The sequence below is a fragment of the Procambarus clarkii genome, chromosome 58 (genome assembly GCF_040958095.1).
Source record: "Procambarus clarkii isolate CNS0578487 chromosome 58, FALCON_Pclarkii_2.0, whole genome shotgun sequence".
NCBI classification, from domain to species: domain Eukaryota; kingdom Metazoa; phylum Arthropoda; class Malacostraca; order Decapoda; family Cambaridae; genus Procambarus; species Procambarus clarkii.
The window spans coordinates 13,041,692-13,108,640 of NC_091207.1; the positions used below are offsets into that span (position 1 = coordinate 13,041,692).

The following is a 66,949-nucleotide window of genomic DNA, read 5'->3' on the forward strand; positions in this document are numbered from 1 at the left end:
CTGACTCCCCCTAGATGACCTGCCTTCCCCTAGATGACCTGCCTCCCGCTAGATGACCTGCCTTCCCCTAGATGAACTGTCTTCCCCTAGATGACCTGCCTTCCCCTAGATGACCTGCCTCCCCCTAGATGACCTGCCTTCCCCTAGATGACCTGCCTCCCCCTAGATGACCTGCCTTCCCCTAGATGACCTGCCTCCCCCTAAATGACCTGACTCCCCCTAGATGACCTGCCTTCCCCTAGATGACCTGCTTCCCCCTAGATGACCTGCCTCCCCCTAGATGACCTGCCTTCCCCTAGATGACCTGCCTCCCCCTAGATGACCTGCCTTCCCCTAGATGACCTGCCTTCCCCTAGATGACCTGCCTCCCCCTAGATGACCTGCCTTCCCCTAGATGACCTGCCTCCCGCTAGATGACCTGCCTTCCCCTAGATGAACTGTCTTCCCCTAGATGACCTGCCTTCCCCTAGATGACCTGCCTTCCTCTAGATGACCTGCCGTCCCCTATATGACCTGCCTTCCTCTAGATGACCTGCCTTCCTCTAGATGACCTGCCGTCCCCTAGATGACCTGCCTTCCCCTAGATGACCTGCTTTCCCCTAGATGACCTGCCGTCCCCTAGATGACCTGCCTCCCCCTAGATGACCTGCCGTCCCCTAGATGACCTGCCTTCCCCTAGATGACCTGCCTTCCTCTAGATGACCTGCCGTCCCCTAGATGACCTGCCTTCCCCTAGATGACCTGCCTTCCCCTAGATGACCTGCCGTCCCCTAGATGACCTGCCTTCCCCTAGATGACCTGCCTTCCCCTAGATGACCTGCCGTCCCCTAGATGACCTGCCGTCCCCTAGATGACCTGCCTTCCCCTAGATGACCTGCCTTCCCCTAGATGACCTGCCGTCCCCTAGATGACCTGCCGTCCCCTAGATGACCTGCCGTCCCCTAGATGACCTGCTGTCCCCTAGATGACCTGCCGTCCCCTAAATGACCTGCCGTCCCCTAGATGACCTGCCTTCCCCTAGATGACCTGCCGTCCCCTAGATGACCTGCCGTCCCCTAGATGACCTGCCGTCCCCTAGATGACCTGCTGTCCCCTAGATGACCTGCCGTCCCCTAGATGACCTGCCGTCCCCTAGATGACCTGCCGTCCCCAGGCTCTCGAGCCAATCTACCTGTAAGCATGTAATTATTATCTTATAATCAATACAATGTAAATAATTTAACCCACATTTTTCACAGTTTTAAGTTGTTATTGTGTTAATATTTTCGTAAATTTGTATTTACTGATAATCATGAACATTCTGCATTATTTGTCATATTTTTTGTTGCATTTGTTTGTTATTGTGTTTAGTGTTGTTCTGTATGTTCCCTGTTTATTGTTATAGTGTTTAGTGTTGTTGTTCTGTATGTTCCCTGTTTATTGTTATTGTGTTTAGTGTTGTTGGCCTGTATGTTCCCTGTTTATTGTTATTGTGTTTAGTGTTGTTGTTCTGCATGTTCCCTGTTTATTGTTATTGTGTTTAGTGTTGTTGGCCTGTATGTTCCCTGTTTATTGTTATTGTGTTTAGTGTTGTTGTTCTGCATGTTCCCTGTTTATTGTTATTGTGTTTAGTGTTGTTGTTCTGCATGTTCCCTGTTTATTGTTATTGTGTTTAGTGTTGTTGTTCTGCATGTTCCCTGTTTATTGTTATTGTGTTTAGTGTTGTTGTTCTGCATGTTCCCTGTTTATTGTTATTGTGTTTAGTGTTGTTGTTCTGCATGTTCCCTGTTTATTGTTATTGTGTTTAGTGTTGTTGTTCTGCATGTTCCCTGTTTATTGTTATTGTGTTTAGTGTTGTTGTTCTGCATGTTCCCTGTTTATTGTTATTGTGTTTAGTGTTGTTGTTCTGCATGTTCCCTGTTTATTGTTATTGTGTTTAGTGTTGTTGTTCTGCATGTTCCCTGTTTATTGTTATTGTGTTTAGTGTTGTTGTTCTGCATGTTCCCTGTTTATTGTTATTGTGTTTAGTGTTGTTGTTCTGCATGTTCCCTGTTTATTGTTATTGTGTTTAGTGTTGTTGTTCTGCATGTTCCCTGTTTATTGTTATTGTGTTTAGTGTTGTTGTTCTGCATGTTCCCTGTTTATTGTTATTGTGTTTAGTGTTGTTGTTCTGCATGTTCCCTGTTTATTGTTATTGTGTTTAGTGTTGTTGTTCTGCATGTTCCCTGTTTATTGTTATTGTGTTTAGTGTTGTTGTTCTGCATGTTCCCTGTTTATTGTTATTGTGTTTAGTGTTGTTGTTCTGCATGTTCCCTGTTTATTGTTATTGTGTTTAGTGTTGTTGTTCTGCATGTTCCCTGTTTATTGTTATTGTGTTTAGTGTTGTTGTTCTGCATGTTCCCTGTTTATTGTTATTGTGTTTAGTGTTGTTGTTCTGCATGTTCCCTGTTTATTGTTATTGTGTTTAGTGTTGTTGTTCTGCATGTTCCCTGTTTATTGTTATTGTGTTTAGTGTTGTTGTTGTTCTGCATGTTCCCTGTTTATTGTTATTGTCCCTGTTAACCTTAAAGTAGTATATTACTCTCTGTTCTGTTATGTTCCAAAGAAAATGTTATGAGAAAGAGTTGAGTTGCTTGTCTAAAGCACACCCCAGTGTTCCCATTGTGTTGTTAGAGTAAATAAACTACCGTACTGTTGTTAGAACAACCGGACTCCTTCATGTAATAGTCTTTATCTCTCATCCTTAAGTATCATCTTAAGTAGTCATTTGTTAGTGTCCTTTAACGTTCTTATCTTGTTAGCCTACTTCTCCCTTTAGTGTTAAGTGTTTCACCTTCACCACCCTCCCCCCCCCCCTCACACCTTTATTTAAATTTATTCTAAATTATTTTAAGTTTTGTGGGGGAAACGCTTTGCGTAATTGTGGTTTGATTAGTACTTGTAACTCCTGTTATTACACTTGTAAACTGGTCATGTTCTTGGTACACGCAGTCTTGTAAATAGACAATAATAATAATAATAATAATAATAATATTATTATTATTATTATTATTATTATTATTATTATAATTATTACTATTATCCAACCTGTAATTTTTCTTGCAATTGTGACGGCAACTTTATTGAGTTCTTTAAAGTTAAGGTCTTCCGACACATGGCTCCCAGATCCTTCATATTGTTCTCACGGTTTATGTTATGATTTGGCTGCGTTTTGTACGTGGTGTCCGTCATGATAGTTTGTTTTCTCTATACCCCGGCAGCTGGAAGTTCATTAAACATTATGTTGTTTTCTGTGATACATTGAAAGACCTGATTTACATCTGATTGGAGGTTAGCCGTGTCCTCTACGTTGTCTACTCTCATAAACAGCCTTGGCAGAGTCACGACACTGCTAAGGATCATACTGTACCGTAGTTTGTGTCTTTGTCTATGTCCGATATGAGGATGAGAAAAGGTACTGGAGCAAGCACAGTACCCTGGGGGGGACTGAGTACCGGAGCAAGCACAATACCCTGAATGCCTGAGTACTGGAGCAAGCACAGTACCCTGAATGCCTGAGTACTGGAGCAAGCACAGTACCCTGGGGGCCTGAGTACTGGAGCAAGCACAGTACCCTGGGGGACTGAGTACTGGAGCAAGCACAGTACCCTGGGGGACTGAGTACCGGAGCAAGCACAATACCCTGAATGCCTGAGTACTGGAGCAAGCACAGTACCCTGGGGGCCTGAGTACTGGAGCAAGCACAGTACCCTGGGGGACTGAGTACCGGAGCAAGCACAATACCCTGAATGCCTGAGTACTGGAGCAAGCACAGTACCCTAGGGGACTGAGTACCGGAGCAAGCACAATACCCTGAATGCCTGAGTACTGGAGCAAGCACAGTACCCTGAATGCCTGAGTACTGGAGCAAGCACAGTACCCTGAGGGACTGAGCCTTCACGGTTGATGGTCTGAATATTACTATTATAATCTGGGTTCGTTTGGAGCTTAAAGATCCATCTCCCGACTCTGCCAGTAACTCCTCTCGTGCACATTTTGGTAGCAATAACACCTTGGTCACATTTGCAGATAGCTCTTACGAAATCTGTGTTTATTAGATAACAGTTTTGTTTATCTTCTTTGACGTCTAAGGCCATGTCAGCCTTGTTCTGAACACATGTTGTTAAGGTTATGTAGACACTGTAATTCCATGTTTTTGTAATCTTAGTTCTTAACACTCTTTCAAAGATTGTATTGGCATCTTAGTGCTATAAGTCTACTTTACTACATCCTTTGTGGAGTGGGGCGATCTTCGCAGTATTAATTATGTCAGTGATAACACCAGTATCTAGGCTCCGTCTCCAAAAAATGCTTAAGGCAAGTGATTTATTTTTTAATTCTTTGTGAATGTTGAAGTCTGGGCCTGGTCCAGAGTGCTTTAACATTCTACTGTAAAGTTCACAGCGGTTAGGGTGACATCTGATGTCCATGTTGATGTCACATTCATTACAGAATTTGTTTGGATGATTGGTGTGTCTGGGGGGGATTCAGTGAAAACAGCGTCATCTTACAACCTCAGCTGGTGCTACATAGCCTTCCCGGTTTGGTGCCTTCTATTGATAATTACTTACTTACAACCTCAACATCGCTTTGCTATCGTCTGTGAAGGTTCCATCACCCTCGGGCGAGGGCCCAGTATTGGGTGGAGCTTTTGCTCTAGAGTTTGCATAGGAGAAAAAGTATTTGGGATTACTTTGTATGGCCGTTTGCCTTCTCTGTCTCACCTAGACTCTATATTACTATTGCAGCTTGAAATCGATCATTTATATTTCTCTACATAACTTTCCTTGTTCTTGGGAGTGTGAAGAGCGTTGGAAATGTTCTGACATTTGTTTTCTTATCATATAGAGTAAACAATCTTATCCTTGCACTTTGCATCTTTTTCTCCTTGTCTATAGTGGTATTTATCTTGCACCTCTTTCTTATACACTGGGCCTATGTTCTCTAAGCTCTGGTTCTAATTTATATTATCTTGCTGTTCTTCCCAGTATATTTCTGCGTGGTCTTTATTTGTTCCTAGTTAATCTGTTTGTTATTAAAATTAAATTTGCTGAATTCTCCTCCTCTGGGATTTGAGACTGCGCAGGTCTACTCCCCATGCTAGTCTGAATGGCCCTTACTTTGTGATCTCATTAACGTGTATTTTTAATCAATATGTCCTTAATCAGCCTTATCGTTGGGGATAAAAATAAGATCTAGTGTATGTGTGTGTGTGTATGTGTGTGTGTGTGTGTGTGTGCGTGTGCGTGTGCGTGTGTGTGTGTGTGTGTGTGTGTGTGTGTGTGTGTGTTTCTATTTGGTTCTGTTATTTCTTGGTTTAAGACAAACATTATGTGTGTGTGTGACACTCACACACATATACAAGAGGTCATTTATGTGTGACTGTTCATTTAGACTGCTGTCAGGGATTCTCTCTGGTATACCGGTATTTGCCCAATTTATCAATTCTAGGTGTGGGCATTTGACATCAGGGCGCAAGACGATGTTTGGAGCAGGGTTTGCGAGGTTTTCTAAACGGTTTCCTCTTTCATAGGTTGGTCTTTAAACTGCTGAGGATATGCCTCTGGTGATTTATGTATAAGAACAACCACCACATTAAACATTTCTGTTTTGATTATCAGCACTTCCACCACATTGTTTGTGGTGTTGAGCAGCTGTGTGGAGGTGAGTGTGTGTATGGTGTACACACAGAGTGTGAGTGTGTGTGTATGGTGTACACACAGAGTGTGAGAGTGTGTATGGTGTACACACAGAGTGTGAGTGTGTGCATGGTGTACACACAGAGACTCAACCCGTTCTCGCAAATTCGTAAAGTCAATATTGACTTATTAACTACGTGCATAGGTGATATACTAAACATAATAGATACCCTTAAAAAGATTCATAGAAAACACCGACCTTACCTAACCTTGTTAGTATCTTAAGATAAGCATCTTATTGCTTCGTAATTACAATTATTACTTAACCTATACCTATTATAGGTTAGGTAATAATTGTAATTACGAAGCAATAAGATGCTTATCTTAACATACTAAGTAGGTTAGGTAAGGTCGGTGTTTTCTATGAATCTTTTTAAGGGTATCTATTATGTTAAGTATGTCACCTATGCACATATTTAATAAGTCAATATTGACTTATTAAATTTGCGAGAACGGGTTGAGAGACTCGCCCTCTAGTCTCACTCTCGTAATAGGCCGCTGACGGAGCCTCAGTTAAAGTTGCAAATATTTCATTTACCTCATTTAAGCAGCGAGTAATAAAGTGAACTTTGTTGTGCGTGTTTTGATACTTTGTAGTTTGGTCAATAAGACTGTTGTGGCCGTATTTGAGGAAGGTCTTTGTGTTGTACTTAGTGTTAGTATCTGTGGTTGTGGGGCCACGTTGTCGGTGTCCGGTCTTAGCCGTCCTTGAGGTTATCTTGAGATGACTTCGGGGCTTGGCGTCCCCGCGGCCCTGTCCTCAACTAGGTCTCCTTTTTGTTACACATTCCCAGGAAGCAGCCCGTAGCAGCTGTCTAACTCCCAGGTACCTATTTACTGCTAGGTGGACAGGAGCATCAGGGTGAAAGAAACTTTTTGCCCATTTGTCTCCGCCTCTACCGGGGATCGAACTCGGAACCTCAGGACTACGAATCCGAAGCGCTGTCCACTCAGCTGTCAGGCGCCCTTTGCCCGGCGTGATGATAGAGTTATCTTGAGGTTATCTTGAGATGATTTCGGGGATTTTTAGTGTCCCCGCGGCCCGGTCCTCGACCAGGCCTCCACCCCCCCCCCCACACACACACAAGGAACTTTTTCAGTGTCAGAGTAGTTAACGGATAGAATGCATTAGGCAGTGATGTGGTGGAGGCTGACTCCATACACAGTTTTAAATGTAGATATGATAGAGCCCAGTAGGCTCAGGAATCTGTACACCAGTTGATTGACAGTTTAGAGGCGGGACCAAAGAGCCAGAGCTCAACCCCCGGAAGCACAAATAGGTGAGTACACACACACACACAAACACACACACACACAAACACACACACACGCACACACACACAAACACACACACACACACACACACACACACACACACACACACACACAAACACACACACACACACACACACACACACACACACACACACACACACACACACACACACAAGCAAGCAATGCCCTCCCCAAACCCACCTTCCCATCCCCCCTCCCCAAATACCCCTTCCCACTCCCCTGCCCCTTCTACCCCATTGACTTCAATTCCATCTACTCCATCCCAGCTTCCACTGCACCCCTCTTCCACTCACCCCCAAACCCCACCCAACCCTCACCCCTCCTATGCACCTCCAGCCCACATTTAACCCCCTCACCTTGTGACCCCCTAACACCTTCCCCCATCTCCCTCTTCCCCTCTTCTACCCCAAAACCCCCACCTACCCCCGATTCCCCCCTAACTAATATACCCTCTCTTCCACTCCCAGCACCCATGCTCCATTCTCATCTCAACTCTCCACCCTCAGTAGCCCTCTTCCCCCCAACCTCTCAACCTCTATCTGACTCTCAGTCTCACTCTATTTCTCAACCCCCCTATGCTATTCAGACCCCTAACTTTCAGACCCATTATGCCCTTCCTACCCCCCTAGATGCCCAGACCCCATTCGCCTACCAGGCACTCCCAGGCACCCCCCTAGCACCCCCCCACTCACCCCCACAGCCCCCACTTGCCCCCCAGACACCCCCCAGTTCCCCCCAGACCCCTGGTGAAAGGGGGAACTCTGACACCCGAGTTTCCAAGAAGAGTCTCAAGGTTTGGTACACCAATGCTGATGGGGTAGCCAATAAAGCAGAAGAGATAAAAGAAAGAGTTAGTGAGGCAGACCCAGACATAGTGGCAATAGTGGAAACAAAAATAAATGGCATGATCTCGGATGCAATCTTTCCAGAGGGGTACCAGGTGATAAGAAAAGAAAGGACACAGAGACAGGGAGGAGGAGTGGCACTACTAATAAAGCGGAAATGGAAGTTTGATGAGCTGGAAAATCCGGGTACCAATGAAAGCACAAGCTTCATACATGGAACTCTGACAGTGGATGGGAAGAAGATTGTAATCTTGATACTCTACAATCCCCCACCAAACAGTAGAAGGCCCAGGCAGGAGTACGAGGACAGCAACAAGACATGTATGGATGAACTGCAGAGGGCAGCAACTTTAGCGCATAGAATGAGAGCGAAGCTGCTGGTCATGGGGGACCTAAATCACGGAGAGATAGATTGGGAAACGAGGAATCCCCATGGCGGGGAGGAGACCTGGGGAGCGAAGCTGGTAGACGTTATTGACAGGAATTTCCTAACACAGCATGTGAAAGAAGATACTAGGGAAAGAGGAGGGGATACGCCCAGCCTATTAGATCTCATTATCACTCAGAATGTAGAAGACATCGAGCAGTTGGAACATGAAATACCACTAGGAGCTAGTGACCATTGTGTCCTAGCCTTTGACTACATGATGGAGCTTAAAATTGTGACCAAAGGACAAGAGGTCCGGGAAAGGAGACTTGATTACAGAAAAGGGGACTACAGAAGGATAAGGGACTACCTGGGAGAAGTGCAGTGAGAGGAAGAACTTAGAGGAAAAACAGTACAAGGTATGATGAACCAAGTCATATTGAAATGCAAGGAGGCTGAAGATAGATTTATTCCAACAATAAAGGAAAAAAGCAGGAGGGAATATAATAACCCATGGTTTAATAGACAGTGTCAGGAAGCAAAGGTGAGAAGCAGGAGGGAGTGGAGGAAGTACAGAAGGCAAAGGACAGAGGACAACAGGATTAGATGTAACAGAGCTAGGAATGATTACATTAACATAAGACGAGTGTCGGAAAGAAATTATGAGAACGATATTGCAGTCAAAGCGAAAAAGCAACCAAAATTACTACATAGCCATATAAGAAGGAAGATGTCGGTAAATGACCAAGTGACAAGACTGAGGAAAACAGAAGGGGCATATACAGAAAGCGACAAGGAAATCTGCGAGGTACTGAATGCAAAATTCCATGGAGTGTTCACTACCGAGCCTGAGCAGCTCCCATTGTTAGAAGAGATTACCCAAGATGAAAGACTATCAGATATAGAGGTGACAGCAGAGGATGTAATGAAACAGTTGACAACACTGGATGCAAATAAAGCTGTTGGACCAGACAAAGTATCACCGTGGATACTTAAAGAGGCAGCGCAGGCTCTCAGCGTGCCTCTGGCAATGATCTTCAATGAGTCACTTATGTCGGGAGAATTGCCCAGTTGCTGGAAGGAGGCAAATGTCGTACCGATTTTCAAAAAGGGGGATAGGGAGGAGGCACTTAACTACAGACCCGTATCACTGACAAGCATCCCCTGCAAAATACTTGAAAGAATAATTAGGCTAAGACTTGTTGAGCACCTGGAGAGCATTGGGTTTGTAAACAAGCACCAACATGGGCTCTGGACAGGGAAATCATGCCTAACAAACCTTTTAGAATTCTATGATAAAGTAACAAGGATAAGGCAGGACAGAGAAGGCTGGGCAGACTGCATATTTCTTGACTGCCAAAAGGCCTTTGATACGGTACCGCACATGAGACTGCTATACAAACTTGAGAGGCAGGCAGGAGTAAGCGGAAAGGCCCTAGTATGGGTGAAGAACTACCTAACAGGAAGGAGCCAGAGGGTAATGGTAAGGGGCGAAAAGTCGGACTGGCGAACAGTAACAAGTGGAGTACCTCAAGGATCGGTGCTGGGACCAATCCTCTTTCTAATTTACGTAAATGATATGTTTACAGGAGTGGAATCATACATGTCGATGTTTGCAGATGACGCAAAATTAATGAGAAGAGTTGTGACAGACGAGGATTGTAGGATCCTCCAAGAGGACTTAAACAGGCTGCAGAGATGGTCAGAGAAATGGCTACTGGAGTTTAACACCAGTAAATGTAAAGTTATGGAAATGGGATCAGGTGACAGGAGACCAAAGGGACAGTACACAATGAAGGGGAACAGCCTACCTGTAACGATTCGAGAAAGAGACCTGGGAGTGGATGTGACACCTAATCTAACTCCTGAGGCACATATAAATAGGATAACGACAGCAGCGTACTCTACACTGGCGAAAATTAGAACTTCATTCAGAAACCTAAATGAGGAAGCTTTTAGGGCGCTTTACACTGCCTACGTGAGACCCGTCTTAGAGTATGCCGCGCCATCATGGAGCCCCCACCTGAAGAAACACATAAAGAAACTGGAGAAGGTTCAGAGGTTTGCGACGAGGCTTGTCCCAGAGCTACGAGGGATGGGATATGAAGAGCGGCTGAAGGAACTGAACCTTACGACACTAGAGAAAAGAAGGGAGAGAGGAGATATGATAGGGACATATAAAATACTCAGGGGAATTGACAAAGTGGAAATAGATGAAATGTTCACACGTAATAATAACAGAACGAGGGGACATGGGTGGAAACTGGAAACTCAGATGAGTCACAGAGATGTTAGGAAGTTTTCTTTTAGCGTGAGAGTAGTAGAAAAATGGAATGCACTTGGGGAACAGGTTGTGGAAGCAAATACTATTCATACTTTTAAAACTAGGTATGATAGGGAAATGGGACAGGAGTCATTGCTGTAAACAACCGATAGCTAGAAAGGCGGGATCCAAGAGTCAATGCTCGATCCTGCAAGCACATATAGGTGAGTACATATAGGTGATACAGATATCACATAGATATGATAGAGCCCAATAGGCTCAGGAACCTGTACACCTGTTGATTGACGGTTGAGAGGCGGGACCAAAGAGCCAGAGCTCAACCCCCGCAAGCACAACTAGGTGAGTACAACTAGGTGAGTACACACACACACACACACACACACACACACACACACACACACACACACACACACACACACACAAACACACACACACACACACACAAACAAACACACACACACAAACACACACACACACACACACAAACACACACACACACACACACACACACACACACACACACACACACAAACACACACACACACACAAACACACACAAACACACACACACACACACACACACACACACACACACACACACACACACACACACACACACACACACACACACACGTACGTTATTTCAAAGCGTTATATGACAAAGAGTGCTGGGAAGACGGGACACCACGAGCGTAGCTCTCATCCTGTAACTACACTTAGGTAATTACACTTAGGTAATTACACACAAACACACACAAACACACACACACACACAAACACACACACACAAACACACACACACAAACACACACACACAAACACACACACACACACACACACACACACACACAGCTTTGGAGGAAAATAGCCTCGTTACACACCACCAACATGGGTTCAGAGATGGTAAATCGTGCCTCACAGGTTTAATAGTATTCTATGACCAAACAACAAAAATTAGGCAAGAAAGAGAAGGGTGGGCAGACTGGATTTTCTTGGACTGTCAGAAAGCCTTTGACACTGTACCCCATAAAAGGCTGTTACAAAAGTTAGAGCAACAGGCAGGAATAAAAGGTAAGGTGCTCCAGTGGATAAGGGAGTATCTAAGCAACAGGAAACAGCGAGTAACTGTGAGGGGGGGAGACATCAGAGTGACAAGATGTCACCAGTGGAGTCCCACAGGGCTCTGTACTTGGACCCATCCTGATTTTAATATATGTAAATGATCTTCCAGAGTGTATAGACTCATTCCTTTCAATGTTTGCTGATGATGCAAAACCTATGAGAAGAATCAAGACAGAAGAAGATAGACAGAGACTACAGGATGACCTGGACAAACTGGAGAAATGGTCTAGAAAATGGCTGCTAAAGTTCAACTCAGTAATGAAATCAGTCGAAGAGAGCAGACGGCTGAAAACAAGGTATCATCTGGGAGGTGAAATCCTGCAAGAGTAGGATCTCTATTTGAATAGAAAGAAAGATCTGGGGGTTGATATCACACCGAACCTGTCCCCAGAGGCCCACATCAAAAGGATATCATCAGCGGCATGTGTTAGATTGGCCAACATAACAACTGCCTTTAGAAACATGAGTAAGGAATCGTTAATGACCTTGTATACCACTTATGTCAGACCAATCCTGGAGTATGCAGCTCCAGCCTGGGGTCTATACCTAGCTAAACAGACAAAGTTAGAGAAGATTCAGAGGTAAGCCACCAGACAAGTCCCAGAACTGAGAGGAATGAGCTACGAGGAAAAGGCTACAGGAGGCTACCTCTAAGGCTACCTCACTTCCCTGGAGGACAGAATAGTAAACGGACACATGATCACCACCTACAAAATTCTCAGAGGAATTGACAGGATGAACAAAGATAAAGTGTTTAACACTAGTGGTGCACGAACAAGGGGACACAGGTGGATATTGAGTACCCAAAAGAGCCACAGGGAAGTCTTAAAGAACTTTTTCAGAGTAGTTAACAGAGGGAATGTAGATATGATAGAGCCCAGTAGGCTCAGGAACCTGTACACCAGTTGATTGACAGTTGAGAGGCGGGACCAAAGAGCCAAAGCTCAATCCCCGCAAGAGAGAGAGTGCACACTAGCAGGACACTGCAGGTACACTGTAAGAGCAGGACATTGTAGGTACAGTGTAAGAGCAGGACACTGTAGGAACACTGTAAGAGCAGGACATTGTAGGTACAGTGTAAGAGCAGGACACTGTAGGTACAGTGTAAGAGCAGGACACTGTAGGTAGGTGTAAGAGCAGGACATTGTAGGTACAGTGTAAGAGCAGGAAACTGTAGGTACAGTGTAAGAGCAGGACATTGTAGGTACAGTGTAAGAGCAGGACACTGTAGGTACACTGTAAGAGCAGGACATTGTAGGTACAGTGCAAGAGCAGGACACTGTAGGTACAGTGTAAGAGCAGGACACTGTAGGTACAGTGTAAGAGCAGGACACTGTAGGTACAGTGTAAGAGCAGGGCACTGTAGGTACAGTGTAAGAGCAGGACACTGTAGGTACACTGTAAGAGCAGGACACTGTAGGTACACTGTAAGAGCAGGACACTGTAGGTACAGTGTAAGAGCAGGACACTGTAGGTACACTGTAAGAGCAGGACACTATAGGAACACTGTAGGGACACTGTAAGAGCAGGACACTATAGGTACACTGTAGGAACACTGTAAGAGCAGGACACTATAGGTACACTGTAGGTACACTGTAAGAGCAGGACACTGTAGGAACACTGTAAGAGCAGGACACTATAGGTACACTGTAGGTACACTGTAAGAGCAGGACACTGTAGGAACACTGTAAGAGCAGGACACTATAGGTACACTGTAAGAACACTGTAAGAGCAGGACACTATATTACACTGTAGGTACAGTGTAAGAGCAGGACACTATAGGTACACTGTAGGTACAGTGTAAGAGCAGGACACTATAGGTACACTGTAGGGACACTGTAAGAGCAGGACACTATAGGTACACTGTAGGTACAGTGTAAGAGCAGGACACTATAGGTACACTGTAGGTACAGTGTAAGAGCAGGACACTATAGGTACACTGTAGGTACAGTGTAAGAGCAGGACACTATAGGTACACTGTAGGGACACTGTAAGAGCAGGACACTATAGGTACACTGAAGGTACAGTGTAAGAGCAGGACACTATAGGTACACTGTAGGTACAGTGTAAGAGCAGGACACTATAGGTACACTGTAGGGACTCTGTAAGAGCAGGACACTATAGGAACACTGTAGGGACACTGTAAGAGCAGGACACTATAGGTACACTGTAGGGACACTGTAAGAGCAGGACACTGTAGGTACACTGTAGAGACACTGTAAGAGCAGGACACTATAGGTACACTGTAGGGACACTGTAAGAGCAGGACACTATAGGTACACTGTAGGGACACTGTAAGAGCAAGACACTATAGGTACACTGTAGGTACAGTGTAAGAGCAGGACACTGTAGGTACACTGTAGAGGCACTGTAAGAGCAGGACACTAAAGGTACACTGTAGGGACACTGTAAGAGCAGGACACTATAGGTACAATGTAGGGACACTGTAAGAGCAGGACACTATAGGTACACTGTAGGTACAGTGTAAGAGCAGGACACTGTAGGTACACTGTAGAGTCACTGTAAGAGCAGGACACTATAGGAACACTGTAGGGACAATGTAAGAGCAGGACACTATAGGTACACTGTAGGGACACTGTAAGAGCAGGACACTATAGGTACACTGTAGGAACACTGTAAGAGCAGGACACTGTAGGGACACTGTAAGAGCAGGACACTATAGGTACACTGTAGGTACAGTGTAAGAGCAGGACACTATAGGTACACTGTAGGGACACTGTAAGAGCAGGACACTATAGGTACACTGTAGGTACAGTGTAAGAGCAGGACACTGTAGGTACACTGTAGGGACACTGTAAGAGCAGGACACTGTAGGTACACTGTAGGGACACTGTAAGAGCAGGACACTATAGGAACACTGTAGGGACACTGTAAGAGCAGGACACTATAGGTACACTGTAGGGACACTGTAAGAGCAGGACACTATAGGTACACTGTAGGTACAGTGTAAGAGCAGGACACTATAGGTACACTGTAGGTACAGTGTAAGAGCAGGACACTATAGGTACACTGTAGGTACAGTGTAAGAGCAGGACACTATAGGAACACTGTAGGGACACTGTAAGAGCAGGACACTATAGGTACACTGTAGGAACACTGTAAGAGCAGGACACTATAGGTACACTGTAGGTACAGTGTAAGAGCAGGACACTATAGGTACACTGTAGGTACAGTGTAAGAGCAGGACACTATAGGTACACTGTAGGGACACTGTAAGAGCAGGACACTATAGGTACACTGTAGGTACAGTGTAAGAGCAGGACACTGTAGGTACACTGTAGGGACACTGTAAGAGCAGGACACTGTAGGTACACTGTAGGGACACTGTAAGAGCAGGACACTGTAAGAGCAGGACACTATAGGAACACTGTAGGTACAGTGTAAGAGCAGGACACTATAGGTACACTGTAGGGACACTGTAAGATCAGGACACTATAGGAACACTGTAGGGACACTGTAAGAGCAGGACACTATAGGTAAAATGTAGGTACAGTGTAAGAGCAGGACACTGTAGGTACAGTGTAAGAGCAGGACACTGTAGGTACAGTGTAAGAGCAGGACACTATAGGAACACTGTAGGGACACTGTAAGAGCAGGACACTATAGGTACACTGTAGGGACACTGTAAGAGCAGGACACTATAGGTACACTGTAAGAGCAGGACACTATAGGTACACTGTAGGAACACTGTAAGAGCAGGACACTATAGGTACACTGTAGGTACACTGTAAGAGCAGGACACTAAAGGTACACTGTAGGGACACTGTAAGAGCAGCACACTATAGGTACACTGTAGATACAGTGTAAGAGCAGGACACTGTAGGTACACTGTAAGAGCAGGACACTATAGGTACACTGTAGGGACACTGTAAGAGCAGGACACTATAGGTACACTGTAGGTACACTGTAAGAGCAGGACACTGTAGGAACACTGTAGGTACACTGTAAGAGCAGGACACTGTAGGAACACTGTAAGCGCAGGACACTATAGGTACACTGTAGGTACACTGTAAGAGCAGGACACTGTAGGAACACTGTAAGAGCAGGACACTATAGGTACACTGTAGGTACAGTGTAAGAGCAGGACACTGTAGGTACACTGTAAGAGCAGGACACTATAGGTACACTGTAGGGACACTGTAAGAGCAGGACACTATAGGTACACTGTAGGTACACTGTAAGAGCAGGACACTGTAGGAACACTGTAAGAGCAGGACACTATAGGTACACTGTAGGGACACTGTAAGAGCAGGACACTATAGGTACACTGTAGGTACAGTGTAAGAGCAGGACACTGTAGGTACACTGTAAGAACAGGACACTATAGGTACACTGTAGGGACACTGTAAGAGCAGGACACTATAGGTACACTGTAGGTACACTGTAAGAGCAGGACACTGTAGGAACACTGTAAGAGCAGGACACTATAGGTACACTGTAGGTACACTGTAAGAGCAGGACACTGTAGGAACACTGTAAGAGCAGGACACTATAGGTACACTGTAGGTACACTGTAAGAGCAGGACACTGTAGGAACACTGTAAGAGCAGGACACTATAGGTACACTGTAGGTACACTGTAAGAGCAGGACACTGTAGGGACACTGTAAGAGCAGGACACTATAGGTACACTGTAGGGACACTGTAAGAGCAGGACACTGTAGGAACACTGTAAGAGCAGGACACTATAGGTACACTGTAGGTACACTGTAAGAGCAGGACACTGTAGGGACACTGTAAGAGCAGGACACTATAGGTACACTGTAGGAACACTGTAAGAGCAGGACACTATAGGTACACTGTAGGTACACTGTAAGAGCAGGACACTAAAGGTACACTGTAGGGACACTGTAAGAGCAGGACACTATAGGTACACTGTAGATACAGTGTAAGAGCAGGACACTGTAGGGACACTGTAAGAGCAGGACACTATAGGTACACTGTAGGGACACTGTAAGAGCAGGACACTGTAGGAACACTGTAAGAGCAGGACACTATAGGTACACTGTAGGTACACTGTAAGAGCAGGACACTGTAGGGACACTGTAAGAGCAGGACACTATAGGTACACTGTAGGGACACTGTAAGAGCAGGACACTGTAGGAACACTGTAAGAGCAGGACACTATAGGTACACTGTAGGTACACTGTAAGAGCAGGACACTGTAGGGACACTGTAAGAGCAGGACACTATAGGTACACTGTAGGGACACTGTAAGAGCAGGACACTATAGGAACACTGTAGGGACACTGTAAGAGCAGGACACTATAGGTACACTGTAGGTACAGTGTAAGAGCAGGACACTATAGGTACACTGTAGGTACAGTGTAAGAGCAGGACACTATAGGTACACTGTAGGTACAGTGTAAGAGCAGGACACTATAGGTACACTGTAGGGACACTGTAAGAGCAGGACACTATAGGTACACTGTAGGGACACTGTAAGAGCAGGACACTATAGGTACACTGTAGGGACACTGTAAGAGCAGGACACTATAGGTACACTGTAGGGACACTGTAAGAGCAGTACACTATAGGTACACTGTAGGTACAGTGTAAGAGCAGGACACTATAGGTACACTGTAGGTACAGTGTAAGAGCAGGACACTATAGGTACACTGTAGGGACACTGTAAGAGCAGGACACTATAGGTACACTGTAGGGACACTGTAAGAGCAGGACACTATAGGTACACTGTAGGTACACTGTAAGAGCAGGACACTGTAGGTACACTGTAGAGACACTGTAAGAGCAGGACACTATAGGTACACTGTAGGGACACTGTAAGAGCAGGACACTATAGGTACACTGTAGGGACACTGTAAGAGCAGGACACTATAGGTACACTGTAGGTACAGTGTAAGAGCAGGACACTGTAGGTACACTGTAGAGACACTGTAATAGCAGGACACTATAGGTACACTGTAGGGACACTGTAAGAGCAGGACACTATAGGTACACTGTAGGAACACTGTAAGAGCAGGACACTGTAGGGACACTGTAAGAGCAGGACACTATAGGTACACTGTAGGTACAGTGTAAGAGCAGGACACTATAGGTACACTGTAGGGACACTGTAAGAGCAGGACACTATAGGTACACTGTAGGTACAGTGTAAGAGCAGGACACTGTAGGTACACTGTAGGGACACTGTAAGAGCAGGACACTGTAGGTACACTGTAGGGACACTGTAAGAGCAGGACACTATAGGAACACTGTAGGGACACTGTAAGAGCAGGACACTATAGGTACACTGTAGGGACACTGTAAGAGCAGGACACTATAGGTACACTGTAGGGACACTGTAAGAGCAGGACACTATAGGTACACTGTAGGAACACTGTAAGAGCAGGACACTATAGGTACACTGTAGGTACACTGTAAGAGCAGGACACTATAGGTACACTGTAGGTACAGTGTAAGAGCAGGACACTATAGGTACACTGTAGGAACACTGTAAGAGCAGGACACTATAGGAGCACTGTAGGGACACTGTAAGAGCAGGACACTATAGGTACACTGTAGGGACACTGTAAGAGCAGGACACTGTAGGAATACTGTAAGAGCAGGACACTATAGGTACACTGTAGAGACACAGGTATCGCCGCCCAGGACACATGCTACATACACCATGTGTACTGCAGCATACAATATGCATCACACATTGCACAATGTTATGCAGAGTATGTTTAGTAATGTTGCACTTCACTCTTCTGCACACCTCATGTGCTCACTCCCACAGTCACACTGTAGGTGGTAAGGTCTCCCACAGTCACACTGTAGGGGGTGAGGTCACCCACAGTCACACTGTAGGTGGTGAGGTCTCCCACAGTCACACTGTAGGCGGTAAGGTTTCCCACAGTCACACTGGTGTAGGTGGTAAGGTCTCCCACAGTCACTCTGGTGTAGGGGGTAAGGTCTACCACAGTCACACTGGTGTAGGTGGTAAGGTCTCCCACAGTCAAACTGGTGTAGGTGGTAAGGTCTCCCACAGTCACTCTGGTGTAGGTGGTAAGGTCTCCCACAGTCACACTGGTGTAGGGGGTAAGGTTTCCCACAGTCACACTGTAGGTGGTAAGGTCTCCCACAGTCACACTGTAGGGGGTAAGGTCTCCCACAGTCACACTGTAGGTGGTAAGGTTTTCCACAGTCACACTGGTGTAGGTGGTAAGGTCTCCCACAGTCACTCTGGTGTAGGTGGTAAGGTCTCCCACAGTCACACTGGTGTAGGTGGTAAGGTCTCCCACAGTCACACTGGTGTAGGGGGTAAGGTCTCCCACAGTCACAATGTAGGGGGTAAGGTCTCCCACAGTCACACTGGTGTAGGTGGTAAGGTCTCCCACAGTCACACTGTAGGGGGTAAGGTCTCCCACAGTCACTCTGGTGTAGGTGGTAAGGTCTCCAACAGTCACTCTGGTGTAGGTGGTAAGGTCTCCCACAGTCACACTGGTGTAGGGGGTAAGGTCTCCCACAGTCACACTGGTGTAGGGGGTAAGGTCTCCCACAGTCACACTGGTGTAGGTGGTAAGGACTCCCACAGTCACACTGGTGTAGGGGGTAAGGTCTCCCACAGTCACACTGGTGTAGGGGGTAAGGTCTCCCACAGTCACTCTGGTGTAGGGGGTAAGGTCTCCCACAGTCACACTGGTGTAGGTGGTAAGGTCTCCCACAGTCACACTGGTGTAGGGGGTAAGGTCTCCCACAGTCACACTGTAGGTGGTAAGGTCTCCCACAGTCACACTGTAGGGGGTAAGGTCTCCCACAGTCACACTGGTGTAGGTGGTAAGGTCTCCCACAGTCACACTGGTGTAGGTGGTAAGGTCTCCCACAGTCACACTGTAGGGGGTAAGGTCCCCCACAGTCACACTGGTGTAGGTGGTAAGGACTCCCACAGTCACACTGGTGTAGAGGGTAAGGTCTCCCACAGTCACACTGGTGTAGGTGGTAAGGTCTCCCACAGTCACACTGGTGTAGATGGTAAGGTCTCCCACAGTCACACTGGTGTAGGTGGTAAGGTCTTCCACAGTCACACTGGTGTAGAGGGTAAGGTCTCCCACAGTCACACTGGGGTAGGGGTAAGGTCTCCCACAGTCACACTGGTGTAGGTGGTAAGGTCTCCCACAGTCACACTGGTGTAGGGGGTAAGGTCTCCCACAGTCACACTGGTGTAGGTGGTAAGGTCTCCCACAGTCACACTGGTGTAGGGGTAAGGTCTCCCACAGTCACACTGGTGTAGAGGGTAAGGTCTCCCACAGTCACACTGGTGTAGGGGTAAGGTCTCCCACAGTCACACTGGTGTAGGGGGTAAGGTCTCCCACAGTCACACTGGTGTAGGGGGTAAGGTCTCCCACAGTCACACTGGTGTAGGTGGTAAGGTCTCCCACAGTCACACTGGTGTAGGGGGTAAGGTCTCCCACAGTCACACTGGTGTAGGGGGTAAGGTCTCCCACAGTCACACTGGTGTAGGGGGTAAGGTCTCCCACAGTCACACTGGTGTAGGTGGTAAGGACTCCCACAGTCACTCTGTAGGTGGTAAGGTCTCCCACAGTCACACTGGTGTAGGGGGAAGGTCTCCCACAGTCACACTGGTGTAGGTGGTAAGGTCTCCCACAGTCACACTGGTGTAGGGGGTAAGGTCTCCCACAGTCACACTGGTGTAGGGGGTAAGGTCTCCCACAGTCACACTGGTGTAGGTGGTAAGGACTCCCACAGTCACACTGTAGGTGGTAAGGTCTCCCACAGTCACACTGGTGTAGGGGGAAGGTCTCCCACAGTCACACTGGTGTAGGTGGTAAGGTCTTCCACAGTCACACTGGTGTAGAGGGTAAGGTCTCCCACAGTCACACTGGTGTAGGTGGTAAGGTCTCCCACAGTCACACTGGTGTAGGTGGTAAGGTTTCCCACAGTCACACTGTAGGGGGTAAGGTCTCCCACAGTCACACTGGTGTAGGGGGTAAGGTCTCCCACAGTCACACTGGTGTAGGAGGTAAGGTCTCCCACAGTCACACTGTAGGGGGTAAGGTCTCCCACAGTCACACTGGTGTAGGTGGTAAGGTCTCCCACAGTCACACTGGTGTAGGGGGTAAGGTCTCCCACAGTCACACTGGTGTAGGTAGTAAGGTCTTCAACAGTCACACTGTAGGTGGTAAGGTCTCCCACAGTCACACTGGTGTAGGTGGTAAGGTCTCCCACAGTCACACTGTAGGGGGTAAGGTCTCCCACAGTCACACTGGTGTAGGGGGTAAGGTCTTCCACAGTCATACTGTAGGTGGTAAGGTCTCCCACAGTCACACTGGTGTAGGTGGTAAGGTCTCCCACAGTCACACTGTAGGGGGTAAGGTCTCCCACAGTCACACTGGTGTAGGGGGTAAGGTCTTCAACAGTCACACTGTATGTGGTAAGGTCTCCCACAATCACACTGGTGTAGGTGGTAAGGTCTCCCACAGTCACTCTGGTGTAGGGGGTAAGGTCTCCCACAGTCACACTGGTGTAGGTGGTAAGGTCTCCCACAGTCACACTGGTGTAGAGGTTAAGGTCTCCCACAGTCACACTGGTGTAGGTGGTAAGGAGTCCCACAGTCACACTGGTGTAGGTGGTAAGGTCTCCCACAGTCACACTGGTGTAGGTGGTAATGTCTCCCACAGTTACACTGGTGAAGGTGGTAAGGTCTCCCACAGTCACACTGGTGTAGGGGGTAAGGTCTCCCACAGTCACACTGGTGTAGGTGGTAAGGTCTCCCACAGACACACTGTAGGGGGTAAGGTCTCCCACAGTCACACTGGTGTAGGTGGTAAGGTCTCCCACAGTCACACTGGTGTAGATGGTAAGGTCTCCCACAGTCACCCTGGTGTAGGGGGTAAGGTCTACCACAGTCACACTGGTGTAGGTGGTAAGGTCTCCCACAGTCACACTGGTGTAGGTGGTAAGGTCTCCTACAGTCACACTGTAGAGGGTAATGTCCCCCACAGTCACACTGGTGTAGGTGGTAAGGTTTCCCACAGTCACACTGGTGTAGGTGGTAAGGTCTCCCACAGTCACACTGGTGTAGGGGGTAAGGTCTCCCACAGTCACACTGGTGTAGGTGGTAAGGACTCCCACAGTCACACTGGTGTAGATGATAAGATCTCCCACAGTCACACTGGTGTAGGTGGTAAGGTCTCCCACAGTCACACTGGTGTAGGTGGTAAGGTCTCCCACAGTCACACTGTAGGTGGTAAGGTCTCCCACAGACACACTGGTGTAGGTGGTAAGGTCTACCACAGTCACACTGGTGTAGATGGTAAGATCTCCCACAGTTACACTGGTGTAGGTGGTAAGGTCTCCCACAGTCACACTGTAGGTGGTAAGGTCTACCACAGTTTCACTGTAGGTGGTAAGGTCTCCCACAGTCACACTGTAGGTGGTAAGGTCTCCCACAATCACTCTGGTGTAGGGGGAAAGGTCTCCCACAGTCACACTGGTGTAGGTGGTAAGGACTCCCACAGTCACACTGGTGTAGAGGGTAAGGTCTCCCACAGTCACTCTGGTGTAGGTGGTAAGGTCTCCCACAGTCACACTGGTGTAGGGGGTAAGGTCTACCACAGTCACACTGGTGTAGGTGGTAAGGACTCCCACAGTCACACTGGTGTAGGGGGTAAGGTCTCCCACAGTCACACTGGTGTAGGTGGTAAGGTCTCCCACAGTCACACTGGTGTAGAGGGTAAGGTCTCTCACAGTCACACTGGTGTAGGTGGTAAGGACTCCCACAGTCACACTGGTGTAGGTGGTAAGGTCTCCCACAGTCACACTGTAGGTGGTAAGGTCTCCCACAGTCACACTGGTGTAGGTGGTAAGGTCTACCACAGTCACACTGGTGTAGATGGTAAGATCTCCCACAGTCACACTGGTGTAGGTGGTAAGGTCTCCCACAGTCACACTGTAGGTGGTAAGGTCTCCCACAGTCACTCTGGTGTAGGGGGAAAGGTCTCCCACAGTCACACTGGTGTAAGTGGTAAGGACTCCCACAGTCACACTGGTGTAGAGGGTAAGGTCTCCCACAGTCACTCTGGTGTAGGTGGTAAGGTCTCCCACAGTCACACTGGTGTAGGGGGTAAGGTCTACCACAGTCACACTGGTGTAGGTGGTAAGGACTCCCACACTCACACTGGTGTAGGGGGTAAGGTCTCCCACAGTCACACTGGTGTAGGTGGTAAGGTCTCCCACAGTCACACTGGTGTAGAGGGTAAGGTGTCCCACAGTCACACTGGTGTAGGTGGTAAGGACTCCCACAGTCACACTGGTGTAGGTGGTAAGGTCTCCCACAGTCACACTGGTGTAGGTGGTAAGGTCTCCCACAGTCACACTGGTGAAGGTGGTAAGGTCTCCCACAGTCACACTGGTGTAGGGGGTAAGGTCTCCCACAGTCACACTGGTGTAGGTGGTAAGGTCTCCCACAGACACACTGTAGGGGGTAAGGTCTCCCACAGTCACACTGGTGTAGGTGGTAAGGTCTCCCACAGTCACACTGGTGTAGATGGTAAGGTCTCCCACAGTCACCCTGGTGTAGGGGGTAAGGTCTACCACAGTCACACTGGTGTAGGTGGTAAGGTCTCCCACAGTCACACTGGTGTAGGTGGTAAGGTCTCCTACAGTCACACTGTAGAGGGTAAGGTCCCCCACAGTCACACTAGTGTAGGTGGTAAGGTCTCCCACAGTCACACTGGTGTAGGTGGTAAGGTCTCCCACAGTCACACTGGTGTAGGGGGTAAGGTCTCCCACAGTCACACTGGTGTAGGTGGTAAGGACTCCCACAGTCACACTGGTGTAGATGGTAAGATCTCCCACAGTCACACTGGTGTAGGTGGTAAGGTCTCCCACAGTCACACTGGTGTAGGTGGTAAGGTCTCCCACAGTCACACTGTAGGTGGTAAGGTCTCCCACAGTCACACTGGTGTAGGTGGTAAGGTCTACCACAGTCACACTGGTGCAGGGGGTAAGGTCTCCCACAGTCACACTGGTGTAGGGGGTAAGGTCTCCCACAGTCACACTGGTGTAGGGGGTAAGGTCTCCCACAGTCACACTAGTGTAGGGGGTAAGGTCTCCCACAGTCACACTGTAGGTGGAAAGGTCTCCCACAGACACACTGGTGTAGGTGGCAAGGACTCCCACAGACACACTGGTGTAGGGGGTAAGGTCTCCCACAGTCACACTGGTGTAGGGGGTAAGGTCTCCCACAGTCACACTGGTGTAGGGGGTAAGGTCTACCACAGTCACACTGGTGTAGTGGGAAAGGTCTCCCACAGTCACACTGGTGTAGGGGGTAAGGTCTCCAACAGTCACACTGGTGTAGGGGGTAAGGTCTCCCTCAGTCACACTGGTGTAGGTGGTAAGGTCTCCCACAGTCACACTGGTGTAGGTGGTAAGGTCTCCCACAGTCACACTGGTGTAGGTGGTAAGGTCTCCCACAGTCACACTAGTGTAGGGGGTAAGGTCTCCCACAGTCACCCTGGTGTAGGTGGTAAGGTCTCCCACAGTCACACTGTAGGTGGTAAGGTCTCCCACAGTCACACTGGTGTAGGTGGTAAGGTCTCCCACAGTCACACTAGTGTAGGGGGTAAGGTCTCCCACAGTCACCCTGGTGTAGGTGGTAAGGTCTCCCACAGTCACACTGTAGGTGGTAAGGTCTCCAACAGTCACACTGGTGTAGGGGGTAAGGTCTCCCTCAGTCACACTGGTGTAGGGGGTAAGGTCTCCCACAGTCACACTGGTGTAGGTGGTAAGGTCTCCCACAGTCACACTGGTGTAGAGGGTAAGGTCTCCCACAGTCACACTGGTGTAGGTGGTAAGGACTCCCACAGTCACACTGGTGTAGGTGGTAAGGTCTCCCACAGTCACACTGGTGTAGGTGGTAAGGTCTCCCACAGACACACTGTAGGGGGTAAGGTCTCCCACAGTCACACTGGTGTAAGTGGTAAGGTCTCCCACAGTCACACTGGTGTAGATGGTAAGGTCTCCCACATTCACCCTGGTGTAGGGGGTAAGGTCTACCACAGTCACACTGGTGTAGGTGGTAAGGTCTCCCACAGTCACACTGGTGTAGGTGGTAAGGTCTCCTACAGTCACACTGTAGAGGGTAAGGTCCCCCACAGTCACACTGGTGTAGGTGGTAAGGTCTCCCACAGTCACACTGGTGTAGGTGGTAAGGTCTCCCACAGTCACACTGGTGTAGGGGGTAAGGTCTCCCACAGTCACACTGGTGTAGGTGGTAAGGACTCCCACAGTCACACTGGTGTAGATGGTAAGATCTCCCACAGTCACACTGGTGTAGGTGGTAAGGTCTCCCACAGTCACACTGGTGTAGGTGGTAAGGTCTCCCACAGTCACACTGTAGGTGGTAAGGTCTCCCACAGTCACACTGGTGTAGGTGGTAAGGTCTACCACAGTCACACTGGTGTAGATGGTAAGATCTCCCACAGTCACACTGGTGTAGGTGGTAAGGTCTCCCACAGTCACACTGTAGGTGGTAAGGTCTCCCACAGTCACTCTGGTGTAGGGGGAAAGGTCTCCCACAGTCACACTGGTGTAAGTGGTAAGGACTCCCACAGTCACACTGGTGTAGAGGGTAAGGTCTCCCACAGTCACTCTGGTGTAGGTGGTAAGGTCTCCCACAGTCACACTGGTGTAGGGGGTAAGGTCTACCACAGTCACACTGGTGTAGGTGGTAAGGACTCCCACACTCACACTGGTGTAGGGGGTAAGGTCTCCCACAGTCACACTGGTGTAGGTGGTAAGGTCTCCCACAGTCACACTGGTGTAGAGGGTAAGGTGTCCCACAGTCACACTGGTGTAGGTGGTAAGGACTCCCACAGTCACACTGGTGTAGGTGGTAAGGTCTCCCACAGTCACACTGGTGTAGGTGGTAAGGTCTCCCACAGTCACACTGGTGAAGGTGGTAAGGTCTCCCACAGTCACACTGGTGTAGGGGGTAAGGTCTCCCACAGTCACACTGGTGTAGGTGGTAAGGTCTCCCACAGACACACTGTAGGGGGTAAGGTCTCCCACAGTCACACTGGTGTAGGTGGTAAGGTCTCCCACAGTCACACTGGTGTAGATGGTAAGGTCTCCCACAGTCACCCTGGTGTAGGGGGTAAGGTCTACCACAGTCACACTGGTGTAGGTGGTAAGGTCTCCCACAGTCACACTGGTGTAGGTGGTAAGGTCTCCTACAGTCACACTGTAGAGGGTAAGGTCCCCCACAGTCACACTAGTGTAGGTGGTAAGGTCTCCCACAGTCACACTGGTGTAGGTGGTAAGGTCTCCCACAGTCACACTGGTGTAGGGGGTAAGGTCTCCCACAGTCACACTGGTGTAGGTGGTAAGGACTCCCACAGTCACACTGGTGTAGATGGTAAGATCTCCCACAGTCACACTGGTGTAGGTGGTAAGGTCTCCCACAGTCACACTGGTGTAGGTGGTAAGGTCTCCCACAGTCACACTGTAGGTGGTAAGGTCTCCCACAGTCACACTGGTGTAGGTGGTAAGGTCTACCACAGTCACACTGGTGCAGGGGGTAAGGTCTCCCACAGTCACACTGGTGTAGGGGGTAAGGTCTCCCACAGTCACACTGGTGTAGGGGGTAAGGTCTCCCACAGTCACACTAGTGTAGGGGGTAAGGTCTCCCACAGTCACACTGTAGGTGGAAAGGTCTCCCACAGACACACTGGTGTAGGTGGCAAGGACTCCCACAGACACACTGGTGTAGGGGGTAAGGTCTCCCACAGTCACACTGGTGTAGGGGGTAAGGTCTCCCACAGTCACACTGGTGTAGGGGGTAAGGTCTACCACAGTCACACTGGTGTAGTGGGAAAGGTCTCCCACAGTCACACTGGTGTAGGGGGTAAGGTCTCCAACAGTCACACTGGTGTAGGGGGTAAGGTCTCCCTCAGTCACACTGGTGTAGGTGGTAAGGTCTCCCACAGTCACACTGGTGTAGGTGGTAAGGTCTCCCACAGTCACACTGGTGTAGGTGGTAAGGTCTCCCACAGTCACACTAGTGTAGGGGGTAAGGTCTCCCACAGTCACCCTGGTGTAGGTGGTAAGGTCTCCCACAGTCACACTGTAGGTGGTAAGGTCTCCCACAGTCACACTGGTGTAGGTGGTAAGGTCTCCCACAGTCACACTGTAGGTGGTAAGGTCTCCCACAGTCACACTGGTGTAGGAGGTAAGGTCTCCCACAGTCACACTGGTGTAGGGGGTAAGGTCTCCCACAGTCACACTGGTGTAGGGGGTAAGGTCTCCCACAGTCACACTGTAGGTGGTAAGGTCTCCCACAGTCACACTGGTGTAGGGGGTAAGGTCTCCCACAGTCACACTGTAGGTGGTAAGGTCTCCCACAGTCACACTGGTGTAGGTGGTAAGGTCTCCCACAGTCACACTGGTGTAGGGGGTAAGGTCTCCCACAGTCACACTGTAGGGGGTAAGGTCTCCCACAGTCACACTGGTGTAGGTGGTAAGGTCTCCCACAGTCACACTGGTGTAGGTGGTAAGGTCTCCCACAGTCACACTGGTGTAGGGGGTAAGGTCTCCCACAGTCACACTGGTGTAGGGGGTAAGGTCTCCCACAGTCACACTGTAGGGGGTAAGGTCTCCCACAGTCACACTGGTGTAGGAGGTAAGGTCTCCCACAGTCACACTGGTGTAGGGGGTAAGGTCTCCCACAGTCACACTGGTGTAGGGGGTAAGGTCTCCCACAGTCACACTGTAGGTGGTAAGGTCTCCCACAGTCTCACTGGTGTAGGGGGTAAGGTCTCCCACAGTCACACTGTAGGTGGTAAGGTCTCCCACAGTCACACTGGTGTAGGTGGTAAGGTCTCTCACAGTCACACTGGTGTAGGGGGTAAGGTCTCCCACAGTCACACTGTAGGGGGTAAGGTCTCCCACAGTCACACTGGTGTAGGTGGTAAGGTCTCCCACAGTCTCACTGGTGTAGGTGGTAAGGTCTCCTACAGTCACACTGGTGTAGGGGGTAAGGACTCCCACAGTCACACTGGTGTAGGTGGTAAGGTCTCCCACAGTCACACTGGTGTAGGGGGTAAGGTCTCCCACAGTCACACTGGTGTAGGTGGTAAGGTCTCCCACAGTCACACTGGTGTAGGTGGTAAGGTCTCCCACAGTCACACTGGTGTAGGGGGTAAGGTCTCCCACAGTCACACTGGTGTAGGTGGTAAGGTCTCCCACAGTCACACTGGTGTAGGTGGTAAGGTCTCCCACAGTCACACTGGTGTAGGGGGTAAGGTCTCCCACAGTCACACTGGTGTAGAGGGTAAGGTCTCCCACAGTCACACTGGTGTAGGTGGTAAGGTCTCCCACAGTCACACTGGTGTAGGTGGTAAGGTCTCCCACAGTTACACTGTTGTAGGGGGTAAGGTCTCCCACAGTCACACTGTAGGTGGTAAGGTCTCCCACAGTCACACTGGTGTAGGGGGTAAGGTCTCCCACAGTCACACTGGTGTAGGGGGTAAGGTCTCCCACAGTCACACTGTAGGGGGTAAGGTCTCCCACAGTCACACTGTAGGTGGTAAGGTCTCCCACAGTCACACTGTAGGTGGTAAGGTCTCCCACAGTCACACTGGTGTAGGGGGTAAGGTCTCCCACAGTCACACTGGTGTAGGTGGTAAGGTCTCCCACAGTCACACTGGTGTAGGGGGTAAGGTCTCCCACAGTCACACTGGTGTAGGGGGTAAGGTCTCCCACAGTCACACTGGCGTAGAGGGTAAGGTCTCCCACAGTCACACTGGTGTAGGGGGTAAGGTCTCCCACAGTCACACTGGTGTAGGGGGTAAGGTCTCCTACAGTCACACTGGTGTAGGGGGTAAGGTCTCCCACAGTCACACTGGTGTAGAGGGTAAGGTCTCCCACAGTCACACTGGTGTAGGTGGTAAGGTCTCCCACAGTCACACTGGTGTAGGTGGTAAGGTCTCCCACAGTCACACTGTAGGGGGTAAGGTCTCCCACAGTCACACTGTAGGTGGTAAGGTCTCCCACAGTCACACTGTAGGTGGTAAGGTCTCCCACAGTCACACTGGTGTAGGTGGTAAGGTCTCCCACAGTCACACTGGTGTAGGGGGTAAGGTCTCCCACAGTCACACTGGTGTAGGTGGTAAGGTCTCCCACAGTCACACTGGTGTAGGGGGTAAGGTCTCCCACAGTCACACTGTAGGTGGTAAGGTCTCCCACAGTCACACTGGTGTAGGGGGTAAGGTCTCCCACAGTCACACTGGAGTAGGGGGTAAGGTCTCCCACAGTCACACTGGTGTAGGGGGTAAGGTCTCCCACAGTCACACTGGTGTAGGTGGTAAGGTCTCCCACAGTCACACTGGTGTAGGTGGTAAGGTCTCCTACAGTCACACTGGTGTAGGGGGTAAGGACTCCCACAGTCACACTGGTGTAGGTGGTAAGGTCTCCCACAGTCACACTGGTGTAGGGGGTAAGGTCTCCCAGTGTCACACTGGTGTAGAGGGTAAGGTCTCCCACAGTCACACTGGTGTAGGGGGTAAGGTCTCCCACAGTCACACTGGTGTAGGGGGTAAGGTCTCCCACAGTCACACTGGTGTAGGGGGTAAGGTCTCCCACAGTCACACTGGTGTAGAGGGTAAGGTCTCCCACAGTCACACTGGTGTAGGTGGTAAGGTCTCCCACAGTCACACTGGTGTAGGTGGTAAGGTCTCCCACAGTTACACTGTAGGGGGTAAGGTCTCCCACAGTCACACTGTAGGTGGTAAGGTCTCCCACAGTCACACTGTAGGTGGTAAGGTCTCCCACAGTCACACTGGTGTAGGTGGTAAGGTCTCCCACAGTCACACTGGTGTAGGGGGTAAGGTCTCCCGCAGTCACACTGGTGTAGGTGGTAAGGTCTCCCACAGTCACACTGGTGTAGGGGGAAAGGTCTCCCACAGTCACACTGTAGGTGGTAAGGTCTCCCACAGTCACACTGGTGCAGGGGGTAAGGTCTCCCACAGTCACACTGGTGTAGGGGGTAAGGTCTCCCACAGTCACACTGGTGTAGAGGGTAAGGTCTCCCACAGTCACACTGGTGTAGGTGGTAAGGTCTCCCACAGTCACACTAGTGTTGGGGGTAAGGTCTCCCACAGTCACACTGTAGGTGGAAAGGTCTCCCACAGTCACACTGGTGTAGGTGGCAAGGACTCCCACAGACACACTGGTGTAGGGGGTAAGGTCTCCCACAGTCACACTGGTGTAAGGGGTAAGGTCTGTCACAGTCACACTGGTGTAGGGGGTAAGGTCTACCACAGTCACACTGGTGTAGTGGGAAAGGTCTCCCACAGTCACACTGGTGTAGGGGGTAAGGTCTCCAACAGACACACTGGTGTAGGGGGTAAGGTCTCCCTCAGTCACACTGGTGTAGGTGGTAAGGTCTCCCACAGTCACACTGGTGTAGGTGGTAAGGTCTCCCACAGTCACACTGGTGTAGGTGGTAAGGTCTCCCACAGTCACACTAGTGTAGGGGGTAAGGTCTCCCACAGTCACCCTGGTGTAGGTGGTAAGGTCTCCCACAGTCACACTGTAGGTGGTAAGGTCTCCCACAGTCACACTGGTGTAGGTGGTAAGGTCTCCCACAGTCACACTGTAGGTGGTAAGGTCTCCCACAGTCACACTGGTGTAGGAGGTAAGGTCTCCCACAGTCACACTGGTGTAGGGGGTAAGGTCTCCCACAGTCACACTGGTGTAGGGGGTAAGGTCTCCCACAGTCACACTGTAGGTGGTAAGGTCTCCCACAGTCACACTGGTGTAGGGGGTAAGGTCTCCCACAGTCACACTGTAGGTGGTAAGGTCTCCCACAGTCACACTGGTGTAGGTGGTAAGGTCTCCCACAGTCACACTGGTGTAGGGGGTAAGGTCTCCCACAGTCACACTGTAGGGGGTAAGGTCTCCCACAGTCACACTGGTGTAGGTGGTAAGGTCTCCCACAGTCACACTGGTGTAGGTGGTAAGGTCTCCCACAGTCACACTGGTGTAGGGGGTAAGGTCTCCCACAGTCACACTGGTGTAGGGGGTAAGGTCTCCCACAGTCACACTGTAGGGGGTAAGGTCTCCCACAGTCACACTGGTGTAGGAGGTAAGGTCTCCCACAGTCACACTGGTGTAGGGGGTAAGGTCTCCCACAGTCACACTGGTGTAGGGGGTAAGGTCTCCCACAGTCACACTGTAGGTGGTAAGGTCTCCCACAGTCACACTGGTGTAGGGGGTAAGGTCTCCCACAGTCACACTGTAGGTGGTAAGGTCTCCCACAGTCACACTGGTGTAGGTGGTAAGGTCTCCCACAGTCACACTGGTGTAGGGGGTAAGGTCTCCCACAGTCACACTGTAGGGGGTAAGGTCTCCCACAGTCACACTGGTGTAGGTGGTAAGGTCTCCCACAGTCACACTGGTGTAGGTGGTAAGGTCTCCTACAGTCACACTGGTGTAGGGGGTAAGGACTCCCACAGTCACACTGGTGTAGGTGGTAAGGTCTCCCACAGTCACACTGGTGTAGGGGGTAAGGTCTCCCACAGTCACACTGGTGTAGGTGGTAAGGTCTCCCACAGTCACACTGGTGTAGGTGGTAAGGTCTCCCACAGTCACACTGGTGTAGGGGGTAAGGTCTCCCACAGTCACACTGGTGTAGGTGGTAAGGTCTCCCACAGTCACACTGGTGTAGGTGGTAAGGTCTCCCACAGTCACACTGGTGTAGGGGGTAAGGTCTCCCACAGTCACACTGGTGTAGAGGGTAAGGTCTCCCACAGTCACACTGGTGTAGGTGGTAAGGTCTCCCACAGTCACACTGGTGTAGGTGGTAAGGTCTCCCACAGTTACACTGTTGTAGGGGGTAAGGTCTCCCACAGTCACACTGTAGGTGGTAAGGTCTCCCACAGTCACACTGGTGTAGGGGGTAAGGTCTCCCACAGTCACACTGGTGTAGGGGGTAAGGTCTCCCACAGTCACACTGTAGGGGGTAAGGTCTCCCACAGTCACACTGTAGGTGGTAAGGTCTCCCACAGTCACACTGTAGGTGGTAAGGTCTCCCACAGTCACACTGGTGTAGGGGGTAAGGTCTCCCACAGTCACACTGGTGTAGGTGGTAAGGTCTCCCACAGTCACACTGGTGTAGGGGGTAAGGTCTCCCACAGTCACACTGGTGTAGGGGGTAAGGTCTCCCACAGTCACACTGGCGTAGAGGGTAAGGTCTCCCACAGTCACACTGGTGTAGGGGGTAAGGTCTCCCACAGTCACACTGGTGTAGGGGGTAAGGTCTCCTACAGTCACACTGGTGTAGGGGGTAAGGTCTCCCACAGTCACACTGGTGTAGAGGGTAAGGTCTCCCACAGTCACACTGGTGTAGGTGGTAAGGTCTCCCACAGTCACACTGTAGGGGGTAAGGTCTCCCACAGTCACACTGTAGGTGGTAAGGTCTCCCACAGTCACACTGTAGGTGGTAAGGTCTCCCACAGTCACACTGGTGTAGGTGGTAAGGTCTCCCACAGTCACACTGGTGTAGGGGGTAAGGTCTCCCACAGTCACACTGGTGTAGGTGGTAAGGTCTCCCACAGTCACACTGGTGTAGGGGGTAAGGTCTCCCACAGTCACACTGTAGGTGGTAAGGTCTCCCACAGTCACACTGGTGTAGGGGGTAAGGTCTCCCACAGTCACACTGGTGTAGGGGGTAAGGTCTCCCACAGTCACACTGGTGTAGGGGGTAAGGTCTCCCACAGTCACACTGGTGTAGGTGGTAAGGTCTCCCACAGTCACACTGGTGTAGGTGGTAAGGTCTCCTACAGTCACACTGGTGTAGGGGGTAAGGACTCCCACAGTCACACTGGTGTAGGTGGTAAGGTCTCCCACAGTCACACTGTTGTAGGGGGTAAGGTCTCCCAGTGTCACACTGGTGTAGAGGGTAAGGTCTCCCACAGTCACACTGGTGTAGGGGGTAAGGTCTCCCACAGTCACACTGGTGTAGGGGGTAAGGTCTCCCACAGTCACACTGGTGTAGGGGGTAAGGTCTCCCACAGTCACACTGGTGTAGAGGGTAAGGTCTCCCACAGTCACACTGGTGTAGGTGGTAAGGTCTCCCACAGTCACACTGGTGTAGGTGGTAAGGTCTCCCACAGTTACACTGTAGGGGGTAAGGTCTCCCACAGTCACACTGTAGGTGGTAAGGTCTCCCACAGTCACACTGTAGGTGGAAAGGTCTCCCACAGTCACACTGGTGTAGGGGGTAAGGTCTCCCACAGTCACACTGTAGGTGGTAAGGTCTCCCACAGTCACACTGGTGTAGGGGGTAAGGTCTCCCGCAGTCACACTGGTGTAGGTGGTAAGGTCTCCCACAGTCACACTGGTGTAGGGGGTAAGGTCTCCCACAGTCACACTGTAGGTGGTAAGGTCTCCCACAGTCACACTGGTGCAGGGGGTAAGGTCTCCCACAGTCACACTGGTGTAGGGGGTAAGGTCTCCCACAGTCACACTGGTGTAGAGGGTAAGGTCTCCCACAGTCACACTGGTGTAGGTGGTAAGGTCTCCCACAGTCACACTGGTGTAGGTGGTAAGGTCTCCCACAGTCACACTGTAGGGGGTAAGGTCTCCCACAGTCACACTGTAGGTGGTAAGGTCTCCCACAGTCACACTGTAGGTGGTAAGGTCTCCCACAGTCACACTGGTGTAGGTGGTAAGGTCTCCCACAGTCACACTGGTGTAGGGGGTAAGGTCTCCCACAGTCACACTGGTGTAGGTGGTAAGGTCTCCCACAGTCACACTGGTGTAGGGGGTAAGGTCTCCCACAGTCACACTGTAGGTGGTAAGGTCTCCCACAGTCACACTGGTGTAGGGGGTAAGGTCTCCCACAGTCACACTGGTGTAAGTGGTAAGGTCTCCCACAGTCACACTGGTGTAGGTGGTAAGGTCTCCCACAGTGTGACTGTGGGAGACCTTACCACCGTCCCCCCCCCCCCCAGGGGACGGCCGCACCTTTGTCACAGGACAAAGGTGAGAATAAGAGACTTTCCGCGCCAGCAGGAACGAATATGACACCATAGCGGCGCCCCTGCTACCATGGCGGCGTCCCTGCTACCATGGCGGCGTCCCTGCTACCATAGCGGCGTCCCTGCTACCATAGCGGCGCCCCTGCTACCATGGCGGCGTCCCTGCTACCATGGCGGCGTCCCTGCTACCATAGCGGCGTCCCTGCTACCATAGCGGCGCCCCTGCTACCATGGCGGCGTCCCTGCTACCATAGCGGCGTCCCTGCTACCATAGCGGCGCCCCTGCTACCATGGCGGCGTCCCTGCTTCCATAGCGGCGTCCCTGCTACCATGGCGGCGTCCCTGCTACCATGGCGGCGTCCCTGCTACCATAGCGGCGCCCCTGCTACCATAGCGGCGTCCCTGCTACCATGGCGGCGTCCCTGCTACCATGGCGGCGTCCCTGCTACCATAGCGGCGTCCCTGCTACCATAGCGGCGCCCCTGCTACCATGGCGGCGGCCCTGCTACCATAGCGGCGCCCCTGCTACCATGGCGGCGTCCCTGCTACCATAGCGGCGCCCCTGCTACCATGGCGGCGCCCCTGCTACCATAGCGGCGCCCCTGCTACCATGGCGGCGCCCCTGCTACCATAGCGGCGCCCCTGCTACCATAGCGGCGCCCCTGCTACCATGGCGGCGTCCCTGCTACCATGGCGGCGTCCCTGCTACCATAGCGGCGCCCCTGCTACCATGGCGGCGTCCCTGCTACCATAGCGGCGCCCCTGTTACCATGGCGGCGCCCCTGCTACCATAGCGGCGCCCCTGCTACCATAGCGGCGCCCCTGCTACCATGGCGGCGCCCCTGCTACCATAGCGGCGCCCCTGCTACCATAGCGGCGCCCCTGCTACCATGGCGGCGTCCCTGCTACCATGGCGGCGTCCCTGCTACCATAGCGGCGCCCCTGCTACCATGGCGGCGTCCCTACTACCATAGCGGCGCCCCTGCTACCATGGCGGCGCCCCTGCTACCATGGCGGCGCCCCTGCTACCATAGCGGCGCCCCTGCTACCATGGCGGCGTCCCTGCTACCATGGCGGCGCCCCTGCTACCATGGCGGCGTCCCTGCTACCATAGCGGCGCCCCTGCTACCATGGCGGCGCCCCTGCTACCATAGCGGCGCCCCTGTTACCATGGCGGCGCCCCTGCTACCATAGCGGCGCCCCTGCTACCATAGCGGCGCCCCTGCTACCATGGCGGCGCCCCTGCTACCATAGCGGCGCCCCTGCTACCATAGCGGCGCCCCTGCTACCATGGCGGCGCCCCTGCTATCATAGCGGCGCCCCTGTTACCATGGCGGCGCCCCTGCTACCATAGCGGCGCCCCTGCTACCATAGCGGCGTCCCTGCTACCATGGCGGCGCCCCTGCTACCATAGCGGCGCCCCTGCTACCATAGCGGCGCCCCTGCTACCATGGCGGCGCCCCTGCTACCATAGCGGCGCCCCTGCTACCATAGCGGCGCCCCTGCTACCATGGCGGCGTCCCTGCTACCATGGCGGCGTCCCTGCTACCATAGCGGCGCCCCTGCTACCATGGCGGCGTCCCTGCTACCATAGCGGCGCCCCTGCTACCATGGCGGCGCCCCTGCTACCATAGCGGCGCCCCTGCTACCATGGCGGCGTCCCTGCTACCATGGCGGCGCCCCTGCTACCATGGCGGCGTCCCTGCTACCATAGCGGCGCCCCTGCTACCATGGCGGCGCCCCTGCTACCATAGCGGCGCCCCTGTTACCATGGCGGCGCCCCTGCTACCATAGCGACGCCCCTGCTACCATAGCGGCGCCCCTGCTACCATGGCGGCGCCCCTGCTACCATGGCGGCGCCCCTGCTACCATAGCGGCGCCCCTGCTACCATAGCGGCGCCCCTGCTACCATGGCGGCGTCCCTGCTACCATGGCGGCGTCCCTGCTACCATAGCGGCGCCCCTGCTACCATAGCGGCGTCCCTGCTACCATAGCGGCGCCCCTGCTACCATGGCGGCGCCCCTGCTACCATAGCGGCGCCCCTGCTACCATGGCGGCGTCCCTGCTACCATGGCGGCGCCCCTGCTACCATGGCGGCGCCCCTGCTACCATGGCGGCGTCCCTGCTACCATAGCGGCGCCCCTGCTACCATGGCGGCGCCCCTGCTACCATAGCGGCGCCCCTGCTACCATGGCGGCGCCCCTGCTACCATAGCGGCGCCCCTGCTACCATAGCGGCGCCCCTGCTACCATAGCGGCGCCCCTGCTACCATAGCGGCGCCCCTGCTACCATAGCGGCGCCCCTGCTACCATGGCGGCGGCCCTGCTACCATAGCGGCGCCCCTGCTACCATAGCGGCGCCCCTGCTACCATAGCGGCCCCCCTGCTACCATAGCGGCGCCCCTGCTACCATAGCGGCGCCCCTGCTACCATAGCGGCGCCCCTGCTACCATAGCGGCGCCCCTGCTACCATTGCGGCGCCCCTGCTACCATAGCGGCGCCCCTGCTACCATAGCGGCGCCCCTGCTACCATAGCGGCGCCCCTGCTACCATAGCGGCGCCCCTGCTACCATTGCGGCGCCCCTGCTATCATAGCGGCGCCCCTGCTACCATAGCGGCGCCCCTGCTACCATAGCGGCGCCCCTGCTACCATGGCGAGGCCTCTGCTACCATGGCGAGGCCCCTGCTACCATGGCGGCGCCCCTGCTACCATAGCGGCGCCCCTGCTACCATGGCGAGGCCCCTGCTACCATGGCGAGGCACCTGCTACCATGGCGGCGCCCCTGCTACCATAGCGGCGCCCCTGCTACCATGGCGGCGCCCCTGCTACCATGGCGGCGCCCCTGCTACCATGGCGACGCCTCTGCTACCATTGGGACGACACTTCTACCATGGCGACGTCCCTGCTTGACCTGGTTGATGGGGTTCTGGGAATTCTTGTACTCCCCAAGCCCGGCCCGAGGCCAGGTTTGACTTGTGCGAGTTTGGTCCACCAGGCTGTTGCTTGGAGCGGCCCGCAGGCCCTCATCAACCACAGCCCTGTTGGTCCGGCAATATTTCTTATATTCGCTGGAAGGGTGTTGAACAACCGTGGACCTCTGATGTTTCAAAATTCAAATTCAAAATTAAAATGTTTATTTAGGTAAAGTACATACAAACAAGGGGTGATACAAATATTGATGAATTAATAGAGTTAGTACATACAATGCCTATAGCGACAATTACGTAAAGCGTTTCGGGCAGAGCTTGGTGTTCAGCGGTGAGCGAGTTTATACAGTGTACTCCGAGTGTGTCTATGGCACCTCTGCTCTTCACTGGTTTTATTCTGCATTTTCTTCCATATCGTTCACTCCAGTACCTTGTTATTTTACTGTGTAGATGTGGGACCTGACCCTCCAGTATTTTCCAGGTGTATATTATTTGGTATCTCTCTCGTCTCCTTTCTAGAGAGTACATTTGGAGAGCTTTGAGACGATCCCCATTATTTAGGTGTTTTATCTCGTCTATGCGTGCTGTATATGTTCTCTGTATTCCCTCTATTTCAGCAATCTCTCCTGCTCTGAAGGGGGAAGTGAGTACTGAGCAGTACTCGAGACGGGACAACACAAGTGACTTGAAGAGTACAACCATTGTGATGAGATCCCTGGAGTTGAAAGTTCTCGTAATCCATCCTATCATTTTTCTGGCTGACGCAATATTTGCTTGGTTATGCTCCTTAAACGTTAGGTCGTCAGACATTATTATTCCCAAATCCTTGACATGTTGCTATCCTACTATGGGTACATTTGATTGTGTTTTGTACTCTGTATTATGTTTAAGGTCCTCATTTTTGCCGTACCAGAGTACCTGGAATTTATCACTGTTAAACATCATGTTATTTTCTGCTGCTCAGTCGAAAACTTTGTTAATATCTGCTTGCAGTTTTTCGGTGTCTTCAGCAGAGGTAATTTTCATGCTGATTTTTGTGTCATCTGCAAAGGATGACACGAAGCTGTGATTTCTATTTTGGTCTATATCTGATATGAGAATAAGTATATGCAGTGGTGCAAGGACTCTACCTTGAGGTACAGAGCTTTTAACTGCACTTGGACTCGATTTTATTTGGTTCACTGTTACTCTTTGCGTTCTGTTCAACAGGAAATTGTGTATCCAGCGTCCTATTTTACCAGTTATTCCCATTGACCTCATGTTGTGTGCTATCACCCCATGGTCACATTTGACGAATGCCTTTGCAAAGTCTGTGTATACCACATCTGCATTTTGCTTTTCTCCTAAAGCTTCTGTGATTTTGTCATAGTGGTTGAGTAACTGTGACAGGCAGGATCTTCCCGCTCTAAATCCATGTTGTCCTGGGTTGTGTAACTCATTATTGTCCATAAAACTAGAAATTTGTTTCCTAATCAGTCTTTCAAAAACTTTTATTATGTGTGATGTTAGTGCAACTGGTCAATAATTTGCTGCCAAGGCTTTACTACCCCCCTTGTGTAGAGAAGCTATATCTGCAGATTCAAGTGCTGCTGGTATCTCCCCTGTATTGATTTGTTATTAACAAAGTTATCGACTGGGCAGCAGAAAATAACATGATGTTTAACAGTGATAAATTCCAGGTACTCAGGTACGGCAAAAATGAGGACCTTATACATAATACAGAGTAAAAACACAATCGTATCTTCCCATAGTAGGATAGCAACATGTCAAGGATTTGGGAATAATAATGTCTGACGACCTAACGTTTAGGGAGCATAACCAAGCTAATATTGCGTCAGTCAGAAAAATGATATAAAGGATTACGAGAACTTTCAAATCCAGCACCCCCACCACCACCATTACCACACACCACCACCACACACCACCACACACCACCACACACCACACACCACCACCACCACACACCACCACACACCACACACCACACACCACCACACACCACACACCACACACCACCACACACCACACACCACACACCACCACACACCACCACACACCACCACACACCACCACACACCACACACCACCACCACACACCACCACCACACACCACCACCACCACACACCACCACAAACCACACACCACACACCACCACCACCACACACCACCACCACCACACACCACCACCACCACACACCACCACCACCACATACCACCACACACCACACACCACCACCACCACCCCCACACACCACCACCACACACCACCACCACCACCACCACACACCACCACCACCACCACCACACACCACCACACACCACCACCACACACCACCACCACCACACACCACCACCACCACACACCACCACACACCACACACCACCACCACCACACACCACCACCACCACACACCACCACACACCACACACCACCACCACCACACACCACCACCACCACCACCACCACACACCACCACACACCACCACCACCACACACCACCACACACCACACACCACACACCACCACCACCACACACCACCACAAACCACATACCACACACCACCACCACCACACACCACCACCACCACACACCACCACCACCACACACCACCACACACCACACACCACCACCACCACACACCACCACCACCACACACCACCACACACCACACACCACCACCACCACACACCACCACCACCACCACCACCACACACCACCACACACCACCACCACCACACACCACCACACACCACACACCACACACCACCACCACCACACACCACCACCACACACCACACACCACCACCACACACCACCACCACCACCACACACCACACACCACCACCACCACACACCACCACCACCACCACCACCACACACCACCACCACACACCACCACCACCACACACCACCACAACCACACACACCACCACCACACACCACCACCACAACCACCAAAAGACACAAAAATGGAATCAATAAAGGAAGAGGCCAAGCCCCCCAACATACCAGCGATACAGAGATGCAAGGACCAACTACACGATAGTGAGGAGAGAGAGAGGACAAGTGAGAAAGTTAGAGAAAGTGGACAAGTGTATAACAGAATCAGGACTATTCTATAAATTCATCATAGGCAAATTGCAGGTAAAAAATATGATTTTTTATTAATATTTATTATTAATAAAAAATATTGGAATATTAAAAAATAATATTTAGAGGTAGAGAATTGGAAACAGAGTCACGGAAAATGAAAAGGAAATGTGTGAAACATTAAACGAATATTCCAAAGTGTGTTTGTACAAAATTACATCATACGAGAACCAGACACTATAAGAATTCCAGGGAACATTCCAGAGAACATTCCAGAGAACATTCCAGAGAACATTCCAGAGAACATTCCAGAGAACATTCCAGAGAACATAGAGTACACAGAGAACATAGAGTACACAGAGAACATAGAGTGCAGAGAACATAGAGTTCATAGAGAACATTGAGAACATAGAGAACATGTACCAGGGTTCTGAGAGAATGTGCATCTGAGCTCAGCATTCCACTTCACCTGATCTTTCAGGCATCACTGTGTACAGGAGTCGTAGCAGACGTGTAGAATAAGGCTAACATAGTTCCAATCTACAAATGTGGCAGCAGGGAAGACCCCCTCAATTATAGACCTGTATCATTGACAAGTGTAATAGTCAAAATATTGGAAAAAATAATTAAATCGAAATGGGTAGAACACCAGGAAAGAAATTATTGCCCGAAACGCATTGCGTAATAGTGGCTTTAGGCATTGTATGTACTAGCTCTATCTATATATCAATCCATTAATGTAACATCACTTGTATGTATATACCTTACCTGAATAAACATCTGAATCTGAATCTGATCTGATTTATTAAGAGAAAGGCAGTGTGTATATCTAGAAGATCCTGTGTAACGAATTTACTCAGTTTCTATGATCGAATCACTGAGATCTTACAGGAAACAGATGGGTGGGATGAATGCACTTATCTGGACTTAACAAAAATCGACAAAGTTCCACATAAAAGGCTGTTCTGCCGGAGCCGGGAATCGAACCTTGGTCCACAGGACTACGTATCCATCGTGCTCTCCACTCGGCCACCAGCGCCCCGTGTGTGTGTACGTACTCACCTATTTGTGTTTGCGGGGGTTGAGCTCTGGTTCTTTGGTCCCGCCTCTCAACCGTCAATCAACAGGTGTACAGGTTCCTGAGCCTATTGGGCTCTGTCATATCTACACTTGAAGCTGTGAATGGAGTCAGCCTCCACCACATCACTGCCTAATGTATATCATTTGTCAACCACTCTGACACTGAAAAATTCTTTCTAACGTCTCTATGGCTCATTTGGGTACTCAACTGGTCGTGTGCCCGTTATGTTAAATAATCTGTCGTTATCTACCCTATCAATTCCTTTGAGAATCTTGAATGTGGTGATCATGTCCCCCCTAACTCTTCTGTCTGCCAGCGAAGTGAGGTTCAATTCCCGTAGTCTCTCCTCGTAGCTCATACCTCTCAGCTCGGGTACTAGTCTGTGGCAAACCTTTGAACCTTTTCCAGTTTAGTCTTATCCTTGGCTAGATATGGACTCCATACTGGGGCTGCATACTCCAGGATTGGTTTTACATAGGTGGTATACAAAGTTCTGAATGATTCCTAACACAAGTTTCTAAATGGCGTTCTTATGTTAACCAACCTGGCATATGCCGCTGATGTTATCCTCTTGATATGGGCTGCAGGGGACAGGTCTGGCGTGATATCAACCCCCAAGTCTTTTTCTTTCTCTGACTCTTGAAGAATCCCATCTGCCAAATGATACCTTGTATCTGGTCTCCTGCTTCCTACACCTATCTACATTACATTACATTTTCTTGGATTAAACTCTAACAGCCATTTATTCGACCATTCCTGCAGCTTGTCCAGGTCTTCTTGAAGCCTCAAGCTGTCCTCTTCTGTCTTAATCCATCTCATAATTTTGGCATCATCAGCAAATATTGAGAGGAATGAATCTATACCCTCCGGGAGATCATTTACGTATATCAGAAACAGGATAGGTCCGAGTACAGAGCCCTGTGGGACTACGCTTGAGACTTCACGCCAATCGGAGGTCTCACCCCTCACTGTAACTCTCTGCTTCCTATTGCTTAGGTAGTGCCTTACCCACTGGAGCGCCCTACCGGTTACTACTGCCTGTCTCTCCAGCTTATGTACCAGCCTCTTATGCGGTACTGTGTCAAAGGCTTTCCGACAATCCAAGAAAATGCAGTCCGCCCAGCCTTCTCTTTCTTACTTAATCTTTGTCACCTGATCGTAGAATTCTATTAAGCCTCTAAGGCAAGATTTACCCTCCCTGAACCCATGTTGATGGGTTGTCACGAAGTCTCTTCTCTCCAGATGTGCTACCAGGTTTTTTCTCACAATCTTCTCCATCACCTTGCATGGTATACAAGTTAAGGATACTGGCCTGTAGTTCAGTGCCTCTTGTCTGTCGCCCGTTTTGTATATTGGTACTACATTCGCCGTCTTCCATACTTCTGGTAGGTCCCCCGTTTCCAGTGACCTACTATATACTGTGGAGAGTGGCAAGCAAAGTGCCTCTGCACACTCTTTCAGTACCCAAGGTGAGATCCCGTCTGGACCAACAGCCTTTCTCACGTCCAGATCCAACAGGTGTGTGTGTGTGTGTGTGTGTGTGTGTGTGTGTGTGTGTGTGTGTGTGTGTGTGTGTGTGTGTGTGTTAGAGAGAAATGTACATATTAGACATGCTAGAGGAAAAATAGATTGGCTAGAAAGGCGGGGTCCAAGAGCTAAATAGTTCAACTGCAGACACAACTAATCAATACAAAGAGTAAACAAACACACACCAGCCTGAGGAGAGCAGCACACGGGTTAACTCACCTGTAACAGAGACAATATATTAGTACTTACACAGTCTACATCTCATTCTCACTACTCTTACTTGTATGGTGTCACATGTGTGGCTTGTGTGTCACATGTGGGGCTTGTGTGTCACATGTGGGGGGGTTGTGTGTCACATGTGTCGGTTGTGACACATGTGTGGCTTGTGTGTCCCATGTGTGGCTTGTGTGTCACATGTGGGGGGGTTGTGTGTCACATGTGTCAGTTGTGTGTCACATGTGGGGCTTGTGACACATGTGTGGCTTGTGTGTGTCACATGTGTGGCTTGTGACACATGTGTGGCTTGTGTGTCCCATGTGGGGGGTTGTGTGTCACATGTGTCGGTTGTGTGTCACATGTGTGGCTTGTGACACATGTGTGTGTTGTGTGTCACATGTGGGGGTTGTGTGTCACATGTGTGGCTTGTGACACATGTGTGGCTTGTGTGTCCCATGTGGGGGGTTGTGTGTCACATGTGTGGCTTGTGTGTGTCACATGTGTGGCTTGTGTGTCACATGTGTGGCTTGTGACACATGTGTGGCTTGTGTGTCCCATGTGGGGGGTTGTGTGTCACATGTGTCGGTTGTGTGTCACATGTGTGGGTTGTGTGTCACATGTGTGTGTTGTGTGTCACATGTGTGGGTTGTGTGCCACATGTGTGGATTGTGTCACATGTGGGGGTTGTGTCACATGTGTGGGTTGTGTCACATGTGTGGCTTGTGTCACATGTGGGGGTTGTGTCACATGTGTGGGTTGTGCCACATGTGGGGCTTGTGTCACATGTGGGGGTTGTGTCACATGTGTGGCTTGTGTCACATGTGGGGGTTGTGTCACATGTGTGGGTTGTGCCACATGTGGGGCTTGTGTCACATGTGGGGGTTGTGTCACATGTGTGGCTTGTGTCACATGTGGGGGTTGTGTCACATGTGGGGGTTGTGTCACATGTGTGGCTTGTGTCACATGTGGGGGTTGTGTCACATGTGTGGCTTGTGTCACATGTGTGGCTTGTGTCACATGTGGGGGTTGTGTCACATGTGGGGGTTGTGTCACATGTGTGGGTTGTGCCACATGTGTGGCTTGTGTCACATGTGGGGGTTGTGTCACATGTGTGGCTTGTGTCACATGTGGGGGTTGTGTCACATGTGGGGGTTGTGTCACATGTGTGGGTTGTGCCACATGTGGGGCTTGTGTCACATGTGGGGGTTGTGTCACATGTGTGGCTTGTGCCACATGTGGGGGTTGTGTCACATGTGGGGGTTGTGTCACATGTGTGGCTTGTGTCACATGTGGGGGTTGTGTCACATGTGTGGCTTGTGTCACATGTGTGGCTTGTGTCACATGTGGGGGTTGTGTCACATGTGTGGGTTGTGCCACATGTGGGGCTTGTGTCACATGTGGGGGTTGTGTCACATGTGTGGCTTGTGTCACATGTGGGGGTTGTGTCACATGTGTGGGTTGTGCCACATGTGGGGCTTGTGTCACATGTGGGGCTTGTGTCACATGTGGGGGTTGTGTCACATGTGTGGCTTGTGTCACATGTGGGGGTTGTGTCACATGTGTGGGTTGTGCCACATGTGGGGCTTGTGTCACATGTGGGGGTTGTGTCACATGTGTGGCTTGTGTCACATGTGTGGCTTGTGTCACATGTGGGGGTTGTGTCACATGTGTGGCTTGTGTCACATGTGGGGGTTGTGTCACATGTGGGGGTTGTGTCACATGTGGGGGTTGTGTCACATGTGTGGCTTGTGTCACATGTGGGGGTTGTGTCACATGTGGGGGTTGTGCCACATGTGTGGCTTGTGTCACATGTGGGGGTTGTGTCACATGTGGGGGTTGTGTCACATGTGTGGGTTGTGCCACATGTGTGGCTTGTGTCACATGTGTGGCTTGTGTCACATGTGGGGGTTGTGTCACATGTGGGGGTTGTGCCACATGTGTGGGTTGTGCCACATGTGTGGGTTTTGTCACATGTGGGGGTTGTGTCACATGTGGGGGTTGTGTCACATGTGTGGGTTGTGTCACATGTGGGGGTTGTGTCACATGTGTGGGTTGTGCCACATGTGTGGGTTGTGTCACATGTGGGGGTTGTGCCACATGTGTGGGTTGTGCCACATGTGTGGCTTGTGTCACATGTGGGGGTTGTGTCACATGTGGGGGTTGTGTCACATGTGGGGGTTGTGTCACATGTGGGGGTTGTGCCACATGTGTGGCTTGTGTCACATGTGGGGCTTGTGTCACATGTGGGGGTTGTGTCACATGTGGGGGTTGTGTCACATGTGGGGGTTGTGTCACATGTGGGGGTTGTGTCACATGTGGGGGTTGTGTCACATGTGGGGGTTGTGTCACATGTGTGGCTTGTGTCACATGTGGGGGTTGTGTCACATGTGGGGGTTGTGTCACATGTGGGGGTTGTGTCACATGTGGGGGTTGTGCCACATGTGTGGGTTGTGTCACATGTGGGGGTTGTGTCACATGTGGGGGTTGTGTCACATGTGGGGGTTGTGTCACATGTGTGGGTTGTGTCACATGTGGGGGTTGTGTCACATGTGGGGGTTGTGTCACATGTGTGGGTTGTGCCACATGTGTGGCTTGTGTCTACCACAAAAAAATATAAAAGAAATCGGAGGGAAATGACTTCACTTCAAGTTGATCTAGAAGGGTTTTGAAATGGTCGCAGGATTGACAGATGCAGTTTAATGCTGATAAATGTAAAGTTCTGAGGTTAGGTAATGATGCTAGAGTTACAAGATACGAGCTAGATGGTGTTGAGATTGCGAAGTCGGATTGCGAAAGGGATCTGGGAGTTATGATTAGTAAGAATTTAAAACAAAAGGATCAATGCATAAATGTTCGTAATAAGGCAAATCGGACACTTGGATTTATTAATCGCAGCGTTAGTAACAAGACACCTGGTGTGGTTCTCAAGCTATATCTTGCTCTAGTTAGGCCCCATTTAGATTATGCAGTTCAGTTTTGGTCGCCGTACTATAGAATGGATATAAATTCACTTGAACGTGTCCAGCGTAGGATGACTAAGTTAATTCCTCACATTAAAAACCTGTCATATGAAGAGAGATTTACGAAGCTTAAATTGCATTCACAGGAAAGGACTTAGGGGTGACATGATAGAGGTTTACAAGTGGATGAATGGACATAACAAAGGGGATAATAATAGGGTATTAAAAGTATCAACACAAGACAGACCACGAAACAATGGGTATAAATGAAATAAGTTTAGATTTAGGAAAGACCTGGGTAAATACTGGTTCGGTAACAGGAATGTTGATTTGTGGAACCAATTGCCGCGTAACATGGTGGAGGTGGAATCCCTCGATTGTTTCAAGCGTGGGATGGACATGTATATGAGTGGGATTGGGTGGTTATAGATAGGAGCTGCCTCGTATGGGCCAATAGGCCTTCTGCAGTTGCCTTTGTTCTTATGTTCTTAACCACACCTGGAGGTACACCCACACCTGGAGGTACACCCACACCTGGAGGTACACCCACACCTGGCGGTACACCCACACCTGGCGGTACGCCCACACCTGCCGGTACACCCACACCTGGCAGTACACCCACACCTGGCGGTACACCCACATCTGGCGGTACACCCACACCTGGCGGTACAGCCACACCTGGCGGTACGCCCACACCTGGCGGTACACCCACACCTGGCGGTACACCCACATCTGGAGGTACACCCACACCTGGCGGTACACCCACACCTGGCGGAACACCCACATCTGGCGGTACACCCACACCTGGAGGTACACCCACACCTGAAGGTACACCCACACCTGAGGGTAAACCCACACCTGGCGGTACACCCACACCTGGAGGAGCACCCATACCTGGCGGTACACCCACACCTGGAGGTACACCCACACCTGAAGGTACACCCACACCTGGCGGTACACCCACACCTGGCGGTACACCCACATCTGGCGGTACACCCACACCTGGAGGTACATCCACACCTGGAGGTACACCCACACCTGGCGGTACACCCACACCTGGCGGTAAACCCACATCTGGAGGTACACCCACACCTGGAGGAGCACCCACACCTGGCGGTACACCCACACCTGGCGGTACACCCACATCTGGCGGTACACCCACACCTGGAGGTACATCCACACCTGGAGGTACACCCACACCTGGCGGTACACCCACACCTGGCGGTAAACCCACATCTGGAGGTACACCCACACCTGGAGGAGCACCCATACCTGGCAGCACACCCACACCTGGCGGTACACCCACACCTGGGGGTACACCCACACCTGGAGGTACACCCACACCTGGCGGTACACCCACACCTGGCGGTACACCCACACCTGGCGATACACCCACACCTGGAGGAGCACCCACACCTGGCGGTACACCCACACCTGGAGGTACACCCACACCTGGCGGTACACCCACACCTGGCGGTACATCCACACCTGGAGGTACACCCACAATTGAAGGTACACCCACACCTGGCGGTACAACCACACCTGGAGGTACACCCACACCTGGCGGTACACCCACACCTGGTGGTACACCCACACCTGGAGGTACACCCACACCTGGAGGAGCACCCATACCTGGAGGTACACCCACACCTGGCGGTACACCCACACCTGGCGGTACATCCACACCTGGCAGGTACACCCACACCTGGCGGTACACCCACACCTGGAGGTACACCCACACCTGGAGGTACACCTACATCTGGCAATACACCCACACCTGGCAGGTACACCCACACCTGGCGGTACACCCACACCTGGCGGTACACCTACACCTGGCGGTACACCCACACCTAGCGGTACACCCACACCTGGCGGTACACCCACACCTGGCGGTACACCCACACCTGGCGGTACACCCACACCTGGTGGTACACCCACACCTGGCGGTACACCCACACCTGGCAGTACACCCACACCTGGCGGTACACCCACACCTGGCGGTACACCCACACCTGGCGGTACACCCACACCTGGCGGTACACCCACACCTGGCGGTACACCCACACCAGGCGGTACACCCACACCTGGCGGGACACCCACACCTGGCGGTACACCCACACCTAGCGGTACACCCACACCTGGCGGTACACCCACACCTGGCGGTACACCCAGACCTGGCGGTACACCCAGACCTGGCGGTACACCCACACCTGGCGGTACACCCAGACCTGGCGGTACACCCAGACCTGGCGGTACACCCATACTAGGCGGTACACCCAGACCTGGCGGTACACCCAGACCTGGCGGTACACCCACACCTGGCGGTACACCCATACCAGGCGGTATACCCACACCTGGCGGTACACCCACACCTGGCGGTACACCCACACCTGGAGGTACACCCACACCTGGCAATACACCCACACCTGGCAGGTACACCCACACCTGGCGGTACACCCACACATGGCGGTACACCCTCACCTGGCGGTACAACCACACCTGGCGGTACACCCACACCTGGCGGTACACCCACACCTGGCAGTACACCCATACCTGGCGGTACACCCACACCTGGCGGTACAACCACACTTGGCGGTACACCCACACCTGGCGGTACACCCACACCTGGCAGTACATCCACACCTGGCGGTACACCCACACCTGGCGGTACAACCACACTTGGCGGTACACCCACACCTGGCGGTACACCCACACCTGGCGGTACACCCACACCTGGCGGTACACCCAGACCTGGCGGTACACCCACACCTGGGGGTACACCCACACCTGGCGGTACACCCACACCTGGCGGTACACCCACACCTGGCGGTACACCCACACCAGGCGGTACACCCACACCTGGCGGTACACCCACACCTGGCGGTACACCCACACCTGGCGGTACACCCACACCTGGCGGTACACCCATACCTGGCGGTACACCCACACCTGGCAGTACACCCACACCTGGAGGTACACCCACACCTGGAGGTACACCCACACCTGGTAATACACCCACACCTGGCGCTACACCCACACCTGGCGGTACACCCACACCTTGCGGTACACCCACACCTGGCAATACACCCACACCTTGCGGTACACCCACACCTGGCGGTACACCCACACCTGGCGGTACACCCACACCTGGCAGTACACCCACACCTGGCGGTACACCCACACCTGGCAGGTACACCCACACCTGGCGGTACACCCACACCTGGCGGTACACCCAGACCTGGCGGTACACCCACACCTGGCAGATACACCCACACCTGGCGGTACACCCACACCTAGCGGTACACCCACACCTGGCGGTACACTCACACCTGGCAGTACACCCACACCTGGCGGTACACCCACACCTGGCGGTACACCCACACCTGGCGGTACACCCACACCTGGCAGTACACCCACACCTGGCGGTACACCCACACCTGGCGGTACACCCACACCTGGAGGTACACCCACACCTGGCGGTACACCCACACCTGGCGGTACACCCACACCTGGCGGTACACCCACACCTGGCAGGTACACCCACACCTAGCGGTACACCCACACCTGGCAGGTACACCCACACCTGGCGGTACACCCACACCTGGCGGTACACCCACACCTGGCGGTACACCCACACCTGGCGGTACACCCACACCTGGCGGTACACCCACACCTGGCGGTACACCCACACCTGGCGGTACACCCACACCTGGCGGTACACCCACACCTGGCGGTACACCCACACCTGGCAGTACACCCACACCTGGCGGTACACCCACACCTGGCGGTACACCCACACCTGGAGGTACACCCACACCTGGCGGTACACCCACACCTGGCGGTACACCCACACCTGGCGGTACACCCACACCTGGAGGTACACCCACACCTGGCGGTACACCCACACCTGGCGGTACACCCACACCTGGCAGTACACCCACACCTGGCGGTACACCCACACCTGGCGGTACACCCACACCAGGCGGTACACCCACACCTGGCGGTACACCCACACCTGGCGGTACACCCACACCTGGCGGTACACCCACACCAGGCGGTACACCCACACCTGGCGGTACACCCACACCTGGCGGTACACCCACACCTGGCGGTACACCCACACCTGGCGGTACACCCACACCTGGAGGTACACCCACACCTGGCGGTACACCCACACCTGGCGGTACACCCACACCAAGGTTGTCATAACAGTGACTCCAGAAGCTGGACATCTGCCTAAATTGAAGAGGTATCCGGTGAGGCGTCCAGCTACTACCAGCAGGCAGGTGAGAGGAGACAGGTGTGTGCAGCTCACTACACCCGCTCAGTAATCATCTTGAGCACTGTCATGGGCACTGCCGTGAATACTACTTGCGGTGAGCTCGGTTACTTCCACACATCTCACTCAACTCTTGCACGGTAGACACTGTGACATCTTCAATAGTGAGGTTACCATGTTCAGCTCATCCTCTTGAAATGTTCGTGTTTACAGGAAGTGCTCGATGGACAGTACTAATGTGTAGTGATGGACCACCAGAAAGTACCAATACGCAGTGATGGATCACCAGAAAGTACCAATATGCAGTGATGGACCACCAGAAAGTACCAATATGCAGTGATGGATCACCAGAAAGTACCAATACGCAGTGATGGATCACCAGAAAGTACCAGTATGTAGTGATGGATAACCAGAAAGTACCAATATGTAGTGATGAACCGCCAGAAAGTACCAATATGTAGTGATGGACCACCAGAAAGTACCAATATGTAGTGATGGACCACCAGAAAGTACCAATATGCAGTGATGGACCACAATAAAGTACCAATATGTAGTGATGAACCGCTAGAAAGTACCAATATGTAGTGATGGATCACCAGAAAGTACCAGTATGTAGTGATGGACCACCAGAAAGTACCAGCATGTAGTGATAAAGCACTAGAAAGTACCTATATGTAGTGACGGACCACCAGAAAGTACCAATATGTAGTGATGGACCACCAGAAACTACCAATATGTAGTGATGGACCACCAGAAACTACCAATATGTAGTGATGGACCATCAGAAAGTATCAATATGTAGTGATGGACCACCAGAAAGTACCAATATGTAGTGATGAACCACCAGAAAGTACCAATATGTAGTGATGGACCACCAGAAAGTACCAATATGCAGTGATGGATCACCAGAAAGTACCAATACGCAGTGATGGATCACCAGAAAGTACCAGTATGTAGTGATGGATAACCAGAAAGTACCAGCATGAAGCGATAAAGCACTAGAAAGTACCTATATGTAGTGATGGACCACCAGAAAGTACCAATACGCAGTGATGGATCACCAGAAAGTACCAGTATGTAGTGTTGGACCACCAGAAAGTACCAATATGTAGTGATGAACCGCCAGAAAGTACCAATATGTAGTGATGGACCACCAGAAAGTATCAATATGTAGTGATGGACCACCAGAAAGTACCAATATATAGTGATGGACCACCAGAAAGTACCAATATGTAGTGATGGACCACCAGAAAGTACCAATATGTAGTGAAGAACCGCCAGAAAGTACCAATATGTAGTGATGGACCACCAGAAAGTATCAATATGTAGTGATGGACCACCAGAAAGTACCAATATATAGTGATGGACCACCAGAAAGTACCAATATGTAGTGATGGACCACCAGAAAGTACCAATATGTAGTGATGGATCACCAGAAAGTACCAATATGTAGTGATGCACCACCAGAAAGTACCAATATGTAGTGATGGACCACCAGAAAGTACCTATATGTAGTGATGAACCGCCAGAAAGTACCAATATGTAGTGATGGACCACCAGAAAGTACCAATATGTAGTGATGGACCACCAGAAAGTACCAATATGCAGTGATGGACCACAATAAAGTACCAATATATAGTGATGAACCGCTAGAAAGTACCAATATGTAGTGATGGACCACCAGAAAGTACCTATATGTAGTGATGAACCGCCAGAAAGTACCAATATGTAGTGATGGACCACCAGAAAGTACCAATATGTAGTGATGGACCACCAGAAAGTACCAATATGCAGTGATGGACCACAATAAAGTACCAATATGTAGTGATGAACCGCTAGAAAGTACCAATATGTAGTGATGGATCACCAGAAAGTACCAGTATGTAGTGATGGACCACCAGAAAGTACCAGCATGTAGTGATAAAGCACTAGAAAGTACCTATATGTAGTGATGGACCACCAGAAAGTACCAATATGTAGTGATGGGCCACCAGAAAGTACCAATATGTAGTGATGGGCCACCAGAAAGTACCAATATGTAGTGATGGACCACCAGAAAGTATCAATATGTAGTGATGGACCACCAGAAAGTACCAATATGTAGTGATGAACCACCAGAAAGTACCAATATGTAGTGATGGACCACCAGAAAGTACCAATATGTAGTGATGGACCACCAGAAAGTACCAATATGTAGTGATGAACCGCCAGAAAGTACCAATATGTAGTGATGGACCACCAGAAAGTATCAATATGTAGTGATGGACCATCAGAAAGTATCAATATGTAGTGATGGACCACCAGAAAGTACCAATATATAGTGATGGACCACCAGAAAGTACCAATATGTAGTGATGGACCACCAGAAAGTACCAATATGTAGTGATGAACCGCTAGAAAGTACCAATATGTAGAGATGGACCACCAGAAAATACCAATATGTAGTGATGGACCACCAGAAAGTACCAATATGAAGTGATGGAACACCAGAAAGTACCAATATGTAGTGATGGACCACCAGAAAGTACCAATATATAGTGATGGACCACCAGAAAGTACCAATATGTAGTGATGAACCACCAGAAAGTACCAATATATAGTGACGAACCACCAGAAACTACCAATATGTAGTGATGAACCACCAGAAAGTACCAATATATAGTGATGGACCATCAGAAAGTACCAATATGTAGTGATGGACCACCTGAAAGTACCAATATGTAGTGATGAACCGCCAGAAAGTACCAATATGTAGTGATGAACCACCAGAAAGTACCAATATATAGTGATGGACCATCAGAAAGTACCAATATGTAGTGATGGACCACCAGAAAGTACCAATACGTAGTGATGAACCGCCAGAAAGTACCAATATGGAGTGATGGACCACTAGAAAGTACCAATATATAGTGATGGACCACTAGAAAGTACCAATATGGAGTGATGGACCACCAGAAAGTACCAATATGGAGTGATGGACCAACAGAAAGTACCAATATGGAGTGATGGACCACTAGAAAGTACCAATATATAGTGATGGACCATCAGAAAGTACCAATATGTAGAGATGAACCGCCAGAAAGTACCAATACGTAGTGATGAACCGCCAGAAAGTACCAATACGTAGTGATGGACAACCAGAAAGTACCAATATGGAGTGATGGACCACTAGAAAGTACCAATATGGAGTAATGGAGCACCAGAAAGTACCAATATGAAGTGATGGACCACCAGAAAGTACCAATACGTAGTGATGGACCACCAGAAAGTACCAATACGTAGTGATGGACCACCAGAAAGTACCAATATGGGTGTAACATCTCCTGGAATATCGCTTAAGCAAGTGATTGAGAATGTGGCAGGTTAGGGGTAGGGTGTGGCTGGGAGAGGCCCTTGGCACCATGTGAGAGCTGAGTCACACCTCCACCCGTGCACCTCTCCCTCCCTCCCTCTCCCTCTCTCACTCACTGTCTCTCCCTCACTCTCCCTCCCTCATTCACTCTCCCTAAGTCAATCTCCCTCCCTCACTCTCTCTCCCTCCCTCTCCCTCCCTCACTCACTCTCCCTCACTCTCCCTCCCTCACTCACTCTCCCTCACTCACTCTCCCTCACTCACTCTCCCTCCCTCACTCTCCCTCACTCACTCTCCCTCCCTCACTCACTCTCCCTCCCTCACTCTCCCTCACTCACTCTCCCTCACTCACTCACTCTCCCTCACTCACTCTCCCTCACTCACTCTCCCTCACTCACTCTCCCTCACTCACTCTCCCTCACTCACTCTCTCTCACTCACTCTCACTCACTCTCACTCACTCTCACTCACTCTCTCTCACTCACTCTCTCTCTCTCTCACTCACTCTCTCTCTCACTCACTCTCTCTCACTCTCCCTCACTCTCCCTCACTCACTCTCCCTCACTCACTCTCCCTCACTCACTCTCCCTCACTCACTCTCCCTCACTCACTCTCTCTCACTCTCCCTCCCTCTCCCTCCCTCCCTCACTCTCCCTCACTCTCCCTCCCTCTCCCTGGGTGGGGGAGGAGGCATGTGTCCCCCATGTGTACAGTGTGGGAGGAGGCATGTGTCCCCGTTTGTAGTGGGGGAGGAGGCATGTGTCCCCATGTGTAGTGGGGGAGGAGGCATGTGTCCCCATGTGTAGTGTGGGAGGAGGCATGTGTCCCCATGTGTAGTGTGGGAGGAGGCATGTGTCCCCATGTGTAGTGTGGGAGGAGGCATGTGTTCCCATGTGTAGTGGGGGAGGAGGCATGTGTCCCCATGTGTAGTGTGGGAGGAGGCATGTGTCCCCATGTGTAGTGTGGGAGGAGGCATGTGTCCCCATGTGTAGTGTGGGAGGAGGCATGTGTCCCCATGTGTAGTGTGGGAGGAGGCATGTGTCCCCATGTGTAGTGTGGGAGGAGGCATGTGTCCCCATGTGTAGTGGGGGAGGAGGCATGTGTCCCCATGTGTAGTGGGGGAGGAGGCATGTGTCCCCATGTGTAGTGTGGGAGGAGGCATGTGTCCCCATGTGTAGTGTGGGAGGAGGCATGTGTCCCCATGTGTAGTGTGGGAGGAGGCATGTGTCCCCATGTGTAGTGTGGGAGGAGGCATGTGTCCCCATGTGTAGTGTGGGAGGAGGCATGTGTTCCCATGTGTAGTGTGGGAGGAGGCATGTGTCCCCATGTGTAGTGTGGGAGGAGGCATGTGTTCCCATGTGTAGTGTGGGAGGAGGCATGTGTCCCCATGTGTAGTGGGGGAGGAGGCATGTGTCCCCATGTGTAGTGGGGGAGGAGGCATGTGTTCCCATGTGTAGTGGGGGAGGCTGTGGGAGCTGGTGTCGGTCTGTGGCCAACAGACAGGTGCCTAAGTGAGGTTACCAACTACCAGATGAACCACAGACTGGGAGATGAGCCACGACGCTGAGACCAGCAGTGCAGCATCCCTCATGATGCTGAGGCAGCGTGGGACGCCCCCACTCAGCACCACTGGTCCTGCTGCCGTGGTGCACCTCACCTGCGGCAGCTGCCTCTACTTCCTCCTGTGTCAAGGGTGGCACAGTCTACTTCCTCCTGTGTCAAGGGTGGCACAGTGTACTTCCTCCTGTGTCAAGGGTGGCACAGTGTACTTCCTCCTGTGTCAAGGGTGGCACAGTGTACTTCCTCCTGTGTCAAGGGTGGCACAGTGTACTTCCTCCTGTGTCAAGGGTGGCACAGTGTACTTCCTCCTGTGTCAAGGGTGGCACAGTATACTTCCTCCTGTGTCAAGGGTGGCACAGTGTACTTCCTCCTGTGTCAAGGGTGGCACAGTGTACTTCCTCCTGTGTCAAGGGTGGCACAGTCTACTTCCTCCTGTGTCAAGGGTGGCACAGTGTACTTCCTCCTGTGTCAAGGGTGGCACAGTATACTTCCTCCTGTGTCAAGGGTGGCACAGTGTACTTCCTCCTGTGTCAAGGGTGGCACAGTCTACTTCCTCCTGTGTCAAGGGTTGCACAGTGTACTTCCTCCTGTGTCAAGGGTGGCACAGTCTACTTCCTCCTGTGTCAAGGGTGGCACAGTGTACTTCCTCCTGTGTCAAGGGTGGCACAGTCTACTTCCTCCTGTGTCAAGGGTGGCACAGTGTACTTCCTCCTGTGTCAAGGGTGGCACAGTCTACTTCCTCCTGTGTCAAGGGTGGCACAGTGTTCTTCCTCCTGTGTCAAGGGTGGCACAGTGTTCTTCCTCCTGTGTCAAGGGTAGGCACAGTGTACTTCCCCCTATGACAGTGTCAAGGGTGGCACAGTGGTCTTCCTCCTGTGTCAAGGGTGGCACAGTGTTCTTCCTCCTGTGTCAAGGGTGGCACAGTGTACTTCCCCCTATGACAGTGTCAAGGGTTGCACAGTGTACTTCCTCCTGTGTCAAGGGTAGGCACAGTATACTTCCCCCTATGACAGTGTCAAGGGTGGCACAGTGTACTTCCTCCTGTGTCAAGGGTAGGCACAGTGTACTTCCCCCTATGACAGTGTCAAGGGTGGCACAGTGTACTTCCTCCTGTGTCAAGGGTAGGCACAGTATACTTCCCCCTATGACAGTGTCAAGGGTGGCACAGTGTACTTCCTCCTGTGTCAAGGGTAGGCACAGTGTACTTCCTCCTGTGGCCATGGTAGACACAGTGTACTTCCTCCTGTGTCAAGGGTAGGCACAGTATACTTCCCCCCTATGACAGTGTCAAGGGTGGCACAGTGTACTTCCTCCTGTGGCCATGGTAGACACAGTGTACTTCCTCCTGTGGCCATGGTAGTCACAGTGTACTTCCTCCTGTGGCCATGGTAGTCACAGTGTACTTCCTCCTGTAGCCATGGTAGTCACAGTGTACTTCCTCCTGTGGCCATGGTAGTCACAGTGTACTTCCTCCTGTGGCCATGGTAGGCACAGTGTACTTCCTCCTGTGGCCATGGTAGTCACAGTGTACTTCCTCCTGTGGCCATGGTAGTCACAGTGTACTTCCTCCTGTGGCCATGGTAGTCACAGTGTACTTCCTCCTGTGGCCATGGTAGTCACAGTGTACTTCCTCCTGTGGCCATGGTAGTCACAGTGTACTTCCTCCTGTGGCCATGGTAGGCACAGTGTACTTCCTCCTGTGGCCATGGTAGGCACAGTGTACTTCCTCCTGTGGTCATGGTAGGCACAGTGTACTTCCTCTTGTGACAAGCACAGTTCCTGTCATAGTTGTCTTAAGTGCCCATTACAGTTGCTGGACCACTATGGCATGGCATTAGATGTCATGGAAGACCAACAAAACGCTGGCGAAATAGTAACCTACGGGCTCACCATAGCCCGTGCTACTTGCCCCGCTCCTGTGCCAGGTAAGTTACGGGCTCACCATAGCCCGTGCTACTTGCCCCGCTCCTGTGCCAGGTAAGTTACGGGCTCACCATAGCCCGTGCTACTTGCCCCGCTCCTGTGCCAGGTAAGTTACGGGCTCACCATAGCCCGTGCTACTTGCCCCGCTCCTGTGCCAGGTAAGTTACGGGCTCACCATAGCCCGTGCTACTTGCCCCGCTCCTGTGCCAGGTAAGTTACGGGCTCACCATAGCCCGTGCTACTTGCCCCGCTCCTGTGCCAGGTAAGTTACGGGCTCACCATAGCCCGTGCTACTTGCCCCGCTCCTGTGCCAGGTAAGTTACGGGCTCACCATAGCCCGTGCTACTTGGAACTTTTTGTTCCTGGTAGCGAATCTTAAACAACAACAACAGCTGACGTAATTGACACAGATTTCGCAAAAGCCTTCGACAAGTGTGTGTTATTGCACACAAAATGCGTTCAAAATGAATTACCGGAAAAAACAGGCAAATGGTCCTGACTAACAGAACCCAATGTGTAATTGTCAACAAAATAATATCCGGACAATCAACCGTGAAGAGCACAGTCCCCCAGGGTACTGTGCTTGCTCCAGTACTCAGTCCCCCAGGGTACTGTGCTTGCTCCAGTACTCAGTCCCCCAGGGTACTGTGCTTGTTCCAGTGCTCAGTCCCCCAGGGTACTGTGCTTGCTCCAGTACTCAGTCCCCCAGGGTACTGTGCTTGCTCCAGTACTCAGTCCCCCAGGGTACTGTGCTTGTTCCAGTACTCAGTCCCCCAGGGTACTGTGCTTGCTCCAGTACTCAGTCCCCCAGGGTACTGTGCTTGCTCCAGTACTCAGTCCCCCAGGGTACTGTGCTTGTTCCAGTACTCAGTCCCCCAGGGTACTGTGCTTGCTCCAGTACTCAGTCCCCCAGGGTACTGTGCTTGCTCCAGTACTCAGTCCCCCAGGGTACTGTGCTTGTTCCAGTACTCAGTCCCCCAGGGTACTGTGCTTGCTCCAGTACTCAGTCCCCCAGGGTACTGTGCTTGTTCCAGTACTCAGTCCCCCAGGGTACTGTGCTTGCTCCAGTACTCAGTCCCCCAGGGTACTGTGCTTGCTCCAGTACTCAGTCCCCCAGGGTACTGTGCTTGCTCCAGTACTCAGTCCCCCAGGGTACTGTGCTTGCTCCAGTACTCAGTCCCCCAGGGTACTGTGCTTGCTCCAGTACTCAGTCCCCCAGGGTACTGTGCTTGCTCCAGTACTCAGTCCCCCAGAGTACTGTGCTTCCTCCAGTACTCAGTCCCCCAGGGCACTGTGCTTGCTCCAGTACTCAGTCCCCCAGGGTACTGTGCTTCCTCCAGTACTCAGTCCCCAAGGATACTGTGCTTGCTCCAGTACTCAGTCCCCCAGGATACTGTGCTTGCTCCAGTACTCAGTCCCCAAGGGTACTGTGCTTCCTCCAGTACTCAGTCCCCAAGGGTACTGTGCTTCCTCCAGTACTGAGTTCCCCAGGGTACTGTGCTTGCTCCAGTACTCAGTCCCCCAGAGTACTGTGCTTCCTCCAGTACTCAGTCCCCAAGGATACTGTGCTTGCTCCAGTACTCAGTCCCCCAGGGTACTGTGCTTGCTCCAGTACTGAGTTCCCCAGGGTACTGTGCTTGCTCCAGTACTCAGTCCCCCAGGGTACTGTGCTTGCTCCAGTGCTCAGTCCCCCAGGGTACTGTGCTTGCTCCAGTGCTCAGTCCCCCAGGGTACTGTGCTTGCTCCAGTGCTCAGTCCCCCAGGGTACTGTGCTTGTTCAAGTGCTCAGTCTCCCAGGGTACTGTGCTTGCTCCAGTACTGAGTTCCCCAGGGTACTGTGCTTGCTCCAATACTCAGTCCCCAAGGGTACTGTGCTTTGTGCTTGTTCCAGTACTCAGTCCCCCAGGGTACTGTGCTTGCTCCAGTACTCAGTCCCGCTGGGTACTGTGCTTGCTGCGGTACTCAGTCCCCTAGGGTACTGTGCATGCTCCAGTGCTCAGTCCCCCAGGATACTGTGCTTGCTTCAGTACTCAGTCCCCCAGGGTACTGTGCTGGCTCCAGTACTCAGTCCCCCAGGGTACTGTGCTTGCTCCAGTACTCAGTCCCCCAGGGTACTGTGCTTGCTCCAGTACTCAGTCCCCCAGGATACTGTGCTTGCTCCAGTACTCAGTCCCCAAGGGTACTGTGCTTGCTCCAGTACTCAGTCCCCAAGGGTACTGTGCTTGCTCCAGTACTGAGTTCCCCAGGGTACTGTGCTTGCTCCAGTACTCAGTCCTCCAGAGTACTGTGCTTCCTCCAGTACTCAGTCCCCAAGGATACTGTGCTTGCTCCAGTACTCAGTCCCCCAGGGTACTGTGCTTGTTCCAGTACTCAGTCCCCAGGATACTGTGCTTGCTCCAGTACTCAGTCCCCAAGGGTACTGTGCTTGCTCCAGTCCTGAGTTCCCCAGGGTACTGTGCTTGCTCCAGTACTCAGTCCCCCAGGGTACTGTGCTTGCTCCAGTGCTCAGTCCCCCAGGGTACTGTGCTTGCACCAGTGCTCAGTCCCCCAGGGTACTGTGCTTGCTCCAGTGCTCAGTCCCCCAGGGTACTGTGCTTGTTCAAGTACTCAGTCTCCCAGGGTACCGTGCTTGCTCCAGTACTGAGTTCCCCAGGGTACTGTGCTTGCTCCAATACTCAGTCCCCAAGGGTACTGTGCTTTGTGCTTGTTCCAGTACTCAGTCCCCCAGGGTACTGTGCTTGCTCCAGTACTCAGTCCCGCTGGGTACTGTGCTTGCTGCGGTACTCAGTCCCCTAGGGTACTGTGCATGCTCCAGTGCTCAGTCCCCCAGGATACTGTGCTTGCTTCAGTACTCAGTCCCCCAGGGTACTGTGCTTGCTCCAGTACTCAGTCCCCCAGGGTACTGTGCTTGCTCCAGTACTCAGTCCCCAAGATACTGTGCTTGCTCCAGTACTCAGTTCCCCAGGGTACTGTGCTTGCTCCAATGCTCAGTCCCCCAGGGTACTGTGCTTGTTCAAGTACTGTCTCCCAGGGTAGTGTGCTTGCTCCAGTACTCAGTTCCCCAGGGTACTGTGCTTGTTCCAGTGCTCAGTCCCCCAGGGTACTGTGCTTTGTGCTTGCTCCAGTACTCAGTTCCTAAGGGTACTGTGCTTGCTCCAGTGCTCAGTCCCCCAGGGTACTGTGCTTGTTCAAGTACTCAGTCTCCCAGGGTACTGTGCTTGCTCCAGTACTCAGTTCCCCAGGGTACTGTGCTTGTTCCAGTGCTCAGTCCCCCAGGGTACTGTGCTTTGTGCTTGCTCCAGTGCTCAGTCCCCAGGATACTGTGCTTGCTCCAGTGCTCAGTCCCCCAGAGTACTGTGCTTTGTGCTTGCTCCAGTACTCAGTCCCCCAGGGTACTGTGCTTGTTCCAGTGCTCAGTCCCCCAGGGTACTGTGCTTGCTCCAGTGCTCAGTCCCCCAGGGTACTGTGCTTGCTCCAGTACTCAGTCCCGCTGGGTACTGTGCTTGCTCCAGTACTCAGTCCCCCCCAGGGTACTGTGCTTGCTCCAGTACTCAGTTCCCCAGGGTACTGTGCTTGCTCCAGTGCTCAGTCCCCCAGGGTACTGTGCTTTGTGCTTGCTCCAGTACTCAGTCCCCCAGGGTACTGTGCTTGTTCCAGTGCTCAGTCCCCCAGGATACTGTGCTTGCTCCAGTGCTCAGTCCCCCAGGGTACTGTGCTTGTTCCAGTACTCAGTCCCCCAGGGTACTGTGCTTGTTCCAGTACTCAGTCCCCCAGGGTACTGTGCTTGTTCCAGTGCTCAGTCCCCCAGAGTACTGTGCTTGCTCCAGTACTCAGTCCCCCAAAATACTGTGCTTGCTCCAGTACTCAGTCCCCCCAGGGTACTGTGCTAGCTCCAGTGCTCAGTCCCCCAGGGTACTGTGCTTGCTCCAGTACTCAGTCCCCCAGGGTACTGTGCTTGCTCCAGTACTCAGTCCTCCAGGGTACTGTGCTTGCTCCAGTACTCCAGTCCCCTAGGGTACTCTGTTTGCTCCAGTACTCAGTCCCCCAGGGTACTGTGCTTGCTCCAGTACTCAGTCCCCCAGGGTACTGTGCTCGCTCCAGTACTCAGTCCTCCAGGGTACTGTGACTGCTCCATTACTCAGTCCCCAGGGCACTGTGCTTGCTCCAGTACTCAGTCCTCCAGGGTACTGTGCTTGCTCCAGTACTCAGTCCCCCAGGGTACTGTGCTTGCTCCAGTACTCAGTCCTCCAGGGTACTGTGCTTGCTCCAGTACTCAGTCCCCCAGGGTACTGTGCTTGCTCCAGTACTCAGTCCTCCAGGGCACTGTCCTTGCTTCAGTACTCAGTCCCCCAGGGTACTGTGCTTGCTCCAGTACTCAGTCCTCCAGGGTACTGTGCTTGCTTCAGTACTCAGTCCCCCAGGGTACTGTGCTTGCTTTAGTACTCAGTCCTCCAGGGTACTCTGCTTGCTTCAGTACTCAGTCCCCCAGGGTACTGTGCTTGCTCCAGTACTCAGTCCCCCAGGGTACTGTGCTTGCTCCAGTACTCAGTCCTCCAGGGTACTGTGCTTGCTCCAGTACTCAGTCCCCCAGGGTACTGTGCTTGCTCCAGTACTCAGTCCCCCAGGGTACTGTGCTTGCTCCAGTACTCAGTCCTCCAGGGTACTGTGCTTGCTCCAGTACTCAATCCCCCAGGGTACTGTTCTTGCTCCAGTACTCAGTCCCCCAGGGTACTGTACTTGCTCCAGTACTCAGTCCTCCAGGGTACTGTGTTTGCTCCAGTACTCAGTCCCCCAGGGTACTGTGCTTGCTCCAGTACTCAATCCCCCAGGGTACTGTGCTTGCTCCAGTACTAAATCCCCCAGGGTACTGTGCTTGCTCCAGTACTCAGTCCCCCAGGGTACTGTGCTTGCTTCAGTACTCAGTCCTCCAGGGTACTGTGTTTGCTCCAGTACTCAGTCCCCCAGGGTACTGTGCTTGCTCCAGTACTCAGTCCCCCAGGGTACTGTGCTTGCTTCAGTACTCAGTCCTCCAGGGTACTGTGCTTGCTCCAGTACTCAGTCCCCCAGGGTACTGTGCTTGCTCCAGTACTCAGTCCTCCAGTGTACTGTGTTGAACGTAACAGCAATGTAAAGGATCTGGGTGTATTCATGTCGGAAGACCTTTAAAGAACACAATAAAGTAGCCGTCACAACTGCAAGTAAAATGACAGGTTGGATAGCAAGAACCTTTCACACTAGAGATGCTATACCGATGATGATACTCTTCAAAACCCTTGTGCTGTCTAGAGTGGAGTGCTGCTGCACAATGACAGCCCCTTTCAAAGCTGGAGAAATTGCTGACCTGGAGAGCGTGCAGAGATCCTTTACTGCTGGAATCCACTCAGTAAAACATCTAAACTACTGGGACCGACTAAAGAGCCTAGATCAGTATTCTCTTGAGCGCAGGCGGGAGAGATACATAATAATTTACACGTGGAAAATAATTAAGGGGCTGGTCCCAATCCTGCACACAGAAATAACACCACATGAGACCAGAAGACATGGCAGGATGTGCAGAATACCCCCGTTGAAAAGCAGAGGTGCAACAGACTGTTCTAACACCAACAGTTTAGTGGCATCTATGCACGCTGCTAACACCAACAGTTTAGGGCATCTATGCACGCTGCTAACACCAACAGTTTAGGGCATCTATGCACGCTGCTAACACCAACAGTTTAGGGCATCTATGCACGCTGCTAACACCAACAGTTTAGGGCATGTATGCACGCTGCTAACACCAACAGTTTAGGGCATCTATGCACGCTGCTAACACCAACAGTTTAGTGGCATCTATGCACGCTGCTAACACCAACAGTTTAGGGCATCTATGCACGCTGCTAACACCAACAGTTTAGTGGCATCTACGCACGCTGCTAACACCAACAGTTTAGTGGCATCTACGCACGCTGCTAACACCAACAGTTTAGGGCATCTATGCACGCTGCTAACACCAACAGTTTAGGGCATCTATGCACGCTGCTAACACCAACAGTTTAGGGCATCTATGCACGCTGCTAACACCAACAGTTTAGGGCATCTATGCACGCTGCTAACACCAACAGTTTAGGGCATCTATGCACGCTGCAGCACCACGAGGTAAACAAATTGTGTGGACATTCTAGACAGCTTTTATTGTAATGCGAAGATTGAGAGGGGGGACCCAAGAGCCGTAACTCAAGCCATGTAAGCACAGCTAGATAGGCAGACCCCTCATGCAAGCTAATGTACAAACACGAACAAGAGACAAACACACAGTCACGAACAAGAAACAAACACACAGTCACGAACAAAAAACAAACACACAAACACGAACAAGAGACAAACACACAGTCACGAACAAGAAACAAACACACAAACACGAACAAGAGACAAACACACAGTCACGAACAAGAAACAAACACACAAACACGAACAAGAGACAAACACACAGTCACGAACAAGAAACAAACACACAAACACGAACAAGAGACAAACACACAGTCACGAACAAGAAACAAACACACAAACACGAACAGGAAACAAACACACCGTCACGAACAAGAAACAAACACACAAACACGAACAAGAGACAAACACACAGTCACCAACAAGAAACAAACACACAAACACGAACAAGAGACAAACACACAGTCACCAACAAGAAACAAACACACAAACACGAACAAGAGACAAACACACAGTCACCAACAAGAAACAAACACACAGACAAGGTCAGCCAATTAAGTATTTCTAGGGGAGCAATTGTGAGGATGGGAGGAGGGTGACCTTGGTGTTTTGTGGGGTGACCCCCACTGCTTCCGCCCCCCCCCCCGCTTTCCTGTCACCACCCTCACAGGGGGGAGGGGGAGGGGGGGGGCTTGTTGCACCCCGCTGGTGTTGACACCCCCCCCCCCTCCCCACGGTGTCAATACCACCTCCCCGGTGTTGACACCACCTCGCTGCTGTCAACACCACTTGCTTGATACCTGCTTGATGGGGTTCTGGGAGTTGTTCTACTCCTCAAGCCCGGCCCGAGGCCAGGCTTGACTTGTGAGAGTTTGGTCCACCAGGCTGTTGCTTGGAGCGGCCCGCAGGTCCACATACCCACCACAGCCCAGTTGGTCCGGCACTCCTTGAAAAAAAAAAATCTAGTTTTCCCTTGAAAATGTCCACGGTTGTTCCGGCAATATTTCTTATGCTCGCTGGAAGGACGTTGAACAACCGCGGACCTCTGATGTTTATACAGTGTTCACTGATTGTGTCTATGGCACCTCTGCTCTTCACTGGTTCTATTCTGCATTTTCTTCCATATCGTTCACCCCAGTACCTTGTTATTTTACTGTGTAGATTTGGGACCTGGCCCTCCAGTATTTTCCATGTGTATATTATTTGGTATCTATCTTGTCTCCTTTCTAGTGAGTACATTTGGAGAGCTTTGAGACGATCCCAATAATTTAGGTGTTTTACCGCGTCTATGCGTGCCGTATATGTTCTCTGTATTCCCTCTATTTCAGCAATCTCTCCTGCTCTGAAGGGGGGAAGTGAGTACTGAGCAGTACTCAAGACGGAACAGCACATGTGATTTGAAGAGTACAACCATTGTGATGGGATCCCTGGATTTGATAATTATCAAAATCATTTTTCTGGCTGACGCAATATTTGCTTGGTTATGCTCCCTAAACGTTATGTCGTCGGACATCATCATTCCCAAATCCTTGACATGCTGCTTCCCTACTATGGGCAGAATTGATTGTGTTTTCTACCCTGTATTATGTTTAAGGTCCTCATTTTTACCGTATCTGAGTACCTTGGAATTTATCACTGTTAAACGTCATGTTATTTTCTGCCGCCCAATCGAAAACTTTATTAATACCTGCTCGTAATTTTCCAATGTCTTCAGCAGAGGTAATTTTCATTCTGATTTTTGTGTCTCTGCAAAGGATGATGCGAAGCTGTGACTTGTACTTTTGTCTATATCAGATATAAGAATAAGGAACAGTAGTGGTGCAAGGACTGTACCTTGAGGTACAGAGCTTTTAACTGTGCTTGGACTCGATTAAATATGGTTGACTGTTACTCTTTGTGTTCTGTTCGACAGGAAACTGAGTATCCAGCGTCCTACTTTACCACTTATTTCCATTAACCTCATTTTGTTTGCTATCACCCCATGGTCACATTTATCGAATGCCTTTGCAAAGTCTGTGTATACCACATCTGCATTCTGTTTTTCTTCTAAAGCTTCTGTGATTTTGTCATAGTGGTTGAGTAACTGTGACAGACAGGATTTTCCCGCTCTAAATCCATGTTGTCCTGGGTCGTGTAGTTAATTATTTTCCATAAAACTAGAAATTTAATTCCAAATCACTCTTTCAAAAACTTTTATGTGTGATGTTAGTGCAACTGGTCAATAATTTGCTGCCAAGGCTTTACTACCCCCCTTGTGCAGAGGAGCTATATCTGCAGATTTAAGTGCTGCTGGTATCTCCCCTGTATCCTGGCTCTTTCTCCAAATTAAGCTAATCGTTCGCGCTACTGGTACTTTACATTTCTTTATGAACATTGAATTTCATGAGTCTGGCCCAGGAGCTAATTGCATGGGCATGTTGTCCTTTGCGTACGAACTTTCAGTTGTATTAAAGGTCCAATACTGGTAGAGGTTTTGGATTTGAATTTTGCATATGTGAAAAAAATATTTTGGATTTTTCTTTATCTCTTGTGTAGCTTTCTGTTCCAATTCAATTTCCTCAGATTCGTATGACCGCTTCAACGTTTACTCTATTTCTTCGATCTCCCTGTTTAGGTTTATTGTCCTTTCTTGTGATAGTTGTGTCTGCCTATGCAGTTCCGCGATCGTTTTCCTTCTCCTGTACAGTGGTCTGCGTTCTCTTTCTAGAGTGGTCCTCTTTCTGCCCCTCCTCACAGGCACGTGCTTCAAGCAGACCTTGTAAGCTTCAGCTGTCAGTTGAGCTATCCCCTGTGTGGGAGTTTTGTCGCTTAAGACCGTCTCCCATTGAATGGTTGCAAGGTCTACATTTATTTGCAAAATCTATCTATCTATCTATATATATATATATGAGAAAGATGCATGAACGACCAAGCCATAGATCACTAAGAACTCTTTGACCCGGCCAGGATTCGAACCCATGCCGTCCAGGATCAACCCTAAACGTACACAGTACCGTGACCACCGCACCAATGATCGTCAATGACGATCATTGGTGCAGCGGTCACGGTACTGTGTACGTTTAGGGGTGATCCTGGACGGCATGGGTTCGAATCCTTGCCGGGTCAAAGAGTTCTTAGTGATCTATATATATATATATATATATATATATATATATATATATATATATATATATATATATATATATATATATATATATATATATATATATATATATATATATCCAGGGCAGAGTCACCTGCCCTGGAGCTTGTTTGATCAGTGACACTGTTTGTGCTGGCCGCCCGCACGCCCACATAGCTATCACACCCGGGCTGATCTGATATCATATTTCATCTCGAGTTCCTTTGACCAGCTCCAGTCTTTGTTCCTGCCAGACTTCTCTTGTTCTCCTGTTGGTAGAGTTCTCACCTCTTCTGTTGGCAGAGAGTTCAAGATCTCGTCTCCTGTTGGCAGAGCGCTCACGGGACCTCGTCTCCTGTTGGCAGAGCGCTCACGGGACCTCGTCTCCTGTTGGCAGAGCGCTCACGGGACCTCGTCTCCTGTTGGCAGAGCGCTCACGGGACCTCGTCTCCTGTTGGCAGAGCGCTCACGGGACCTCGTCTCCTGTTGGAATGTATTCTACACTTCCTGCAACATCTCTCTCATCTACACCACCGTTGCACAGGTTTGGAAAAACAGGTCTAGAACCACAGGTCTGGAACCACAGGTCTGGAACCACAGGTCTGGAACCACAGGTCTGGAACTACAGGTCTGGAAGTATTGTTTAGGTCCTCTGAGGCGCTCTACCTATTTTAAGTCCTTCGTTGACTAAATACTGAGCATCTAGAAACTCAGTATACAGAGTCTTGAGAACCTGTGCTCAAACGGGAGCACCAGGGCTCTAAGGGGAGCCCCAGGGCTCTAAGAGGAGCACCAGGGCTCTAAGGGGAGCACCAGGGCTCTAAGGGGAGCCCCAGGGCTCTAAGGGGAGCACCAGGGCTCTAAGGGGAGCCCCAGGGCTCTAAGGGGAGCCCCAGGGCTCTAAGGGGAGCCCCAGGGCTCTAAGGGGAGCCCCAGGGCTCTAAGGGGAGCCCCATGGCTCTAAGGGGAGCCCCAGGGCTCTAAGGGGAGCCCCAGGGCTCTAAGGGGAGCCCCAGGGCTCTAAGGGGAGCCCCAGGGCTCTAAGG

At 51.2% G+C, this 66,949-nt stretch overlaps 2 protein-coding genes across 2 annotated transcripts; one reads left to right on the forward strand and one right to left on the reverse strand.

Annotated features, from left to right (window-relative positions):
- Nucleotides 1–45,945: 45,945 nt before the first annotated feature.
- LOC138353561 (uncharacterized) lies at nt 45,946–46,701 on the reverse strand. The gene has a single exon (XM_069306742.1). It carries the CDS (start codon nt 46,699–46,701, stop codon nt 45,946–45,948), a length of 756 nt encoding a protein of 251 aa, XP_069162843.1.
- Nucleotides 46,702–54,645: 7,944 nt separating this feature from the next.
- LOC123748615 (uncharacterized) lies at nt 54,646–55,497 on the forward strand. The gene has a single exon (XM_045730779.2). The coding sequence runs from the start codon at nt 54,646–54,648 to the stop codon at nt 55,495–55,497; it is 852 nt and encodes a 283-aa protein (XP_045586735.2).
- The last annotated feature ends 11,452 nt before the right edge of the window (nt 55,498–66,949 follow it).

Bases quoted from the DNA above. Each gene is read 5' to 3' on its own strand.
- LOC138353561 (XM_069306742.1), bottom strand. From the start codon at position 46,701: ATGTGGGTTTACCGCCAGGTGTGGGTGTACCGCCAGGTGTGGGTGTAC.
- LOC123748615 (XM_045730779.2), top strand. From the start codon at position 54,646: ATGAGCCACGACGCTGAGACCAGCAGTGCAGCATCCCTCATGATGCTG.